This window comes from Oncorhynchus kisutch, linkage group LG25 (assembly GCF_002021735.2).
Source record: "Oncorhynchus kisutch isolate 150728-3 linkage group LG25, Okis_V2, whole genome shotgun sequence".
NCBI classification, from domain to species: Eukaryota; Metazoa; Chordata; class Actinopteri; order Salmoniformes; family Salmonidae; genus Oncorhynchus; species Oncorhynchus kisutch.
In genome coordinates this window covers 25,676,909-25,737,856 of record NC_034198.2, presented here as the reverse complement: position 1 = coordinate 25,737,856, position 60,948 = coordinate 25,676,909, and the positions used below count along the sequence as shown (strand labels likewise).

The following is a 60,948-nucleotide window of genomic DNA, read 5'->3' as shown; positions in this document are numbered from 1 at the left end:
CATCTGACAAAAATATCTAAAGACACTGAAGCAGCAAACATTTTTGGGAAATTAATATTTCGGTCATTCTCAAAACGTTTAGCCATGACTGTAGATGTGTTAGCTGACAATGTCACAAAAACGATGCGCAAGCTTCCGTGGGGAAGAAATCCGTGAGTTGTTGTAATTCTGGATGGCCAGACAGCTACCAACAATGACAAGAACTTCCACGTGGGTTATTTTAAGTGACTCGTTTGAGCTAGTTTAATCTTGTTCTTGCATCATGTCTTGTTGAGGGGTTATGAATGATTTCGGGTGAATGCTAAAATGCACTAGCTAGCTAACCACTTTAACGATATATTTGAGAGACAATTGCTAATTGTGCAAATATTTATGTTTTTAGTAAACTTTGAAGACGAAATACAGTTAACATGTTGTAAACCAATCACTTCTGCTTCGCCCCATAGTTGCACACACTTCGGTTTTGTTGCGAAACAACCAACCAGTTGCATTATCAGTGGTTAGAGTTGGACATTATTTGAGGAACATTTGTTTGTGGAACATGTGTTCCGTGTCTGTTTCCAGTCGGTAACATTATTCGCCTAGTGTGCATCTCTGAAACTAGCTAGCTAGTAGCCGCTAAACATGGCTACAGTTCTCCCACCCAGACCTTGCGATAGCAACCCTGCAACCCCGGGAGCCCAGTCTATAAAGGTAAACTTGGCAAATAAAACGTAACAGAATATACACATTGCTGGCCAAACATGCTAATAATGTGTTTAAGACAACATGCTAAGCCGGTGCGCGCTAACGACAACACATCAACCTCCAACTCCTTTGTTGTCATCAAACCTACCGCCGTTTCGCTAGTTAGCAACGTGAGAAATATTTACAAATGACTATTTAATAGTGGTAGGCCAGGTTAGCTACTAGTTTTATTCAGCGTTGTTGAACGCAGGCCACTTGTAATGTAGATAGTTGTTAGCTATGTTACTGTTGGAGGGTCGATATGTTGTAACTTGTCGTTGTTAGCAAACGACTAACATTACTACTTCGTTATTCATACCGTTAGCTAACTAACTTGCTTAGCGAGCATAGTGTCTGTTTAGTGTGCCAGTATATCATTGTTTTTGTTTACATCATGTGTGTCATTAGACTTCAGTCCAAGTCGAATGCTCGTTGTCGTTAACATTTTATTGAACCTTTATTTAACTAGGCAAGTCCGTTTAAGAACAAATTATTATTTACAATGACGGCCTACACCGTCCAAACCCGGACGACGCTGGGCCAATTATACGCCGAGATGCAGTGGCTTAGACCACTGCGCCACTCGGATCTGACTGTGATACCAATTATTGGTATAACGTCACTATCTGAAACAAAGCCCTGCAAAAAATCCTTATAATCCAGAATGTTGAATACAATTGCATTTGACCTTACTCGAACAGTTGTCTGTGCGGTTGGTCCTTCAGATGGTCAAAATTGGAGACAAAATATTAATAGGAGGGCCTCCCGAGTGGCGCAGTTAGTCTAAGGCTACTGCCCTGGGTTCGATCCCAGGCTGTGCCAAAGCCGGCCGTGACTGGTAGACCAATGAGGTGGCGCACAATTGGCCCCAGCGTCGTCCGGGTTAGGGGAGGTTTTGGCCGGTGGGGATTTCCTTGTCCCATCGCGCTCTAGCGACTCCTTGTGGTAAGATGATGTCAGTCTCCAGTTGGACGGTTTTTCTTCCGACACATTGGTGTGGATGGCTTCCAGGTTAAGCGAGCAGCGTGTCAACAGTGCGGCTTGGCAGGGTCGTGTTTCGGAGGACACATGACTCTCGACCTTCACCTCTCCCGAGTTCGTAGAGGATTTGCAGAGATGGGACAAGACGGACTACCAATTGGCTGTCACGAACATTGGGGAGAAAAGGGGGTTAAAAGTTTTAAAAAATATATATATATTTTTAAACTTTTACCCCCTTTTCTCCCCAATGCCCAAGGCCTATATATAATATCCACAGGAAAGTATTATTTATCCGACTTTTTAGAGCGCTGGTACTGCCGTTAAGGTTTATCACCTGGCACATGTGCAAAACCATGTAAACACCTGCAAGACTTGGGAGAGTATGAATGCATACTTCCGTCTTGTGCACTTTCTCTGGGTCATGACCAAACCAATTCTTGATTGCCACACAGAACTGCGTTTTGAAGTCGGTTTAATAATTATTTCCTGTCGTTATTTTGTTCTAAATTTCAACCAGTTGAAGGACCAACCCCAAGGACAATCGTCAGAGCAAGTTCCATTTTTATTCAACATTCGCTACATACAAGGGACGTTCTATGTAAACGTGCGTGGCTATGCTGCACAGGCAATGGAGGGCATCGTCACAATTGGGACTAGGCCTACCTCAAGACTAGCCACAGGAGGTTGGTTGCGCCTTAATTGGGGAGGACGGGCTCGTGGAAATGGCTAGAGTGGAAATGGTATCAAAACACCTAACGCATGTTGGTGCCATTCCATTTGCTTCATCCCAGCCATTATGAGCCGACCTCCCCTCAGCAGCCTCCACAGGCTAACCCAATAATGGACTACATGAGCCTAATCTTACTCCTAAAGTCCAAGGACCTTATGTGTTCTGCTTCGAGGCGATTGGGCTTTATAAGCCATAATTGATAAATACCATCTAAACGAGAATGCATTTTCAATTGCGGTACAGTTCTAAAAACATAAAGCCCTTTACTTTCATATCACATAAAAATAATTTCACGAAAGCTAAATATACACTTACTGTTAACTAGTTTTAACACAGTTGCAGCCAACAGTATTTTTCAGTGACAACAGGTTTGTGGCATTAGTCTTCCGATTACACAAACAGATGTTCATTAGATGCTAATTAGAACATGTAGTGGTATCCGTCTTCAGTTTGTGGCCACGGTCCAAAAATTTAAAAGACACACCCTCGCCCACTTACTCTTGCCTTATGCCGTCTTGGAGGGCGGTCCAAATGATTAGCCAAGCAAGGGAAGTTTGCAACGTAAGCCCCTCAGTCCTCAAATTTTTAGTTGGCTTTGCGAGTGTACGATTATGTTCACTCTGGGCCTGAAACTCCCCATAATTCAATGTGTGACGATTTGTACATCCGCTAAGAAAAGTCCCCGAAAACGTAAAAACAACATCAATGGAGAAGTCACCATACAAGTGTAAGTAAAAATGAATGCAAATAAGTCTGAAATTGTGCTACTAATGCACATGACGGCACAAACGTCTCGTATGTTTTTGTTTATCTTTTGCAAATTGTAGAAATAAAATATTTTCCTTCTTCAGAAGTTCAAGCTAGGGAGGCTAACGTTAGTTAGCTAATTAATATGTTAGCTATCATACAGTAGGTCTATATTAATAATTATATAAGTAGACATGCACTCATTATTGACTGTAGTGCATATAAAAAGCACCCACATGCTACCGGTGGCTGAAAACTCATTCATCGTGGCATGAACGAGAGACACATTTCCTGTCCATTTAAAAATCATTCCTTCCTCCCTTGCCCTGCAAGTGTATACTCGTCAGACGTCATGATACGTCATCAGAAGTGTCCACTTAAGGCGGGAGGCCAAGATGGCGGCTTGAACAGAGGCTTTTTTTACCGACCTCCGCAACAAACTTCAGAAAGATTGTGGGAAAAAAACAAGTTTAATTTGTTCAAGATATAAGAACTTTCCTGGGACTGGAATAATAATTGGACCATTTATTTCGGCATGTCCATGTAACAGAAAAAGAAAGGAAAAAGCTATCAGTTCTATTGCTAGTCAACAAGCGAGGAACGTGCTTATAGACAACTGCCATAAATACGCTTGCCCTATGGATAATCTCATGCTTTCGAATGCTGTTGAAGATGATGAATTCCCCTCTTCACCGGTTACTCTACGCTAACCTCCACCCTCCAAAATAACCCAACATGAACTCTGATATCGTGGCTACCCTCTCCTTACTCATCAACTCCATGTCTGATGCCATTGAGAAAATGGTAGGCGCGAACAACATGGTTATCCAAGGCTTGAAAAAGACTGGAGTTTGAAGTATGTGAAAATTAGTGGCAGAAGTTGAAAAAGGTGTGGAAAAGAATAACAAGGTCTACCATAGTCTCACTGATCTGGAACAATACACAAGAAGATGGAACCTGAGACTTTACGGCATGCCAAAGGTGGGGAATGATGATGTGCGACAGGAGGCTATCTGCCAAGCAGTTATGCCTGCAGAGAAGAACAAAGTTGGTGATATCATCGACGTTGTGCATCGCCTCGGCAAGAAGCAACCGCAAAATGATTCAAGACCAAGGGGTATAATCATCCTCTTCACTGCCAGATTCTACAGAAATGCTACCTCAGAGTTTATGGTATAAGATATTTTCACTTTAATTTGACTTAAATGGTGCAAATCTTGGTTCCTTATCGCTTACCTTCACTGCTCCTATGTTTTTGACTCATCCTACAGTTTACTTTTAAATAATCTTTGTTGTTTTGTCTTTGTCTATAGTTTCTCTTAATGCTAGGGGGTTACAAAACAATGTGAAGCACAAGGCCTTATTTTTATTTGCTAAACCATTTCGAACAGATTTTTGCTTTTTTCAAGGGTCTCACTCAATTTCTGCCAATGCCAGCATCTGGAGGTCACAGTGGGGCAACGGTATTTGGCTCTCCCATGGATCTGAACGCTCCGCTGGTGTCACTACAATGAAAAATACCTTTGGTGGTAATATTCTACACTCGGAATGTGCCCCTTTGGTCACTTTATTTGTCTTATGATCAGTTACAATGACATTACGCTCATTACTGTAAACTTCTATGGGTATATCACCAAAAATGAGACTGAGTTGCTTGAATCTATAGAGAAATATATACTTCATTGGTTATCTAAATTTCCCAATTCGTTATTATTGATAGGAGGGGACTTGAACATTTACTATAGATAATTCAACTGATAGATGGCCACCAGATAGGACAACCAGTCAGAATTTGGGTTTAATACTTTGTGGAAAAGTTTGATCTTACTGATATATGGCGAGCGATGGTTTCCGGCCGACAGATCATTTGGAGTAACAAAACCGCTCCAGACAGTCCAGAATAGATTTTTGGCTTATATCCAAATGTATTGATAGTGAGTGTGTTACTACAAATATTTGTACAACTCCACACAGACCATAGGGCCATTTACATTGATTTCAAAATATTTACCCCTGATACTGACCTTGGTAGAGCATCCTACTGGAAGCTAAATGGCTTGTTATTAAATAATGATATTTTGAGGTAAAAGATCTGCTTTCACACTTTTGGGAAAGGGCTTGTGAAGAAAAATCTTATTGCAAATTTGACTTACTAAATTTGAACTCTCATTAAAAAAAACTAAGAAGAAGCTAAATCAATGGATACAAAGGGACTTGTCTTATTGCAAGAACTGAGAGCTCTTTAAATTAGAGTTTTCCAAATACCTTAGAAAATATGGTAATAATCTTGCTAAGATCAGAAGAGCTGAGGAGGAAAAGGTGATCATTAAGATAACTTCCCTTTCTCAGAGGTCCCCAGCCAGCCCCTCGGGGGAGAAGATGGAACTGATTGAGTTACAAAATAAAATGGATAATATATATAGAGAGATAAAAAGCAGGAGCTTTTATTCGATTTAGGAAAAGAGAACAGAATTCATCCTATTTCTTTAGAGTTGAGAAATTTCACTCTACAAATAACACTATCCATAAGTTAAACATGGATGGTGTTATGCTAAATACTGTAGCAATTTTAACAGGAAATTGTATAGCTCTTCGTACTACCAGGAATCCACAGATGTTTTTTGAGTGAATAATGTTCATTATCAGTGATACAGAATCTAAACAGTGTGATGAACCCATCAAAGTTGAAGAGATTAGAGTTTATCAAACATCTAAGAACAATAAATCACCAGGTGTAGATGGAATTACTTCCGAATTTTACATATTATTTTCTGAACAAGTAGACTTCCCTTTTGAAGTCTGTTTTTAATACTCTCTAAACAATGTTCTCCCTTCTACAATGAGTCAAGGGTTAATAACACTGACACCTAAGCCTAAAAAAGAAGTGCTGCTCATCGATAACTGGTGTCCAATTTATCTTCTTAATAATGACTATAAGATATTAGCCTTACTACTTGCAAAAATAATTAAAGAAGTCCTGGATGCAATCATTGATGAAACCGTGGCTTTATGAGGAACATAAATATTTCTAACAATATCACGTATTAGACATACTTGACTACTCAGACCTAATAACCGAGGTTAGCTTCATATTATTTAAATATTGTTTATAAAGCATTTGACACAGTACAGCATCAGTTCCTCTTCCACTCCCTTGAGAAATGTGGCTTTTTTTCTGTAAGGTTATTAAGACTACCGTATACAAATGGTAACAGCACTATCAAATTGAAAGATGGCACCTTACCTAGATTTGAGTTAAAGAGAGGAATTAGGCAAGGCTGTCCAATCTGTATCTGTATCTGTTTTTATTAATCACCCAACTTCTTCTTATTCTTATTATTTATTCCATAGCTAGCAAAGAAATTATTATAATCCAGCTGGCTGATGATACGACACTTTTTCTGAAAGACGCTTACCAAATTCCCATATCGATCAATGTGATACAATCCTTTTCCAAAGCGTCTGGTCTATATCTTAACATTAATAAATGTGAACTCATGGCTGTCAGACTGTGTGATTGTAGGCCTCCTTGCTCGCACATGATTTTTCAGTTCTGCCACAAATTTTCTATAGGATTGAAGTCAGGACTTTGCGATGGCCACTCCAATACCTTGGCTTTGTTGTCCTTCCTCATGATGCCATCTATTTTGTGAAGTGCAGCAGTTCATCCACTCACACCATGATGCTGTCACCCCCGTGCTTCACGGTTGGGATGGTGTTCTTCGGCTTGCAAGCCTCCCCCTTTTTTCTCCAAACCTAACGATGGTCATTATGGCCAAACAGTAAAGATTTTGTTTCATCATACCAGAGGACATTTCTTTAAAAAGTACGATCTTTGTCCCCATGTGCAGTTGCAAACCATAGTCTAGCTTTTTAATGGCGGTTTTGGAGCAGTGGCTTCTTCCTTGCTGAGCGACCTTTCAGGTTATGTCGATATAGGACTGGTTATACTATGGATATACTTTTGTACCTGTTTCCTCCAGCATCTTCACAAGGTCCTTTGCTGTTGTTCTGGGATTGATTTGCACCTTTCGCACCAAAGTACATTCATCTCTAGGAGACCGAATGCGTCTCCTTCCTGAGCGGTATGACAGCTGCGTGGTCCCATGGTGTTTATACTTGCGTACTATTGTTTGTAAAGATGAACGTGGTTCCTTCAGGCGTTTGGAAATTGCTCCCAAGGATGTACCAGACCATTTTTTTTTCTGAGGTCTTGGCTGATTTATTTTGATTTTCCCATGATGTCAGGCAAAGAGGCACTGAATTTGAAGGTAGGCCTTGAAATACATCCACAGGTACACCTCCAATTGACTCAAATTATGTCAATTAGTCTATCAGAAGTTTCTAAAGCCATTGCATAATTTTCTGTCATTTTCCAAGCTGTTTAAAGGCACTGTCAACTTAGTGTATGTAAACTTCTGACCAACTAGAATTGTGATTAAGTGAAATAATCTGTCTGGAAACAATTGTTGGAAAAATTGCTTTTGTCATGCACGAAGTAGATGTCCTACCCGACTTGCCAAAACTATAGTTTGTTAACAAGAAATTTGTGTAGTGGTTGAAAAATGAGTTTTAATGACTCCAACCTAAGTGTATGTAAACTTCTGACTTCAACTGTATGTCCCTTAAGGTCCTTGTGTAATGTGATACTGTACACCCTAGCCCTATTGTCCTTTGTATATTATTTATATATACTTGTGATCCTACATGTACGTCCTGTGTTGATAAATAAATTGTCTACTTCATTTGATGGCTGATGGGATAGGGTGTGTCTTAATATGGGCAGGTGGGATGGTAGCGTCCCACCTGGCCAACATCCCGTGAAATTGCAGAGTGCGAATTTCAAATGACAGATGTATAAATATTTAACATTCATGAAAATACAAGTATTATACATAAAAATAAAGCTTAACTTCTTGTTAATTCGGCTGCTGTATCCGATTTCAAAAAGGCTTTGCGTGGAAAGCACACCATGTGATTATCTGAGGACAGCGCCCCACATACAAAAACATGAAAAACATTTTTCAATCAGGCAGGTGCGACACGAAAGTCAGAAATAGTGATATAATAAATGCCTTACCTCTGAAGATCTTCTGTTGGCACTCCAAAAGGTCCCAGTTACATCACAAATTGTCCTTTTGTTCGTTAAAGTCCTTCTTGATATCCATATAAACTCAGTTTAGCTTGCACGCTTCATTCAATAATCCACCGGTTTCCCTCCTTCAAAATGCATACAAAATGAATCCCAAACGTTACCAATAAACTTGTCCAAACAAGTCAAACAACGTTTATAATCAATCCTCAGGTACCCTAATAGGTAACTAAACAATCAAATTTAAGACGGAAAGTATTATGTTCATTACCGGAGATAAATAACAAAGAACCCGCTTTCACCCATGTGCATGGAAACACTACAGCCAAAATGGGATCCACTTAGAAAAACTACAACTTCTAGCTCATTTTTCCAAAAACCAGCCTGAAACTCTTTCTAAAGACTGTTGACATCTAGTGGAAGCCCTAGGAACTGCAATCTGGGAGGACTTCGTCTCATAATAAATATGACATCCATTGGAAACAGTGGTAGGCTGAATTTTTTTGAATTAAATTTTTTTGTGGATGGTTTGTCCTCTGGGTTTCTCCCGCCATATCAGTTCTGTTATACTCACAGACATAATTTTAACAGTTTTAGAAACTTTAGTGTTTTCTGTCCAAATCTACCATTCTATGCATATCCTAGCTTCTGGACCTGAGTAACAGGCAGTTTACTTTGGGCACGCTTTTCATCCGGACGTGAAAATACTGCCCCCTACCCAAGAGGGTGTAGAGGCGGCAGTGTAGCCTAGTGGTTAGAGCATTGGACTAGTAACCGAAAGGTTGCAAGTTCAAATCCCCGAGCTGACAAGGTACAAAATCTGTCGTTCTGCCCTTGAACAGGCAGTTAACCCACTGTTCCTAGGCCGTCATTGAAAATAAGAATTTGTTCTTAACTGACTTGCCTAGTAAAATAAAGGTTAAAAAAAAATTGCAAAAAAAAGAGGTTAAGTGTTTGGATCGTAACCTGTGTTTTTCGCAAACAAGTGCCGCAACATGGAAATTCCATGTGCATTCACAATGCAGCTGCGCTTCTGCCAGCAACGGGTTGGGTCTAATGGTGCGTTCCTTTTCAGATGATATGGCATTGCAACTGTACTTCCATTACTGTACCTCAATTCCACCTCGCAAAGTTCACATTTCCTTGTCATTTAACTTCTCAAAGTGTTACCATACAGGACATTGCTGCTATCTCTCGCCTTTCTTTTAAAATTTTCCAACTGTTAACGACGATGACGTAGTCGTGGACAGTCGACGCCAAAGTAATTGATTCCTCCTTTTACGTCAACTGAAGATTAGATGCCGTATGGGATCGACTCTTAAGATTCAGTAGTTTTGGAACGGAGGAGTCTGATTTAGTTGGCAAGACTGAAACAGTTGCAAAACAATTTGCAACTAAAAGGAGAGTTTCTATTGGACAAATGCAGGTTGGTCTCTCCCTCGCCGTTTCATTCAGTTTGCTTTCGTTTAAGAAACATTTTGCAACCAAATCTGTGTAATGAATATGCCCCAGGCGAGGGAGAGCGAGGAGTGGGCAAGCAGAAAAAACCAGTGTGCATATGCATTGGTAATCTATCTTGCATGCCTCGCAAATTCACCAAAGTAGCCTAAAATTCTATTTAAATTACAGAACTTTCCCCAGCCTTAATTGCCTATTGTCTAGTTAGTCTATAACACAGAATTGTTTTGTGGTAACTACACTGCCATAAAAAGGGTTTGGGACTTTTCTTTAATGTTAAGGATTCCAATTTTGTTTAAATGTTTTGACATTTTAACGTTCACACTCTTAGTGTGTAGTAATTTAACCGTTTAAAATATATATATTTCTTGCTGATAAGAAAGATCTGTTCCTTCTGTTTACAAAACTGTACCGCAACATATGCGTGTTAGCGTTTAGAACAAGCATCGGGGCTCTTGACAACACCTTCGGCACGAACATACTATCATCAATAGATAGGTACAGTGCCTTCAGAAGGTATTCATACCCCTTGACTTATTGCACATTTTGTTGTTACAGCCTGAATTCAAAATTAATTATGTTTTTTCTCTCACCTATCTACACAGAATACCCCTTAATGACAAAGAAAACATGTTTTGAGCTTTTTTTTTCTTCAAATTGATTGAAAAGAAAATACAGAAATATATCTAATTTGCATAAGTATTCACATGTCTGAGTCAATACATGTTAAAGTCACCTTTGGCAGCGATTACAGCAGTGAGTCTTTCTAGGTGAGTCTAAGAGCTTTGCCGTTTGCACACCTGGATTGTATCAGTCTTGCCATAGGTTTTCAAGTGGATTTCAGTCAAAACTGTAACTAGGCCACTCAGGAACTTTCAATGTTGTCTTGGTAAGCAACTCCAGTGTATATTTGGCCTTGTGTTTTAGGTTATTGTCCTGCTGAAAGGTTAATTTTTCTCCATGTGTATGTTGGAAAACAGACTAAACCAGGTTTTCCTCTAGGATATTGCCTGTGCTTAGCTCTTACGTTTAATTTTTATACTAAACTCCTCAGTCCTTGCCGATGACAAGCATACCGATAACATGATACAGCCACCACCGTGCTTGAAAATATGAAGAGTGGGGCTCAGTAATGTGTTGTTGGATTTGCCCCAAACAACACTTTGTATTCAGGACATGAAGTTCATTTGTTTGCCACATTGTTTGCAGTTTTACTTTTGTGCCTTATTGCAAGCATGATTCATGTCCTTCCTTCTTTTCACTCTGTCATTTAGGTTAGTATTGTGGAGAAACTACAATGTTGTTGATCCATCCTCAGTTTTCTCTTATCACAGCCATTAAACTCTGTAACTGTTTTAAAGTCACCATTGGCCTCATGGTGACATCCCTGAGTGGTTTCCTTCCTCTCCGGCAACTGAGTTAGAAGGCCTGTATCTTTGTAGTGACTAGGTGTATTGATACACCATCCAAAGTGTAATTAATAACTTCACCATGCTCAAAGGGATATTCAATGTCTGCTTTTTTTTAAATGTACCCATCTACCAATAGGTGACATTTGCAAGGCATTGGAAAACCTCCCTGGTCTTTGTGGTTGAATCTGTTTGAAATTCACTGCTCGACTGAGGGACCTTTAGAGATCATTGTATGTGTGGGGACAGAGATGAAGTAGTCATAAAAAAATTATGGTAAACATTATTATTGCATACGGTGAGTCCATGCAACATATGTGACTTGTTAAGCACATTTTTACTCCTGAACATAGTAAGGCTGGCCATAACAAAGGTGTTGAATATGATCAAGACATTTCAGCTTTTCATTTTTAATTCATTTGTACACATTTCCAAAAACATAATTCCACTTTGATATTATGGGGTATTGTGTGTAGGCCAATAACACATCTACATGTAATCAATTTTAAATTCAGACTCTAACACAACAACATGTGGAAAAATTCAAGGGGTGCGAATACTTTCTGAAGGCCCTATAGTTGGCATCTATGAATGCGTTAACTCTAGGCTTGCTTTTTACATGTAATTTTTTTAAACATTTTAGTCATTTAGCAGACTCTCTTATCCAGAACGACTTCAGTAGGTTGTGAGGCCAGTTGGACGTACTGCCAATTTTTCTAAAACAATGTTTGAGGTGGTTTATAGGAAGAGAAATTAACATTAAATTCTCTGGCAATAGCTCTGGTGGACATTCCTGCAGTCAGCATGCCAATTGCACACTCCCTCAACTTGAGACACTGTACTTGACATTGTGTTGTCACAACTGCACATTTTAGAGTGGACTATCTTGGAAAATAAGAAATGCTCACTAACAGGGATGTAAGCAATTTGTGCACAACATTTGAGAGAAATAAGCTTTTTCTGCGTATGGAGCATTTCTGCATTCTTTTATTTCAGCTCAAGGAACTTGGGACCAACACTTCATGTTGCGTTAACATTGTTGTTCAGTGGCCAGCAAACTTTAATTCTGGAGAGAACTATTAACTTCAACAAGTAATAGTTCAGGTGTTTTGTGTATCCTAACTGTGTATCCTAACTGTATTTTTAGGATGACATTGAGGAAGTTTCCAATGATGGCAGTCAAGCTCCAAAAAGGCGGCGCATGGGTTCAGGCGACAGTTCCAGAAGTTGCGACACCTCCAGTCAGGAACTTGGGTATGTTGTAAGGTCGTATCTGAAGGTGTAGATAGATAGACATATTTGCATCACTACTTCCAAATAGACCACACCCAATCTTTGTTAACAAACAGTTAGGCTGTTTTTACACAGGCAGCCCAATTCTGATCTTCTTTTTTTTCACTAATTGTTTTTTTGATCAATCTCTTCAGAGCTGATCTGATTGGTCAAAGACTTAATTAGTGAAAGAAATATCAGAGAAGAAATATCAGAATTGGACCGGTCTAATCGCATCCTCTGTGTCTAATAACATAAGACTTTACCCTGCTCTTAACCTTTCAGTCGTACATGTGTTTCCCCAGGCCCACATACTTCTCAGCAGAAAATCTGACTGAGTACAGGTGGCCCTCAGATGGCAGTGGGGAGTACTATATGTTGCAAGAACAAGTCAGTGAATATCTGGGAGTGACTTCATTCAAGCGAAAATATCCAGGTGATGTGGCTGAACGTTTGGCATATATGGTATAGGATCATTGTGTGTAAATTTGATGATTGGGCTATAACTAGGCTATCTGTATACTATACTGATGTTCAACTAGTCACTCTCTCGCTAACCATACCTTACCTTAATAATAAATGCCATTTAGCAGACGCTTTTATCCAAAGCAACATAGTCATGCATGTATACATTAATACACCCACTACCCTGGTGTTACAAGTGCATGTTCAACCAACTGAGCTACAAAGGAACATCAATGGAAATAAGCTTTCAGGCTTTGTCTTTTTTTAATGTATGTAATGTTGTCTCCGGCTGGAGTAGCCTACTATTTTTAATTATCCAATATATTATTATTTTAGATTTGGAAAGGAGAGACCTCTCCCACAAGGAGAAGCTATATCTGAGGGAGCAAAATGTCATCACCGAGACACAGTGCACCTTGGGTGAGAACTTAGAAACATGTAATTGTTGCGTAACCAGGATGAGCTTGGAGTGTGACATAGACCAATCAGGGCCAAAGCCATCCCAATAGTTGTTTTGGAGAATTAGGCCACTCCTTACCTTGAAACTGTATACATTAAGTAATTGTGAATCTCTTTTTCCAGGTTTGACTGCTTTACGAAGTGATGAAGTCATTGATTTAATGATCAAGGAGTACCCGGGCAAACATGCTGAGTATTCTGTCATTCTCCAAGAGAGGGAGCGTCAGAGGATAGCAAAAGAGTACTCTGTAAGTACTCTCAGTTCAGAGAGTATTACTAATGTTGGTATGCTCTGCAACATTGACACTTTTTTTATAGCTTTGGTGTGGATGAAAAAAGGGAGTGTGAATATATGTTACAACAGCCTTTGACTTAAGTTCCCAGATTATATTTTCACTCACAGTACATTAACGGTTGACATGGTTATTCTATATGTTGTGTGGTAACATTACATTTTTATATCCTAGAAAATGCAGCAACAAAACCCTCAGAAGGTTGAAGCCAGTAAAGTGCCAGAGTACATAAAGAAAGCTGCCAAGAAAGCTGCAGAGTTCAACAGTAACTTCAACCGGGAAAGGATGGAAGAGAGACGGGCATATTTTGACCTTCAGACACATGTACGTTAATACCTTCAATAAACAGAGGCTTAGTAGTCATACATATTTTGTATGTGTTCATAAGAACTCCCACTTGTTCATGTTTGAGTAGATACAGTATATCGGTACATTGGTAAACTGTAAGACTTATTTGTGTGAATTTGAACGTGTAATTGAAGTGTGTTTCAAATGCAACTTTCGAACAGATTATCCAAGTACCCCAAGGGAGGTATAAAGTTCTTCCTCCAGAGAGAACCAAGACTGGACCCTATCCAGTGGCCCTCATCCCTGGGCAGTTCCAGGACTATTACAAAAGGTATGGGTCACTAACCAAAAAACTAGTCTTCATTAATGAGGTCCTGACCTCTAAAGATATTTGAATAGCTGATAAATTGATGTTCCTGTGTTTGATACAGGTACTCTCCCAATGAGCTGCGCTACTTGCCCCTGAACACAGCCCTGTTCGAGCCCCCCCTTGACCCGGAGCTGCCTGCCCTGGACAGCGATGGGGACTCGGATGATGCAGATGAAAACAAGGGAGAAGAGGGCAAGAAAAATTCAGTAAGGAACTGGATTCTGGAACTCTTTGTACACGCTTCACTTGATTTCAGAGCTTGAGATGCAATGACATGTTGTATTGTATTACCTGTAAATGCCTAGAGATGCTTTGTAGGTTGACTATGTAAACTTCTTGGCAGCTTGCTTGAATAGTAAGAACTGAATTGTGTTTACAGGACAGCTCATCTGGAAACACCTCAGATGGGGACAGTCAGGACAGTGGAGTGCAGTCAAAGGGCAAGGCCAAGGACAGGACTGCCACCCCGGCTAAAGATGCCACCCCACGCCTCAACCAACACAAATCTGTCCCTGGGTACAAGGTAGAAGAAAAAAGCCCCTGACTTTCTCCAACAGCACTTCTTTTCCCTTTCCCCTACGCCGGCACCTCTTCCAGCTTCTTCAGCACTTTCAGTAGAGAGACCCTCCTTTGTCCCAACCCCGATTTCTGGCCCTGTCACTCCTAACACACACACTCCACCAGGTGGCAATAGTTCTCTCATGGGGCAACACTCTGCCTTCCCTCTTCCACTTGGTCCAGTTTGGTTGTGAACCAACCATATGGTTAAAGAGACGTTCCGGATATTTGGCGACTACTTAAGTATTATTTTTAAACCTCCCACTTTGGGCTGGATGTGGCAATGTGTAGTTCATACATGCATAGTCTATGAGCAGAATTATTGTCTTACCTCAATTAGCCACAAAATCCCTAGTTTGAAAACAACTGTTTTCTGGAAGCTGTGTTTTGAGCAATGCAAGCTTGGCCCACGTGGGCAAGCACCATAGCAATTAGAGTTCCAGCCAGTCTGCTTCAGCCCTTTGCCATTTGAGTGACAGCTAGCAAGATGCACATTGACGAGTTGCACAGTGAGACGAAGGCGGCTGGCCCAGGCATGCCCAGCGTTATCCAATGAGGTTGCAGGGCGGGCCCAACGACTCGGTGACACAGCGAGCAATGACGTACTGCATGTAAGCAATTTTAGGGGAACCGTTCTGGTTCTTCAGCGTTACTTTCAGAACTACTGGCTAAAAAGTATGCAAATCTTCCGGAAAGTCTCTTTAAAACAGTGATGGTTCTATACCAACCGTATGGTAATACACTGATGGTTCCGTATCAGAATTTATGAGCAATAACATTTTGGAGTAGTTCTGTCTCATCTAGGACTGGTTCTTCACTGCACTTTTGATTGGTCTTAAAGACTTGTACATTTTTTACCCTATTTGAATGTCTTAATATACCTCTCTTCTGTGTACTTGGCAACACACTAATTAAGACAAGAGACCAGTTACAGTATATTTGGCTGCTAGATTCATTGTTTTTAAACATATTTCTTATGATACATACTTTATAAGATGCATACATTTTATTTAGTAGTAGCACTAAAATTACATTAATACTTGAGTGTTTAAAAGTTTTATAATTCAAATTGTGTCTGTGTATATTAGTATGCTTTTAAACCAGTATTCTTGTGCCGTTATTCTATAACGGTTGTTTGATATAACCTTACAGACTGTTCTTTGTTTATTATGAGACTGGAGAACACAATGTCAGTGTGTCAGAGGCCTGTTAATACACATTCTATATGTTGGCTTTTTTACTTTCAGTTGCCTCTGAAAGTTATTGTTGTGTTAAGTTTAAATTATTTGATAAGAGAATGGCATTTCCGGGATCAACATGATCTACCTTCTGGCAATTTACTCTCATCGGTTTTACTGCAAGGGCAACATGGCAGAATTGATCAAATTTAGTTTGCCAAAACCGACAGCAAGAGCAGTCAGCACAAATATACATAGCTTGTCATGGCATGACTAGTATTACATATTACTACACTACAAACACCATATCATACATCAGGATTTGGTCATTGATTGATGTGGAGAGCTCATAACTTTCCACAGGGATGGATTTGTCTGTTATGTTTCCAATCAGCATGTTTCCACACCACGCTTTTAAACCAAACTTTGTAAAACCTTTGTCTACTTACCCTCGCTTTATTGTTAGTATGTAATGTGTCATAGATGTGTTCGAATTTAACAATAACTTTCCAATATCGACGCTCATTAAATTAAGACTGAAGCCAATACAGATACAATACTTGCATAAAAATGTACTCAACCTATTAATGTTGCCATAGAAAACATGGCATTAAAGTTTACTTTATTATAATTTTAATGCAAGGTAGAGTTCAGGGACTACAAGAAATTATTATTTTCATAATCGTAATGGTATAAATTGCTTGTGTTGGCACTACACTGCAGGGGTAGCCATCTGAAGCCCAACAGAAAATATATAACATTTTCTTATGTTTTGCACCAGTCAAATGAAACATTTTCAGGATGGCAACACCAAGCGGGTTGACATTTTGAAAATAGGTGATATTTTCATGAACACACAGCGTACTTCATACTCATGGGCTGTATCCTCCCAATTGATTGCACACATTCCCAATATTTGTGCAGACTGCGCACCTAAGTAGGTACAGTTTATGTTGATCCTTCAAAGCTCAATTTGTATACTTCTCACTCTCAGAATTTAATGTGTCTTACATGTTTGATTTGAGTGCAATGGCATAAAGGTGTCCCTTTGATTGTCATACCTTCCTTTGGATACATTTTTGTTCTCCTAGTTTAGCTGGCACTCTTTCTGTGAAGACCATTTGTATTCAATTAGCTATGTCCTTTATTAACTTAACTGTGTGTCTCTAATCTCCGATTCGCCCTCCCACGTTTCGTTGTTTGTTTCTTAGAAAGGCTTTAACTGCTCTTATCTAATCCAGTACTTTTTATGTAGGAAAGCGTTTGATATGTCAGTATTTAGACACAGTTAACCATTGAAATAAAGATTTCAAACAAATAGACTGTACAGAGATGTTTTGATTGTGTTAGCAGCACAGAGACTGAGGTCCTATAAAGAAATATATATCTGCAGTGAAAGGAGTTTTCCTTCTGTCAGAAATGTCTTTGGCTAACTGTCTTTTTATAAATGTGGGTTAACAATGGGTGGAAACACCTCAGTCTCCTTAGGAGGGACATTGAAGAGTGTAACCTGCTATGAGCGCTGATGGGGGACAGCATGGCACATCCAACTTACTCTTAAATCAACTTGACCTCTTGGTTTTTGCCTTTTGGAGCTCTTGTCCCACGACTATATATAAGTGATGACTACAAGCAAATATTTTGATGACTGAGGTTCTTAAAATTAGACAAAATGCTTTTTTTAGTCATTCTTATTTGAGGGGGTGAAATAAGAAGCACCTAACAAGATTGGATCGATTGCGAGTGAAAATAAATGTGTGTATATATATATATATATATCACATCCTATGAGGCCTTTTAGGCTTTTACACATTGTACAGTATGTCTGTTGCTCAGAAGCCCTTTGTCACATGGTGCACTAGGCCTTGTTGCTAAAAATTATAGCATTGTTCTGCCCTTGCAGCCTAAGGTCATACCCAATGCTATTTGTGGCATTTGCCAGAAGGGTAAGGAGTCCAACAAGAAAGGAAAGCCAGAAGCTCTCATTCACTGCTCACAGTGTAAGAACAGTGGTAAGTGGAACTTCTGTTTTGTTTTTAAATTAAAATTGACAAATCACACTAGCTTTCATTTACAACATAGCATTGTTCATAATGAACATAAAGCTTCTAAAATATGAGCAAAATAACTTAGTTCGATTAGCCTAGTCGTGATCACAAGTTGGGATTATGCAGTGTGTTTTGAAGTAGTGCTGTGGTGCGAGCGATGCCCTGTGTATGTGTGTGTGTGTGTCCCAGGTCACCCATCGTGCCTGGATATGAGTGAGGAGCTGGTGGGCCTGATTAAGACCTACCCGTGGCAGTGTATGGAGTGTAAGACGTGCACGGTGTGTGAGCAGCCCCACCACGAGGAGGAGATGATGTTCTGTGACAAGTGTGACCGGGGCTTCCACACCTTCTGCGTGGGCCTAGACTCCATCCCTCTAGGTGGGCTCTCTCTATTGGTCTTTTCAAATACTTTAAGGATGCCTCATTACTTCTTTCCTTGGTGAAATCTTTGATGGAATCATTGCTTACTCCTATCAATGCGTGTGTTAGATCAGTGATTATTTCATGGAAGGAAGGGACTCTGTCGCGCACTCTCACTTTCTCTTTATAGTCTCATATGGAGTTTTGTGGTGATTTGAATTTAGCTGGTTTTATGTGAAACAGCATTATTAATTTGCTTAGCCAACTGAACTACTTTTCGGGTGGGGTGAAGACTGCCAATTAAGTTTTTTTGTGCAGTCAATAAGGGTTGTTTGTTACCTCAATTTGCTATAGTTAGTGTAGATGCACATTAAACATCCGAAAGTTCATGTTTGGAATGTGGTCAAAGTGCTTTAAGTGTTGAAATCAAATGTTAGAAATAGCTGTTTTTTGTCAGATGCCTTTTAGTCTGAAGGATCCTACAATGCAGTCAATTTTTTAGCCTTTGGTTTGATGTGGCTCTACTGTAATATGTAACATCAGTTTTTTCTCCTCAGGTTGCTGGGTTTGTGAGTGTTGCATCAAGGAGTTCTCAACGCCCAAGAAAAAAGGAGGAATAAAAACACCCAAAAAATCTAAATCTGCACACAAATAGAATGTGATTACTGACAGTGATCAACTCAACAAGCTAATCCTCAATTTTAAAGATACTTTTTGTACTTTTGATTAAGACTAGGTTTGGTAATCCTGTATATATGGATTTACTTTGTCACAATTGGATTTGAAATGTCATTGCCACTGAAGTAAACATTTTTTTAATAACCCATGACTGCCCTGATGTTTCATTAAAGAAAATATTCTTTATTTACAGCCTATTCCTCTCAGGTGACAGTTACAATAGAATGCTAAATCAACCACAACATGTTATGTGAAGTTTCTAAGGCCATAGTCAATAGAACCAGACATACAGCAGGCACCACAATAGCTCCTCGTGCATATTTGACAAGGACTGGCTTAAAAGCGACCAATTAGTCACCTGGAGAGCATGACCCTGTTTAGCATCTGTCTAGGTGAGAGTCAAAGGGGATCAGTTTGCCTCTTTACTGTCCCTTTGGGCCCAGGTGATGCTGTGAAGTCGTATAGCAGCTGCCACGTGGCGACCAGGTAGACTACACTAAGTGACAGATGCATGCATGTCCCTGTCATCTGATAGGTGAAGGTGTGGAGTACAATGGGCAGTTGGGTACAGCAGCGAGCCACACTGTAACAATACGCGTGTGAACGCTTGGCATTAAAAGGGCAGTGTTCCACTCAACAGCCGGTGTTTATTTTGAAGAGCCCAGTCAGTAAACATAACAGCGTTCAACAACTGAAGCCTGGCTTGGTCTGTTGAACAATGAGAATTGTGTAAATTGCCCTCTTATTTGCAATGTATATCAGCCAGTAGTTAATTTTTTATATATATATATTTATATAAATAAATAAATCGAATTGGTGCTAGAAGAGGAATACTGGAAATGTGCAGTATGCTGTTTTTTATGCATGCTGGTCTTAAGGGTGCAGTAAAAAGTTGCTGTACTTTATCTGAAATTACCACTAGATGGAAGCCAAGAGCTATCGTTGAGACACCTTTGATTCCTTCAATATCTCTAGTTTGAATGAAAATGCTGTGTCCGACCCTCGCTTGTTCTGGGAACCTCCACTCTGCTCGTTCCTGTGTCCTCTGCTCCAGTAGCGGTATATGGGTACAATCACTGGGGAAGCCAAGCCAGGAAAAAAATGGCATATCACAACCTATGTATTGTGATAATATCGTTGTTTGCTCTATAACCTGTTAGTTCCTATGCCTTGAGACTGTCATATACTGTATATAGGCTGAAGGCAGAGACAATAAGAAGACACGGTGGCAGAATATTTTCAACCACACCTTTGATTCATCACAAAACTGGAAAGCAACATCTGTCCGGTAGAGTCCACAAAGGATATTGCATGTAACAAACAGTTAAATTACCTACAGCATGGTCAATCAAGTTAATGTTTCTGTCATTTTCAGACTACTAAACTATTGTTTTATAACACTAGAGAGTTACAGCAAGTCACAAAAAAATCAGGAGCTACCACTCTTCCAGCACCATTTCAACTAAAATATTGAAACTATTTAAATATTTAAAAAATATTCCAATCAACGTAAGCTAAATATCATGTAGCTGTCCATGATACTGATTAATTTCTCTCTGTGTGTGTCCATAATTATTTTAAAAAAACATGTTGACTCACCCTACTTGTAGAGAAATGCCAATGCCATCCTTTCTTTCATTTTGCCGAAACGGTCTATGACCATCATACAGTACACGCTTTTAGGTTTTGTCTTAGGCTAGCTAGTCAGGTAGCCTAACTTCCTTTCATGGGCAACGATGAGCCAGCTAGTTAACGTTAGCCTACTACATAGTTACATGTTGAACTTCTATCCTCTCAGGCCAGGGGCACAATGTATGAATTTATGGTTGGATCAGAATTGCTGTTTTATAATCATTGTCTAGTACGGAGAATTAAGTAAATCCACAAGTCCAAATCCCTATCTCCATCCATGGCTAATTTAGGAAAGGGACAATTTTAGCTAGCTAGCCACCAGAGGACAATACAATGAGATGCAACATCTCAAAAAAACAAATTGGTGTGCCAGGGCCATTCACAGTTGAGCTCACTCAGTTCAGCTCAATGTTAATTGGCTATTAATTGGAAAAGTATGAAGCACAGAGAGTCTAGAGATACATAATTGTTAATATTTTCTTGGTCAATTATTTTGTGAAACCTGTCTTCCCTTGGCAACCATGAATACACGCCACTGCTAGGCTCCCATACATCTCTCATATGGCTTGCTTCTGTCCCTTGGGTCAAAACTAGTGTTGCAAAATTCCAGGAACTTTCCCCGGTTTTCCAGAAATCCTGGTTGGAAGATTATGTATTTCCTTCTTATACCCTCCTTATTCCAGGTATCCTCCAACTGGGATTTGGGAAAACCAGGAAATGTATAGAATTTTGCAACCCTAGTCAAAACAAACGCTGGATCACTTGTTATTATGTATCAATTATTAATCAGGCATGCCAATGGAAAATACAAACTCATTAGGGCTTTTAAATTAAAAGGCCTCTCTGCTGTTTTGACTTGGAGTGGGTATAGGCTCAGGATGTAATGATCCCCTCTTGTTGCCAGGCTGTTAAACCAGGCTGAGCGCAGACAGCAGCATGGTTATGGGACCTTCCTCATGCATATTTGACTAGAGAAGGCTTTAAGCCGGGGCACCTGCCTCACACCTGTTGCCCATCCACAAGGAGAGTGCCCTCGCCCCTGTGGACAAGCTGCTTAAGTGGAGACTGGCCATGCACTAGGCACCTTTCACCGCCGTTCCGTCTCACCAGGCTGGAATGGAGCAGTTAATGGAGGGGTGTCATTTGAGGGAAGTAAAGAAGGGAGTGTATGAATGGAGGGCATTTGCTGGTTTTGTTCCAGTGAGGTATCTTTAACCAGTTATATCGTACTCCAGAATAAGGCCTAAACTGATGATAAACCACAGAGTTAATAATTGAGGTGTTTGAAGTGTTGGTGGCTCTACCTTTGGTGTTGACTGGGATGTGTCTGTGTGGGTGTAGGTTACTAATTTCCATCTCTCTCTGCTATGTTAAATGTTTTGTTTGTCACAGGGCTGGCACTAGCCATTTGGGGCCCCTAAGTGAGATTTGGTTGAGGGCCCCCCTCTTGACGGCGGAGAGAGAATTCAAGTTTCAAAGTTAATTTCTTACAATACTACACATTTTGCCATGGTTTAGAGAAAAAGTGGCAGTTTTAAAGCTTGTTTTCTGCTGTTCTACACATTTTGCCATGGGGCGGAGAGAAGTTTGAGCAATTTTATGTTGCTTATGCCTGGAGCTGGACCTGGTGTGACAGTGCCACACCTGACCTGAGTCTGTCTGGTTCAGTCATGATCTATCAAGCCAGCTCAATGTTGTGTGAATGTAGATACACTTATTAATATTATTTTCACACTTGAGCAAAGAAGCCTGGTGAAAAGCCCTCCTTCCCGGGTACAGTGCACTCTGGTTGATGAACAGGACCTTTAGAACATTAATCTGCATTGACAACCTTCTGATCTCTGTAATCTCGTCTGAGTAGCAGTCAGCAAACTAGTGTGATTGTGTATGTTATTGTCAGGGCCACATAGGACCTAGACAGGGGTTCTCCAGTTTTTACCACTCACTGCTTCAGACCAACAGCTGGCTGCAGCTGCTCTCCAGTTGCACCACATGCTTGAGTGAGTTAAGTGACCGGCTGCACAGCCAACACTCACTACGAAGCTTCGCACATGGTCCCCCCTCAGCACAGAAGACTGCAGATGTTTTGTTCAGCACTGGTTGCCTCTTCACCCCTTCAGTCCTGCAGCCTGTATCAGATAATGTGTAATTAATTCATGTATCAGTTTTAGAACTTATGGCCTGAATGCTGGGCTTCAGCGGTAACCTCCATGTAACTGAATACCACATATACTGTAATGTACTCTGCTGTATGATCAAATACATTTTTAGTACACACAATATCCCTCAGGGTGTTAAAAATGCATATAAATATTGGGGCAACTGTACAGCTGAGCATTCAACACCATCGTGCCCACAAAGCTCATCACTAGGGGACCCTGGGAATAAACACCTCCCTCTGCAACTGGATCCTGGACTTCCTGACGGACCGCCTCCAGGTGGTAAGGGTAGGCAGCAACACATCTGCCACGCTGATCCTCAATACTGGGGCCCCTCAGGGGTGCGTGCTTAGTCCCCTCCTGTACTCCCTGTTCATCCACGACTGTGTGGCCAAACATGACTCCAACACCATCAAGTTTTCTGACGACACAAGTGGTAGGCCTGACACCGACAACGATGAGACAGTCTATAGGGAGGAGGTCAGAGACTGCCAGGACAAAGCCACTCAATGTGAGCAAGACAAAGGAGCTGATTGTGGACTATAGGAAAAGGCGGGCTGAACAGGCCTCCATTAACATCGACGAGGCTGCAGTGGAGCGGGTCAATACTTTCAAGTTCCATGGTGTCCACATCACCAACTAACTATCATGGTCCGAAAACACCAAGACAGTCGTGAAGAGGCCACGACAACACCTTTTCCCCCTCAGGAGACTGAAAATATTTGGCATGGGTCCCCAGATCCTCAAAAAGTTATACAGCAGCACCATTGAGAGCATCCTGACCAGTTGCATCACGGCCTGGTATGGCAACTGCTCGGCATCTGACCATAAGGCGCTATAGAGGGTATTGCGAATGGCCCAGAACATCACTGGGGGGCGAAGCTTCCTGCCGTCCAGGACCTATATACTAGATGGTGTCAGAGGAAGACCCCAGAAAAATTCTAAGACTCCAGTCGTCCAAGTCATAGACTGTTCTCTCTGCTAACGCACGTCAAGCGGTACCGGAGCACCAAGTCTAGGACCAAAATGCTCCTTAACAGCTTCTACCCCCAAGCCGTAAGACTGCTGAACAATTCAACAAATGGCCACCCGGACTATTTACATTGACCCCGCCCCCCCCACCCACCTCCCTTTGTTTTTACACTGCTGCTACTCGCTGTTTATTATCAATGCATAGTCACTTTACCCTTCCCTACATGTACAAATTTACCTCGACTAACCTGTACCACCGCACATTGACTCGGTACAGGTACCCCCTGTATATAGCCTCGTTATTGTTATTTAATTGTGTTATTTATTTTAGTTAGTTTATTTAGTAAATAAATATTTTCTTCACTCTATTTCTTGAACTGCATTGTTGGTTATGGGGCTTGTAAGTAAGAATTTCACGGTAAGGGCTACACCTGTTCTTTCAGCGCATGGGACATAACATTTTATTTGAAATGGGAATTGTTTTAGTGTCGGTATAAGCATTATACAACACCTAGATGTGCTGTCCTGCCTGTGACATACATACCAGCCGTGAGGTGAGTCAGTGACCATCTCCCATTTTCAACACGTTCTTCCACAACATTCTGTAATAAGCTAGACTTTGATATAAACCCTGTTCTCTCCCTTGAGTGTCTGTGCTGCTGTGTTGGGGGTGGGTGGGCAGTCTTCATTTTACAGCTCATTACAGTTTCTCCGGCCTCTGGGATAGTTTCACAGTCCTGTTCCAAACAGTGGTCCCTGCCTTGTCACTGAGCTGCTGAAGCACTGTTGGGATCCCTGTGAGTGAAGACAACATATGGACATTGCCCTCCCTTCCTGTTTCAAGGGAATGTTGTTCTGGCTGGGTGGACTCCTGGGAAAAAGAGTGCTACCTTTGACCTATGGGATCACTCATTTACTCTGGGCCCAGGGAGAAGATGATGGAATCTGCAGGAAGGGATGCAGCCAACCAGCTGTCACTATGAACTCCCTTCCAGTGTTTCCTTGGCCATTCTCAGGGAGGAAGGCAGGCCCTTTTGAGGGCAGAGCAACAGTGCCAAAGCATTTGCCTGACGATCTGTGTTAGCCATCTCTATAGCTGTCTTCTGTTGTAGGCTTTTGGTACAAACTGTGAAGCCATGATGGGAAATAACGACAAGATGTATGGGTGTGCTGTTTATTGGTGTACATATAGTGTGTTTCTCAAGTTTGTTTCTTGCCTGTATTTATGCAATAATTTATGTGGCAGCGAGTTGAGGTTTGTGTTTTCCAAAACAACCTGACTTTTGTTTGGGGTGCATTATTCTTCTCGCTCTCTGTCTGCCCTCTCACTTAACAGTCCCCTGAACGGGCAGCTGTAGGTTTGACGTCACATCCCAGACTTGTATCTGTCTGTGCAGTAATTCAAGTAGCCAGTATTTACAGACATCAACCAACATCCTACCACTTCTGATATGTCTGTCTGTCATTGGGCTGGGTGTGGGCAGAAACCTGAGCCGTTTACAATACTAAGTCCTGGAGAGACACAGTCCTCCAAACCATCCACTGACAGGGAATAGGGTATTATCATCCCTGACACTGATCTGTTTGCTATGAGTTATCTGTTGCTGAGGTATAATATACAGAAAGGTATTACAGGTTCAATTAAAACACTTTTGAAATAGTTGGAATATTCAGTTTAACATTGTAGAGACACAGGAGCTGAGTGCTTCTTTGATTATAGGTGTATACCATGGGGTGATCTTTGATCATGAGATGAAATGGAACAAACAGAAGTGTTAACTTCCAGAAGGCACTTTCATGTAGTGGAACATTTTCCACTGAGCATATTGGAATGAATTACATGTTTCCCCTATTTTAATGTATCTATAAGGCCCCTAAACCCCTGACTATTTTATTTCTCCCAGGTTTGGCTACTTAAACGTTTGTGAGAGGTGATGAGTGATAGGCCTATAGATGGACAGGATCGAGTGGTGTACATAAATCTCTGGTTTGACACATGCTAGTTGATCTGGACAAATGATCACGTATCTGAGGCTACTGCAGGATGTTTTCCAACATAATAAACAGTTTAAACTACAGTAGGCTACCAGTAGAGCTGGTCAGGGGAACACTTAGTGATTTTGGGGGCCCAGGCAGAGGCCACTTGGAAACTACAACTCCCTACTACATCGCACAGTTTGGGCATGATCTGATTTATGTCTATAGAAACTGCAGCACAATATGCACATTGAGATCAAAGAAGAAGAAAAAAGACATTGGGCCATTTTTTTGTTTCAAAAACAAAAAAAAACAAAAAAAACTAACATTTTGGTTAATCGCTCAGCACTACTGTAAACATGTATTACCTTTTAATGTGCCATAAATAACTTCAAAAAGTAGGTTACCTTCACATGTTCATCCAAAATAGTTCCAGCATCCGAACAGTGCACCGTGCACTCACCAACTATCTCACCGGAGAAAGCATCCGAGTGAGCAAAACAACGCCCCTCTGTCGAACTATATGTAGCCCATGTATCTGATGCCGCATGGCCAAAAAGAGTATAACATGCCTTAATCTTTTTGGCCAGACAGCATCAGATACATGGGCTACACATACTGTACATCCTCTGCCTCAACGACGATTGCAGTGTTATCAGCAGCACCTGTCTTTTTACAAAAAAATGCATATTGTATTCCCAAGAGCCTAAGTGCCTGGGGCTGGGTTTTTACTAAGCGAGCATATGGAATTGTTTTAAGATGGTCATACCAAGGATCATTTAGCTATTTGATTTGGAATTTTAGGACCACTGTAGGTATAAAATATAATTACAAATTAAATATTTGATAACATTGAATTTGGCCTTACTGCTATTAGCCCATAGAAACTCATTGAATAACAGATTCATACTTGGAAAAACAGATTGTCAAAAATGTAATCAAAAGGATGTATGTTTGGAAATGCCCTATGCACTATCATTAATTTTTTGGCCCAGTATCTGGTTACATTCAGACGAGTTCCATAACACTTGTGGAGGTTGTAGAGCAAAACGGAGAAGACAATCTTGTTCAAGAGAGTCTCATCTTAGTGGGGTCATATTAGTGTAGCCCAATCTGCTCGACGCTACAGACGTTTTCCTGAGAAGACCGATTTTCTGGATGTCTCCTGGTCTGACAAACACAGCTGTAGCTCGGCCATCTTCCATCGCAGATACAAGGCCCACATTGGTGGATGCGGTGGATGGAGACTCAGCCCATGCCAAGAAAACAGATGCAGTATCTCTAGCTTAAACAGATTTGAATGGGAATTAGTTTTTTGTTCATTATTCCTCGGCATGAAAGGTCCTCAAGCGGCGGAGAAAGAAATATATTCAATTTTTGTATTACATTTTTTAAATCCCAGCTCATGAGGACCCTTGATTATGTGAGGCCTGAGGCAATTGCTTCTTCTGCCTAATGGTAAGTCCGCCAGTGGGGCTAGTATGTGGTATGATTAATCCAGAAGTAAGGCACATACCATCATCTTTCATGTGGATGGTAAAATAGGCTTCTGTGTGTCAGTGACATGATTAGGCTACTTAGGGAATAACAAAGTGTATTTTTCCAGGCTGTGTCTGGTATGCCATGCGAGGTATTAGAAAAACATGTAGCTCAGCAGGGACAGAAACACTTGGCTGGAAAGTAGAGTAAACAAGCAAACGAAAACACACAAACATACAGTGCATTCGGAAAGTATTCAGACCCCTTGACCCCTCCACATGTTACGTTACAGCCTTATTCTAAAATGTATTAAATTATTTTTTCCCTCATCAATCTTAACACAATACCCCATAATGACAAAGCAAAAACAGGTTTTTAGAAATGTTTGCTAATTTATTCAGAATAAAACATGTAAATATCACATTTACATAAGTATTCAGACAATTTACTCAGTACTTTGTTGAAGCACCTTTGTCAGTGATTACAGCCTTGAGTCTTCTTGACGCTACAAGCTTGGCACACCTATATTTGCAGAGTTTCTCCCGTTCTTCTCTGCAGATTCTCTCAAGCTCTGTCAGGTTGGATGGGGAGCGTTATTGCAGAGCTATTTTCAGGTCCCTCCAGAGATGTTCGATCGGGTTCAAGTCCGGGCTCTGGCTGGGTCACTCAAGGACATTCAGAGACTTGTCCCGAAGCCACTCCTGCTTTGTCTTGGCTGTGTGCTTAGGGCCACTGTCCTGTTGGAAGGTGAACCTTCGGCCCAGTCAGGTCCTGAACGCTCTGGACAGGTTTTCATCAAGGATCGCTCTATACTTTGCCTTGTTCATCTTTGTCTCGATCCTGACTAGTCTCCCAGTCTCTGCCACTGAAAAACATCCCCACAGCATGATGCTGCCACCACCATGCTTCACCGTAGGGATGGTGCCAGGTTTCCTCCAGACGTGATGCTTGGCATTCAGGCCAAAGAGTTCAATCTTGGTTGCAAACTCCAAGTGGGCTGTCATGTGCCTTTTACCGAGGAGTGGCTTCCGTCTAGCCACTCTACCATCAAGCCCTGATTGGTGGAGGGCTGCAGAGATGTCTGTCCTTCTGGAAGGTTCTCCCATCTCCACAGAGGAACTCTGGAGCTCTGTCAGAGTGACCATCGGGTTCTTGGTCAGCTCCCTGACCAAGGCCCTTCCCCCCCGATTGCTCAGTTTGACCGGGCGGCCAGCTCTAATCCTAGTAAAAATTCCCTGTCTTAGGTCAGTTAGGATCACCACTTTATTTTAAGAATGTGAAATGTCCGAATAATAGTAGAGAGAATTATTTATTTCAGCTTCTATTTCTTTCATCACGTTCCTGTGGGTCAAAAGTTTACATGCACTCAATTAGTATTTGGTAGCATTGCCTTTAAATTGTTTAACTTGGGTCAAACGTTTCGAGTTACACCAGAGCTGGTGTAACTGAGTCAGGTTTGTAGGCCTCCTTGCTCGCACACACTTTTTCAGTTCTGCCCACACATTTTCTATGGGATTGAGGTCAGGGCTTTTTGATGGCCACTCCAATACCTTGACTTTGTTGTCCTTAAGCCATTTTTTAAATTTTGTAAAAAAGTTTTTACCCCTTTTTCTCCTGAATTTCATGGTATCCAATTGTTTTAGTAGCTATTATCTTGTCTCATCGCTACAACTCCCGTACGGGCTCGGGAGAGACGAAGGTTGAAAGTCATGCGTCCTCCGATACGCAACCCAACCAAGGCACACTGCTTCTTAACACAGCCCCATCCAACCCGGAAGCCAGCCGCACCAATGTGTCGGAGGAAACACCGTGCACCTGGCAACCTTGGTTAGCGCGCACTGCGCCCGGCCCGCCACAGGAGTCGCTGGTGCACGATGAGACAAGGATTTCCCTACCGGCCAAACCCTCCCTAACCCGGACGACGCTATGCCAATTGTGCGTTGCCAGACGGACCTACCGGTCGCGGCCGGTTACGACAGAGCCTGGGCGCGAACCCAGAGTCTCTGGTGGCACAGCTGGCGCTGCAGTACAGCGCCCTTAACCACTGCGCCACCCGGGAGGCGTCCTTAAGCCATTTTGCCACAACTTTGGAAGTATGATTGGGGTCATTGTCCTTTTGGAAGACCCATTTGCAACCAAGCTTTAACTTCTGACTGATGTCTTGAGATGTTGCTTCAATATATCCACATAATTTTTCTTCTTCATGATGCCATCCATTTTGTGAAGTGCACCAGTCCCTCCTGCAACAAAGCACCCCCACAACATGACGCTGCCACCCGTGTGCTTCATGGTTGGGATGGTGTTCTTCGGCTTGCAAGCCTCCCCCTTTTCCTCCAAACATAACAATGGTCATTATGGCCAAACAGTTCTATTTTCGTTTCATCAGACCAGAGGACATTTCTCCAAAAAGTACAATCTTTGTCCCCATGTGCAGTTGCAAACCGTAGTCTGGATTTTTATGGAGGTTTTGGAGCAGTGGCTTCTTCCTTGCTGAGCAGCCTTTCAGGTTATGTCGATATAGGACTCGATTTACTGTGGATACAGATACTTTTGTACCGGTTTCCTCCAACATCTTCACAAGATCCTTTGCTGCTGTTCTGAGATTGGTGCGAAAGGTGCAAATCAAAGTACGTTCATCTCTAGGAGAAATAACGCATCTCCTTCCTGAGCGGTATGACGGCTACGTGGTCCCATGGTGTTTATACTTGCAAACTATTGTTTGTACAGATGAGCGTGATACCTTCAGGCGTTTGGAAATTGCTCCCAAGGATGAACCAGACTTGTGGAGGTCTACAACTTTTGTGGAGTTCTTGGCTGATTTCTTTTGATTTTCCCATAATGTCAGGCAAAGAGGCACTGAGTTTGAAGGTAGGCCTTGAAATACATCCACAGATACACCTCAAATTGACTCAAATGATGTCAATTAGCCTATCACAAGCTTCTAAAACCATGGCATAATTTTCTGTAATTTTCCAAGCTGTTTAAAGGCACTGTCAACTTAGTGTATGTAAACTTCTGACCCACTGGACTTGTGATACAGTGAATTATAAGTGAAATAATCTGTCTGTAAACAATTGTTGAAAAAATGAGTTTTAATGACTCCAACCTAAGTGTATGTAAACTTCCGACTTCAACTATAGATAAGGTATTTCTGGATTAGCTTTTTTATTCATTTGCAAAAATATCTGAAAACTTGTTTTCGCTTTCATTATGGGGTATTGTGTGTAGATTGCTGTAACATAACAAATTGTGGAAAAGGGGAAGAGGTCTGAATACTTTCAGGGTAGCCTAGTGGTTAGAGCATTGGACTAGTAACCGGAAGGTTGTGAGTTCAACCCCCCCAGCTGACAAGGTACAAATCTGTCGTTCTGCCCCTGAACAGGCAGTTAACCCACTGTTCCCAGGCCGTCATTGAAAATAAGAATGTGTTCTTAACTGACTTGCCAAGTTAAATAAAGGTTAAAAAAAAAAAAAAAACTTTCAAGATGTTACAGAAGGATGGGGAAATTGGAGAACACATAGTTTATCTCTAAGAGGGACGAGCCCTTATTCAACAATACTGTGTCATGTCTGTTGGAACAATTGAAAAACCAATGAAGCTCTTGTATTTCTTTGATGTTTTTCCTTCATATAAAATAAATTAAATGTTTGAAAAGTTCATTAATCTTTGGCCATTTAGTGAGCTTGGATCCAAATACATCCAACAGCAGTCTGATTTTCATTCTCAGGACACCCTTCATCCAGTTTGTCTCAGAGAAAGAAGTGACCAAACAGAAATTATCTGCCGTGGTGTGGCTGAGGCCGGGTGGCCGAAGGGGGCGGTCCCCCCAAGCAGCCCACTGTGGTGAGAGAGAGGCGCCATAGACAGGGGCTGGAGACCCACTGAGAGGAGAGAAAACATTCAGTGGCCCTGTCTGACACCAGGGGTCAGGGGTTCAGCCCCAGCCACTGTAGGCAGCTTAGAAGGCAGGGCCCTCTCCGTGCTCACTCTGCTCCCCCCAGCGCCATCATTTTGAAGCCGGAGCAGCTGGCAGGTGTCAGGAGTTACAAAGGGCCATCTGTGCAGGGAGAACTGTCCCAACCATCCCCTCGCTCGCTACTTCATTAAACTTTCCACTTCATAAACCCAACCGGGCCAGCTCGCTGTCGCTGGCCAGCATGTGGGCCACGCTCCCAAACTTTTTTTTCCCAGCACTCACTTGGTCAGTCCACATTGCCAACCATACACAAGGGACAAGCCCCCTTTTATTTATTTTTTCATCCTCAACTTTTGGCCGGTGGGAAGAAAAAATTGAACAAAACAACTTTTATTGGCAGGCTTGAGAGATGGAATTTCAAGATAATTTTTTAAATAATTAATTTACCACAGTTTTTGATATTGTGAAGAACACATGATGGAAAATGGAATGTACTGAAGTGATGTAAAGTATAAAAAATACGTTATTCAATTATACCAATGCAAATATAATAAAATTTCCATTAAAATAAACTAACATTTTCCCACCAGAGGTTATTTTCCATCAAAACGGACTTGTTGCAGATAAAAGGATGTGCTTGATGATGTATTGCACAATAAACACTTTTGTGCTGAAATTCTCATGTACTGAATAAAACACATTTGATGTGTTTCCTGTGGAGGGGATGGCTGCCGTTTTACAGGCTCCTGACCAATTGTGCTATTTTTTGCTCTGTTTATTACATTTTTTTGTACTAATGTTTCTTATGACTGAAAGAAAAAAGCTTGAGTTGGCGCACACCCAGAGAAAATTATTTAGTGTAGAGGTGCTGACTTATGGTGAATAAACTGTAAGCTATAAAAACAGTCGCAAACCACCAATGTTTCGGCATCACTGTGCCTTCTTCAGAGTTATGTCATAAATGCTTGAACCAGGTTATGTAGACAAACAGTGCAATTAGTGCAACCAATGACAATAGTGAGGGGTTTGTCGTAATTGCTAGGTTGATCAGAATGAATTGAGCGAAACTGTTGAAAGACAATAGCCTACAGCATATTGAATATATTATGCCATTGTTATCAGAAGCATTAGCATAACATTAGCATCAACATTCATTGTTTAATTTAATTTCCCCTATATATTTAAATATTTCCAATTTCATTCAATGTTTTTGTTCCATGTAATCTTTTGGTTCAACCATAATGCATAATAAGCATCATCAACATCAACAGGGGGAACAATATTGGGTGTACGCTGATAAGCTGTAGAAATAATATTGTGTGTAGGCTGATAAACTGTAGAAAGAATACATTAGTTTATAATACATGTTCACAGAAATTATAATTTGTTATATTATAATTTGTCAATATTCAGACCACTAGGGGTCAGTGTTTTTAAATAGGATGTCCAGTAGGCCTCCCCCTGTAGTAGTAGGAGCTCGATGTTAACGCCTCTCCTTGGTAGAGCAACATGCTCAATTTCTGTGTATTTATTTGAGGGAGGAGATGGAATGGTTCGCCTCAATAAAGCGAGCTGCTACTGCATAGTCCGTGTTCTTACACCTGATTGAACTGCGGTGTGCAGCTATGTGTTGTTTTAATTGTATTTTTGTTTGTCCTATGTAGGCTTTCCCTCATGTACAGGTGATGAGATAGATTACTGCCTTTGTCTTGCATGGAATGATACCCCTAACAGGGATTTTTCGACCTGTATGTGGGTTTCTGAAGAAGGATGCTTTTGTAGTGCTATTACACTGTGCGTATGAGCCACATTTGTAGTTCCCATTTGGAATGGGTGTCAAGAGAGTCTGAGTGGGCTCAGGGGGCATGTCAGATCTCACTAAGCTAGCCCCGATATTAAATGCACGCTTATAGACCACCAGTGGGGGTTGCTTGAAAAGGTGTACAATTTATTTGTCTGATTGCAGAATATGCCAGTGCTTTTTCAGGATTGCTTTCATTTTCTCTGAACACTTGGTGTACTTAGTGCAGAACACTGTTGTGTTTTCTTCTTTGGTTTAGTTTTTTAGCAATTCCTCTGTTGGTTTTTGAGATATTTTCATCATTGCAGCATGAAGAGTTTTGTCCTTGTAGCCTTTCATTTTGAATTTCTGTCATTTTCTTATTATTTAAAAATATATATATACCGTGGGGAGAACAAGTATTTGATACACTGCTGATTTTGCAGGTTTTCCTACTTACAAAGCATGTAGAGGACTGTCATTTTTATCATAGGTACACTTCAACTGTGAGAGACGGAATCTAAAACAAAAATCCAGAAAATCACATTGTATGATTTTTAAGTAATTAATTTGCATTTTATTGTTCTTTATTGAATATCCAATACATACAATATACTTGCAGTGAAGCCGCTCAACAACTACACCACACCAGTTATCCAACAGACTCCCATTCAGAGAAAAGCATCCAGGGTCAACGCCCTGCTCAAGGGCACGTCGGCAGATCTCCCACAAGGCCAAAGACAGGGACCCGAACCCTCCAAGATTCCCCCACAACTCCCCAAGAGCTGTCCCGTATCCATCCGAGACCCCTCCCACAGCCCCCCCCCAAGAAAAAAAGAAAAAAAGAGTAAAAAGAACCCCTCCAATGCACCAAAAACCAAACAAATAACTAAAGAGAAAAAAGAAAAGGAAAACAGAAAACAGCAATGCAAAAAAACAAAGGAACTAAAATCACAACAGCAAGGCCAACTTTATATGTTTGAGTGGATGTCTGGCACTATTTACATGTGTGTGTGTGTCTGTGTATGTGTGCATTTGAATGAGAGTGTGTATATGTATGTGTACAAACACGTGCACGGCATCAGCCTCGGGCAAACTGGCATTAGCTGTAAAAACACTGCCCCTCATTGTCATTCAAACATACTTTTTATAATGTTTTATTTTGACTTTATTTTTATAGTTTTATCTTTGACCATTCTATCCCCCTGCCCAGCAACTCCACTCCCACTTGTCTCCAATTCCACATCCCAACCCTCAGACCATCCCACCTATCTCTGCTGGCCACCCTCTTTGCTTGTTTGTTTTATCTGTTGGCCCCGTTGCCTAGTCTACGCCATTTTACCTGCTGTTGTGCTAGCTGATTAGCTGTTGTCTCACCTACTGTTTTAGCTAGCTTTCCCAATTCAACACCTGTGATTAGTGTATGCCTCGCTGTATGTCTCTCTCAAATGTCAATATGCCTTGTATACTGTTGTTCAGGTTAGTTATCATTGTTTTAGTTCACAATGGAGCCCCTAGTTCCACTCTTCATACCCCTGATAACTCCTTTGTCCCACCTCCCACACATGCGGTGACCTCACCCATTACTACCAGCATGTCCAGAGATACAACCTCTCTCATCATCACCCAGTGCCTGGGCTTACCTCCGCTGTACCCGCACCCCACCATACCCCTGTCTGCGCATTATGCCCTGAATATATTCTACCATGCCCAGAAACCTGCTCCTCTTATTCTCTGTCCCCAACGCTCTAGGCGACCAGTTTTGATAGCCTTTAGCCGCACCCTCATACTACTCCTTCTCTGTTCCGCGGGTGATGTGGAGGTAAACCCAGGCCCTGCATGTCCCCAGGCACCCTCATTTGTTGACTTCTGTGTTCGAAAAAGCCTTGGTTTCATGCATGTCAACATCAGAAGCCTCCTCCCTAAGTTTGTCTTACTCACTGCTTTAGCACACTCTGCTAACCCTGATGTCCTTGCTGTGTCTGAATCCTGGCTCAGGAAGGCCACCAAAAATTCAGAGATTTCCATACCCAACTATAACATCTTCCGTCAAGATAGAACTGCCAAAGGGGGAGGAGTTGCAGTTTACTGCAGAGATAGCCTGCAAAGTAATGTCATACTTTCCAGGTCCATACCCAAACAGTTCGAACTACTAATTTTGAAAATTACTCTCTCCAGAAACAAGTCTCTCACGGTTGCCGCCTGCTACCGACCCCCCTCAGCTCCCAGCTGTGCCCTGGACACCATTTGTGAATTGATCGCCCCCCATCTAGCTTCAGAGTTTGTTCTGTTAGGTGACCTAAACTGGGATATGCTTAACACCCCGCCAGTCCTACAATCTAAGCTAGATGCCCTCAATCTCACACAAATCATCAAGGAACCCACCAGGTACAACCCTAACTCTGTAAACAAGGGCACCCTCATAGACGTCATCCTGACCAACTGGCCCTCCAAATACACCTCCGCTGTCTTCAACCAGGATCTCAGCGATCACTGCCTCATTGCCTGTATCCGCTACGGAGCCGCAGTCAAACGACCACCCCTCATCACTGTCAAACGCTCCCTAAAACACTTCTGTGAGCAGGCCTTTCTAATCGACCTGGCCCGGGTATCCTGGAAGGACATTGACCTCATCCCGTCAGTTGAGGATGCCTGGTCATTCTTTAAAAGTAACTTCCTCACCATTTTAGATAAGCATGCTCCGTTCAAAAAATGCAGAACTAAGAACAGATACAGCTCCGCCCCCCCCGCAGCTCCTCGCCCAAGCCTCTCCAGGTTCTCCTTTACCCAAATCCAGATAGCAGATGTTCTGAAAGAGCTGCAAAACCTGGACCCGTACAAATCAGCTGGGCTTGACAATCTGGACCCTCTATTTCTGAAACTATCTGCCACCATTGTCGCAACCCCTATTACCAGCCCGTTCAACCTCTCTTTCATCTCGTCTGAGATCCCCAAGGATTGGAAAGCTGCCGCAGTCATCCCCCTCTTCAAAGGGGGAGACACCCTGGACCCAAACTGCTACAGACCTATATCCATCCTGCCCTGCCTATCTAAGGTCTTCGAAAGCCAAGTCAACAAACAGGTCACTGACCATCTCGAATCCCACCGTACCTTCTCCGCTGTGCAATCTGGTTTCCGAGCCGGTCATGGGTGCACCTCAGCCACACTCAAGGTACTAAACGACATCATAACCGCCATCGATAAAAGACAGTACTGTGCAGCCGTCTTCATCGACCTTGCCAAGGCTTTCGACTCTGTCAATCACCATATTCTTATCGGCAGACTCAGTAGCCTCGGTTTTTCGGATGACTGCCTTGCCTGGTTCACCAATTACTTTGCAGACAGAGTTCAGTGTGTCAAATCGGAGGGCATGCTGTCCGGTCCTCTGGCAGTCTCTATGGGGGTGCCACAGGGTTCAATTCTCGGGCCGACTCTTTTCTCTGTGTATATCAATGATGTTGCTCTTGCTGCGGGCGATTCCCTGATCCACCTCTACGCAGACGACACCATTCTATATACTTTCGGCCCGTCTTTGGACACTGTGCTATCTAACCTCCAAACAAGCTTCAATGCCATACAACACTCCTTCCGTGGCCTCCAACTGCTCTTAAACGCTAGTAAAACCAAATGCATGCTTTTCAACCGGTCGCTGCCTGCACCTGCATGCCCGACTAGCATCACCACCCTGGATGGTTCCGACCTAGAATATGTGGACGTCTATAAGTACCTAGGTGTCTGGCTAGACTGCAAACTCTCCTTCCAGACTCATATCAAACATCTCCAATCGAAAATCAAATCAAGAGTCGGCTTTCTATTCCGCAACAAAGCCTCCTTCACTCAAGCCGCCAAGCTTACCCTAGTAAAACTGACTATCCTACCGATCCTCGACTTCGGCGATGTCATCTACAAAATGGCTTCCAACACTATACTCAGCAAACTGGATGCAGTCTATCACAGTGCCATCCGTTTTGTCACTAAAGCACCTTATACCACCCACCACTGCGACTTGTATGCTCTAGTCGGCTGGCCCTCGCTACATATTCGTCGCCAGACCCACTGGCTCCAGGTCATCTACAAGTCTATGCTAGGTAAAGCTCCGCCTTATCTCAGCTCACTGGTCACGATGGCAACACCCATCCGTAGCACGCGCTCCAGCAGGTGTATCTCACTGATCATCCCTAAAGCCAACACCTCATTTGGCCGCCTTTCGTTCCAGTACTCTGCTGCCTGTGACTGGAACGAATTGCAAAAATCGCTGAAGTTGGAGACTTTTATCTCCCTCACCAACTTCAAACATCAGCTATCTGAGCAGCTAACCGATCGCTGCAGCTGTACATAGTCTATTGGTAAATAGCCCGCCCTTTTCACCTACCTCATCCCCATACTGTTTTTATTTATTTACTTTTCTGCTCTTCTGCACACCAATATCTCTACCTGTACATGACCATCTGTTCTTTTATCACTCCAGTGTTAATCTGCAAAATTGTAATTATTTGCCTACCTCCTCATGCCTTTTGCACACATTGTATATAGACCCCCCCCTTTGTTTTCTACTGTGTTATTGACTTGTTAATTGTTTACTCCATGTGTAACTCTTTGTTGTATGCTCACACTGCTATGCTTTATCTTGGCCAGGTCGCAGTTGCAAATGAGAACTTGTTCTCAACTAGCCTACCTGGTTAAATAAAGGTGAAATAAAATAAATAAAATAAAATTTGGATTTCTATGCAACATATATCTTTCAACTATGCTGTGATGTTTAACGTGCAATTTCAATCTATGAATAGAATCCACAGATTGCGAGTTGAATATAAATAGTTTTACTAAGAGTATTAGTTTATATTAGTAATTGACTGACCCGGTCTCTCCAGATCTCCCATCAGTACTATTTCTAGGGTCAATTTTAGATCAATGTTATGCATTTTCAGCCATTCCTGAACCTGAGATCAGAAACAGGCTACCTTAGGGCAATACCAGAATAAATGGTCTATTGATTCTGTATCCTCACTACAAAATCTGCAGAGCTTCGATGATTTTATACCCCAAATATTCAACATTTTCTTGGTGGCAAGAATTCTATATAATAATTTTAGCTGAAAAGCACGAAGTCTTGCATCGTTTTATATATCAACTCATACCAACTCGTACCATGGAACCTGTACATCAAAAATCTGTAATGATGGGGCGGTGAGTCCGAAGCAGGTGAAACGTTTTAGTAACACAACAAAACCAACAACACTAATATAAGGCAGAACGCCAACACACAAGAACAATACCAACTGGTGAGTGAACATGGGAGAGTGACATATAAAGGGGAGGAGATGATGATGGTAATGGAGTCCAGGTGTGAATCATAATGATTAACTGGTGTGCATAATGATGAATCCCGGAACCGGTGGTTGGTACTCTGGCGAAGTCGTACGCGGGAGGGGAGGAGCAGACATGACAAAATCTCTTCTCAACTATTTTGCAATCTGTATGGCACAGTTGTCAACATCCTGGTCCTCAAATCTAACTGGTCTACTTTCCTATTTATGCTATTTTTATTCCTCCGACAGTTTTGATCCTTTATATTGGACAGACAGACCAGTTCCCTAACTCCTCCCATTGCCACCTGCCTCCTCCATTTTTGGGGTAATCCTGTAATCAATTGGTTGTACTCTTGAGCAGATATTCCTGTACAATTCTGATAACTCCATTAACGACATAACTCTACCATTCCAATTTACAATGTCATTTAAGAACAAAATATCATTTTCAAACATCTTTCCCATAAATACAGGTATTTTATCAACCAGCACATTTGAGTTCAGCCATAATATTTGTTGTAATTTTTGTTCTATCTTTTCAGGGAGATGAAATTGAAATTGTATCCAGCTCTGCAAAGCTTGTTTGAAAAAGAGAGATACTTTGAAAAACTATCATTTTCAATTGATCGAAAATGAGACACAAAGGCAAAAAGTCCATTTTTAAACAACGGATGAGCTTTTCTTAGTAATCTACTTGAGAACCATTTAGGGTTCAAGTAAAACTTTTGAATAAGTGAAGCTTTTAGAGAGAGGTTTAGTGCTTTTCTATTTAATCATCTCAACCCACCTAATTCATATTCATTATATAGATAAGCATGCTTTATTTTGTCTGGTTTAGTGTCCCAGATAAAGCAAAAAAAATGTGCTCATATGATTAGAAAAACAAATCATCAGGGGTAGGCAGCCCCATAAGAAAGTGAGTAAACTGAGATATGACTAAGGAGTTTGTCACGACTTCCGCCGAAGTCGGTCCCTCTCCTTGTTCGGGAGGCATTTGGCGGTCGACGTCACCGGCTTTCTAGCCACCGCCAATCCACTTTTCATTTTCCATTTGTTCTGTCTTTGTCTTATCACACCTGGCTTCACTTATTAAATTACTTGTTTATTATTTAACCCCCTGTTCTACATGTTGTATTTGTGAGTGATTGTTTGTTGTATTGTGGTCCATATTGTGTGGCTGTGTATACAGTGCCTTGCGAAAGTATTCGGCCCCCTTGAACTTTGCGACCTTTTGCCACATTTCAGGCTTCAAACATAAAGATATAAAACTGTATTTTTTTGTGAAGAATCAACAACAAGTGGGACACAATCATGAAGTGGAACGACATTTATTGGATATTTCAAATTTTTTAACAAATCAAAAACTGAAAAATTGGGCGTGCAAAATGATTCAGCCCCCTTAAGTTAATACTTTGTAGCGCCACCTTTGCTGCGATTACAGCTGTAAGTCGCTTAGGGTATGTCTCTATCAGTTTTGCACATCGAGAGACTGAAAATTTTTCCCATTCCTCCTTGCAAAACAGCTCGAGCTCAGTGAGGTTGGATGGAGAGTATTTGTGAACAGCAGTTTTCAGTTCTTTCCACAGATTCTCGATTGGATTCAGGTCTGGACTTTGACTTGGCCATTCTAACACCTGGATATGTTTATTTTTGAACCATTCCACTGTAGAATTTGCTTTATGTTTTGGATCATTGTCTTGTTGGAAGACAACTCTCCGTCCCAGGCTCAGGTCTTTTGCAGACTCCATCAGGTTTTCTTCCAGAATGGTCCTGTATTTGGCTCCATCCATCTTCCCATCAATTTGAACCATCTTCCCTGTCCCTGCTGAAGAAAAGCAGGCCCAAACCATGATGCTGCCACCACCATGTTTGACAGTGGGGATGGTGTGTTCAGGGTGATGAGCTGTGTTGCTTTTACACCAAACATAATGTTTTGCATTGTTGCCAAAAAGTTCAATTTTGGTTTCATCTGACCAGAGCACCTTCTTCCACATGTTTGGTGTGTCTCCCAGGTGGCTTGTGGCAAACTTTAAACAACACTTTTTATGGATATCTTTAAGAAATGGCTTTCTTCTTGCCACTCTTCCATGAAGGCCAGATTTGTGCAATATATGACTGATTGTTGTCCTATGGACAGAGTCTCCCACCTCAGCTGTAGATCTCTGCAGTTCATCCAGAGTGATCATGGGCCTCTTGGCTGCATCTCTGATCAGTCTTCTCCTTGTATGAGCTGAAAGTTTAGAGGGACGGCCAGGTCTTGGTAGATTTGCAGTGGTCTGATACTCCTTCCATTTCAATATTATCGCTTGCACAGTGCTCCTTGGGATGTTTAAAGCTTGGGAAATCGTTTTGTATCCAAATCCGGCTTTAAACTTCTTCACGACAGTATCTCGGACCTGCCTGGTGTGTTCCTTGTTCTTCACGATGCTCTCTGCACTTTTAACGGACCTCTGAGACTATCACAGTGCAGGTGCATTTATACGGAGACTTGATTACACACAGGTGGATTGTATTTATCATCATTAGTCATTTAGGTCAACATTGGATCATTCAGAGATCCTCACTGAACTTCTGGAGAGAGTTTGCTGCACTGAAAGTAAAGGGGCTGAATAATTTTGCACGCCCAATTTTTCAGTTTTTGATTTGTTAAAAAAGTTAGAAATATCCAATAAATGTCGTTCCACTTCATGATTGTGTCCCACTTGTTGTTGATTCTTCACAAAAAATTACAGTTTTATATCTTTATGTTTGAAGCCTGAAATGTGGCAAAAGGTCGCAAAGTTCAAGGGGGCCGAATACTTTCGCAAGGCACTGTATTACGTGTTATGTTTGAAATTTTGAGTAAAGTATTTTATTACTCATATCTGCTGTCCTGCACGTGACTCATCTCACCTGCTACACACAGACACCTTTACAGTGTTAATCAGGGCAATTTGTCCATAATTAGACAGGTATTTTCCTCTCCATGGTTGCAGGATCTTTTTATTTATTTATTTTTTATTTCACCTAACAAGGTAGGCTAGTTGAGAACATGTTCTCATTTACAACTGCAACCTGGCCAAGATAAAGCAAAGCAGTGCGACACAAACATCAACACAGAGTTAATAAACAAAACAAACATACAGTCAATAATACAATAGAGAAGAAGTATATATACAGTGTGTGCAAATGAGGTAAGATAGGGGAGGTAGGCAATAAATAGGCCATAGTGGCGAAATAATTACAATTTAGCAATTAAACACTGGAGAGATAGATGTGAAAAAGATGAATGTGGAAGTAGAGATATTGGGGCGCAAAGGAGCAGAAAAATAAATAATAAATAACAGTATGGGGATGAGGTAGTTGGATGGGTTATATCCGGATGGGCTATATCCAGATCGGCTATGTACAGTTGCAGTGATCTGTGAGCTGCTCTAACAGCTGGTGCTTAAAGCTCTAGTGAAGGAGACATGGGTCTGCAGCTTCAGTGATTTTTGCAATTCGTTCCAGTCATTGGCAGCAGATAATTGTAAGGAAAGGCAGCCAAAGGAGGAATTGGCTTTGAGGGTTACCAGTGAAATATACAGTGGGGCAAAAAAGTATTTAGTCAGCCACCAATTGTGCAAGTTCTCCCACTTAAAAATATGAGAGAGGCCTGTAATTTTCATCTTAGGTACACTTCAACTATGACAGACAAAATGAGAAAGAAAATCCAGAAAATCACATTGTAGGATTTTTAATGAATTTATTTGCAAATTATGGTGGAAAATAAGTATTTGGTCACCTACAAACAAGCACGATTTCTGGCTCTCTCAGACCAAATCAAATCAAATCAAATGTATTTATATAGCCCTTCGTACATCAGCTGATATCTCAAAGTGCTGTACAGAAACCCAGCCTAAAACCCCAAACAGCAAGCAATGCAGGTGTAGAAGCACGGTGGCTAGGAAAAACTCCCTAGAAAGGCCAATACCTAGGAAGAAACCTAGAGAGGAACCAGGCTATGTGGGGTGGCCAGTCCTCTTCTGGCTGTGCCGGGTGGAGATTATAACAGAACATGGTCAAGATGTTCAATGTTCATAAATGACCAGCATGGTCGAATAATAATAAGGCAGAACAGTTGAAACTAGAGCAGCAGCACAGTCAGGTGGAAGTTGAAACTGGAGCAGCAGCATGGCCAGGTAGACTGGGGACAGCAAGGAGTCATCATGTCAGGTAGTCCTGGGGCATGGTCCTAGGGCTCAGGTCAGACCTGTAACTTCTTCCTTAAAAGGCTCCTCTGTCCTCCACTCGTTACCTGTATTAATGGCACCTGTTTGAACTTGTTATCAGTATAAAAGACACCTGTCCACAACCTCAAACAGTCACACTCCAAACTCCACTATGGCCAAGACCAAAGAGCTGTCAAAGGACACCAGAAACAAAATACTTATTTTCCACCATAATTTGCAAATAAATTCATAAAAATCCTACAATGTGATTTTCTGGATTTTTTCCCCTCATTTTATCTGTCATAGTTGAAGTGTACCTATGATGAAAATTACAGGCCTCTCTCATCTTTTTAAGTGGGAGAACTTGCACAATTGGTGGCTGACTAAATACTTTTTTGCCCCACTGTACCTGCTGGAGCGCGTGCTACGGGTGGGTGCTGCTATGGTGACCTGTCAGCTGAGATAATGGGTGGCTTTACCTAGCAAAGACTTATAGATGACCTGTAGCCATTGGGTTTCGCGACGAATATGAAGCGATGGCCAGCCAACGAGAGCATACAGTTTGCAGTGTTGGGTAGTATATGGGGCTTTGGTGACAAAACAGATGGCACTGTGATAGACTGCATCCACTTTGTTGAGTAGAGTGTTGGAGGCTATTTTGTAAATGACATCGCCGAAGTCAAGGATCGGCAGGATAGTCAGTTTTACAAGGGTATGTTTGGCAGCATGAGTGAAGGATGCTTTGTTGCGAAATAGGAAGCCGATTCTAGATTTAATTTTGGATTGGAGATGCTTAATGTGAGTCTGGAAGGAGAGTTTACAGTCAAACCAGACACCTAGGTATTTGTAGTTGTCCACATATTCTAAGTCAGAATCGTCCAGAGTAGTGATGCTGGACGGGCGGGCAGGTGCAGGCAGCGATCGGTTGAAGAGCATGCATTTAGTTTTACCTGCATTTAATAGCAGTTGGAGGCCACGGAAGGAGAGTTGTATGGCATTGAAGCTCATCTGGAGGTTCGTTAACACAGTGTCCAAAGAAGGGCCAGAGGTATACAGAATGGTGTCGTCTGCGTAGAGGTGGATCAGAGAATCACCAGCAGCAAGAGCAACATAATTGATATATACAGAGAAAAGAGTCGGCCCGAGAATTGAACCCTGTGGCACCCCCATAGAAACTTCTAGAGGTCCAGACAATAGACCCTCCAATTTGACACACTGAACTCTGTCTGAGAAGTAGTTGGTGAACCAGGCGAGGCAGTCATTTGAGAAACCAAGGCTGTTGAGACTATCGATAAGAACGTGGTGATTTACAGAGTTGAAAGCATTGGCCAGGTCAATAAATACAGCTGCACAGTATTGTCTCTTATCGATGGCGGTTATAATATCATTTAGGACCTTGAGCGTGGCTGAGGTGCACCCATGACCAGCTCTGAAACCAGATTGCATAGCGGAGAAGGTACGGTGAGATTCGAAACGGTCAGTGATCTGTTTGTTAATGTGGCTTTCGAAGACCTTAGAAAGGCAGAGTAGGATAGATATAGGTCTGTGGCAGTTTGGGTCCAGATTGTCTAGCCCTGCTGATTTGTAGGGGTCCAGATTTTTCAGTTCTTTCAGAACATCAGCTATCTGGATTTTGGGTGAAGGGGAAATGGGGAAGGCTTGGGCAAGTTGTTGTGGGGGGTGCAGGGGTGATGACCAGGGTAGGGGTGGCCAGGTGGAAAGCAAGGCCAGCTGTAGAAAAATGCTTATTGAAATTCAAAATTTTGTAGATTTATCGGGGTGCCAGTGTTTCCTAGCCTCAGTGCCTTGGGCAGCTGGGAGGAGGTGCTCTTATTCTCCATGGACTTTACAGTGTCCCAGAACGTTTTGGAGTTTTTGCTGCAGGATGCAAATTTCTGTTTGAAAAAGTTAGCCTTTGCTTTCCAAACTGCCTGTGTATATTGGTTCCTAACCTCCCTGAAAAGTTGCATATCGCGGGGGCTATTTGATGCTAATGCCATACGCCACAGGATGTTTTGTGCTGATCAGTGGCAGTCAGGTCTGGATTGAACCACGGGCTATATCTGTTTGCTTATTTAAGCTTGTGAGGAAAGCACTTCATATCTTTTGTGATATGAATACCAAATATGTCTACTTCACCGTCAGACCATTTTATAGGTAAACTGCAGGGTAATGTAAAAGTTGTATTTTTTAAAGATCCAATATGTAATATTGTACATCATAATTAGGTTTTAGTCCAGAGAGTCCAGAAAAGTTATCTAGATCTTCTATGAGACAATGCAGGGATCTAGCTTACGGACTTAATATAAAACTTGAGTGATCGGCATACATGCACACCTTTGTTTTTAAGCATTGGATTTCTAATCCTCTAATGTTGTCATTGGATCTGATTTTAATAGCTAGAATTTCGATGGCCATAACTAATAGATTTGGTGACAGCGGACACCCTTGTTTAACTCCTCTTGACAAATCAAAGCTCTCTAAGAAGTAGCCACTATTTACTATTTTACACCTGGGGTTGCTATACATTTCTTTTACCCATTTTTATAATAGAATATCTGTAATTTTGCACGCCCAATATTTCAGTTTTTGATTTGTTAAAAAAGTTTGAAATATCCAATAACTGTCGTTCCACTTCATGATTGTGTCCCACTTGTTGTTGATTCTTCACAAAAAATACAGTTTTATATCTTTATGTTTGAAGCCTGAAATGTGGCAAAAGGTCGCAAAGTTCAAGGGGGCCGAATACTTTCGCAAGGCACTGTAAGTCTATTGATTAACGTGGTAGACCTATGTGTATATCTCACTGAGGATGACATTTCAAATCCAGTCATGTAATTTCAATCTTCTCAAAGATATCAAGCAATCTCAGATTACGGAAAAACTTAAATAGATCTATCTGGACATCAAAGTCATGAATGTAAGTAGTAGGTACAAATGACAACCCCTTATTGAGTAAAGTAAGGTGGGCTGGTGTCAGGGTCTTACTTGATAAGTTGAAGACATTTAGCTCCTGTTGGACACTGGGCCTGTCCTGGATCTTAATTTGTAGGTATCGCAGTAGTGGATTTCTTCTTTCCCCGACGTGTGCGTCGAACCCTCTTACGTACTGGTCAGAGTTCCTCTGTCCAGTGTCTGTGTTATTTTGCCCATCTTAAGCTTTTCATTTTATTGGTCAGTCTGCGATAAGGCTTTTTCTTTGCAACTCTGCCTAGAAGGCCAGCATCCCGGAGTCGCCTCTTCACTGTTGAGACTGGTGTTTTGCGGGTACTATTTAATGAAGCTGGCAGTTGAGGACTTGTGAGGCGTCTGTTTCTCAAACTAGACACTCTAATGTACTTTTCCTCTTGCTCAGTTGTGCACCAGGGCCTCCCACTCCTCTTTCTATTCTGGTTAGGGCCAGTTTGCACTGTTCTGTGAAGGGAGAAGTACATAGCTGTCACGTCCTGACCATAGAGAGCCCTTATTTTCTATAGTAGAGTAGGTCAGGGTGTGACTGGGGGGTTTTCTAGTTATTATTTTCTATGTGGGGTTCTAGTTTAGTTTTTCTGTGTTGGTGTTTGGTATGATTCCCAATTAGAGGCAGCTGGCTAACGTTGTCTCTAATTGGGGATCATATTTAAGTAGCATTTTTTCCACCTGTGTTTTATGGAATACTGTTTTGAGTTAGTGCATGTTGCACCTCTGTAGTCACGGTTTGTTGTTTGTTTCGTTCTTTATTGTTTTGTGCATTTTCAAATAAATATTATGTGGAAACCATATCGCGCTGCAGTTTGGTCCGATGATTATTCCAGCGAACGTGACAATAGCGTTGTACGAGATCTTCAGTTTCTTGGCAATTTCTTGCATGGAATAGCCTTCATTTCTCAGAACAAGAATAGACTGACAAGTTTCAGAAGAAAGGTCTTTGTTTCTGGCCATTTTGAGCCTGTAATCGAACACACAAATGCTGATGCTCCAGATACTCAACTAGTCTAAAGAAGGCCAGTTTTATTGCTTCTTTAAACAGTTTTCACCTGTGCCTACATAATTGCAAAAGGGTTTTCTAATGATCTATTAGCGTTTTAAAATGATAAACTTGGATTAGCTAACACAATGTGCCATTGGAACACAGGAGTGATGGTTGCTGATAATGGGCCTCTGTACGCCTATGTAGATATTCCTTTAAAAATCAGCTGTTTCTAGCTACAATAGTAATTTACAACATTAACAATGTCTACACTGTATTTATGATCAATTTGATGTTATTCTAATCGACAAAAAATGTGCTTTCTTTAAAAAACAAGGAAGTTTCTAAGTGACCCCAAACTTTTGAACGGTAGTGTAAGTATATATATTATATAGACCTGTGGCATACAATATATTAGTATAGTCTATGCGTCTCATTACCTATTGATACACAGGTCACTTATACATACTATATAATATGTATATGTATATATGTGTTGTGTATTTAATGTATTGATGCAGTGCTCACCCCCTGCTAAAATAAAGGTTCAATAAAATAAGTAATAGTAAACTTGAGTTCTAACTGTTTAAAAAAAATCCTGTGGGTACCAACTTCAAAGACACCACATTCAAGTCCTCCATCCCCCACTCATTCAAATGTAGGAATTGGTTCCTCCAGTCTGACCACTCTGCTGTCTCTGGCTCCACACCCACCCCCACCCGGCCATCTAGAGGTGTGAAGGTTAGTACCTTTTATGTAGGGACGCTAATGATCCATCAAGTATGACCTAGTGGTTAGAGCTTTGGACTAGTAACCGAAAGGTTGAAAGATTGAATCCCCAAGCTGACAAGGTAAAACTGTCGTTCTGCCCCTGAACAAGGCAGTTAACCCACTGTTCCTAGGCTTTCATTGAAAATAAGAATTTGTTCTTAACTGACTTGCCTAGTTAAATAAAGGTCAAATAAAAAAATGACATTCCTGGGAGTGTGTATACTTAATTTTTTTTTATTACAATAGCATTTTTGTACACACACTGCTGCCCTCTTTTGGACAATATCTAAATTACACCCAGCTTCCTATGTCAATGTATGGCCTTTCTTTTGCGTTTCAAAGAAAATAATAGAAAATGTATGTTTTTATGTTTACTTTATATTTGACCAGATCTAATGTGTTATATTATGCAACATTAATTTTACATCTCCACAAACTTCAAAGTTTTTCCTTTCAAATAGCATCAAGAATATGCAAATCCTTGCTTCAGGTCCTGAGCTACAGGCAGTTAGATAATATGTCATTTATTGTTTTGTATGTCATTATAGGCGGAAATTGCGATGAAGGGTCTGATCCTTAAGAGGTTTTAACAGCTTCTACCCCTAAGCCAGAAGACTTTTGAACAGTTACTCAAATAGCTACCTGGACAATTTGCCTTGACACCCTTATTTTATTCTTATTTATTATCATTTTTTGCACTGACTGTCTTGCACAGGCCCAATATCCACTCACTGGACTCTAATCACACATACGAAACTGACACTCCAACAGACACACACACACACACACATACACACACACACGAACACACACATAAAATATATTGACGCCACACACACATACACACACATACATTCTCATTCCTCCACACTCATTCCTCCACACACTGCTGCTACTACCTACAGTACCAGTCAAAAGTTTGGACACACTTACTCATTCAAGGGTTTTTCTTTATTTCTACTATTTTAAACATTGTAAAATAATAGTGAACTCTTATTCACTACAAAAGTGATACCTCCTAGCCGTTGAGTTAGCAACAGCAGATGCAAACGAGGGTTAGGAAGAAACAGACAGAGTATCCCGTCTATTACACAACAACGTTACTACAACGTATCCAATTGACCACCAGAGACATTCTTCAAAGGACAAAGGACTCGGTTTGGCAACACGGCCTTCCAGCTCAGAGTAAATATTTATTGAATTTTCCTTTTCCAAATGGGCGGTAATTTAGAATGCATAAGATACTGTATTTACGATAGCACAGCTTTGCCCTTTGTTGCTCAGTCTTCCCGCTCTTTCACTCAAACCCAGCCCTTTTCTTTTGTGTAACCAGCTGTCATATCTGTTCCACCCGCTAGGGACGTTTTCCTTCATGACGTAATTTGTAATCAAGTTATGATTTATGTGTATGTGTAATTCTGTGTGATTAGTTAGGTATTTAGTAAATAAATAATTAAACCCAATTTTGTATTGCTGATTCAACTTGTTAGCCAGGGTTTGTGCAGATAACCAATAATTTACAACTTTCAGATGAGACTGAATTAAGATGACAATTAATATTGACTGCTAATGATGTAAAATATTACTAGGTCTTTAAGAGTACATTCGGAAGATAACAGCTCTATAAATATTATTTTGTGGTGCCCCGACTCTCTAGTTAATTACATTTACATGATTAGCTCAATCAGGTAATATTAATTACGGAGAAATTATTTTATAGCATGTCATATCACTTAATCCGGCATAGCCAGAGACACGACACCACCCTTTTCCTTGATGACAGCTTTGCACATGCTTGGCATTCTCTCAACCAGCTTCATCTGGAATGCTTTTCCAAAAGTCTTTAAGGAGTTCCCACATATGCTGAGCACTTGTTGGCTGCTTTTCCTTCCCTCTGCGGTCCAACTCCCAAACCATCCAGTTTGGAACCACACATTCGGAGGTCATCCATTCACCTACTCTGTGTCTCACAAAGACACGGCAGTTGGAACCAAATATCTCAAATTTGGACTCATGAGACCAAAGGACATATTTCCACTGGTCTAATGTCCATTGCTTGTCTTTCTTGACCCAAGCAAGTCTATTCTTATTATTGATGTCCTTTAGTAGTGGTTTCTTTGCAGCAATTCAACCATGAAGGCCTGATTCACGCAGTCTCCTTGAACCCTGTCTTTTACTTGAACCCTGTGAAGCATTTATTTGGACTGAAATCTGAGGTGCAGTTAACTCTGATGAACTTATCCTCTGCAGCAGAGGTAACGCTGGGTCTTCCTTTCCTGTGGCGGGCCTCATGAGAGCCAGTTTCATCATAGTGCTTGATGGTTTTTGCGACTGCACTTGAAGAAACTTTCAAAGTTGTTGACATTTTCCAGATTGACTGACATTCATGTCTTAAAGTAATAGTGACTGTTGTTTCTCTTTGCTTATTTGAGCTGTTCTTGCCATGATATGGACTTGGTCTTTTGCCAAGTATGGCTATCTTCTGTATACCATCCATACCTTTTCACAACACAACTGATTGGTGCAACCGCATTAAGAACGAACGAAATTCCACAAATGAACTTTTACCAACGCACACCTGTTAATTGAAATGTATTCCAGGTGACTACCTCATGAAGCTGGTTGAGAGAATGCCAAGAGTGTGCAAAGCTCTCATCAACACAAAGGGTGGCTACTTTGAAGAATCTCAAATATAAAATATATTTTGACTTGTTAAACACTTTTTTGGTTAATACAGGTGGAAATGGCGCCAGAGGGTAGGGCTGCCGTCTTATTGGCTCTTAACCAACCATGCTATTTAGTTAGTTTTTTCGCGTTGTTCGTAACTTGTTTTGTATATAAAGTTGCTGCTACCATCTCTTATGACCGTAAAGAGCTTCTGGACATCAGAACTGGAATTACTCACCTTAAATTGGATGAGGAATTCTTCTTCAATGAGTCGGACTCGAGGGATATACTACGGACACCCGACCAGGCCCAGATCCCCATGATTCGCTGGAAAAGGAAACGTAGGTTTCGGCGGAAAGAGATCGGGGATGCCTTGTGAGGATCAGGTGACGAGTGGCTAATCTGCCCTTGTCTTCCGTTCTGCTAGCTAACATTCAATCACTGTAAAATAAATGGGATGAACTGAAAGCACGTATATCCTACCACCGGGACATTAAAATTTTTAATATGTTATGTTTCACCGAGTCGTGGCTGAACAACTACATTGGTGGGTTATACACTCTATCGGCAGGACAGAACAGCAGCCTCTGGTAAGACACGGGGCAGAGGCCTATACATATTTGTAAACAATAGCTGGTGCACAATATCTAAGGAAGTGTCAGGGTTTTGCTCGCCTGTAGAAGAGTATCTCATAATAAGCTGTAGACCACACTATCTACCTAGAGAGTTTTTATCTGTATTTTTCGTAGCTGTCTACATACCACCGCAGACCGAAGCTGGCACTAAAACCTCACTCAATGAGCTATATTACGCCATAAGCAAACAGGAAAACGTTCATCCAGAGGCGACGCTCCTAGTGGCCGGGGACTTTAATGCAGGGATACTTAAATCAGTTAAATCTTACCTCATTTCTATCAGCATGTTAAATGTGCAACCAGAGGGAAAAAAATTCTAGACCACCTTTACTCCACACACAGAGACCCATACAAAGCTCTCCCTCACCCTCCATTTGGCAAATCGGACCATAACTCTATCCTCCTGATTACTGCTTACAAGCAAAAGTTAAAGCAGGAAGCACCAGTGACACAGTCTATAAAAAAGTGGTCAGATGATGCAGATGCTAAACTACAGGACTGTTTTGCTAGCACAGACTGGAACATGTTCTGGGATTCTTCCAATGGCATTGAGGAGTACACCACATCAGTCATTGGCTTTCTCAAAAAATGCATCAAGGACATCCTCCACACTGTGACTGTACGTACATTCTCCAACCAGAAGCCATGGATTACAGGCAACATTCGCACTGAGCTAAAGGGTAGAGCTGCCATTTTCAAGGAGCGGGACTCTAACCCGGAAGCTTGTAAGAAATCCCGCTATGCCCTCTGACAAACCATCAAACAGGCAAAGCGTCAATACAGGCCTAAGATCGAATCGTACTACACCGGCTCTGATTGTCATCGGATGTGGCAGGACTTGCAAACTATTACCGACTACAAAGGGAAGCACAGCTGCGAGCTGCCCAGTGACACAAGCCTGTACCAGACGAGCTAAATAATATCTATGCTCATTTCTAGGCAAGTAACACTTAAACACCCATGAGAGCATCAGCTGTTCCGGACGACTGTGTGATCACATTCTCCCCAGCCGATGTGAGTAAGACCTTTAACTTCTTGGATATAGGGGGCGCTCTTTTAATTTATGGATAAAAAAACGTGCCCGTTTTAAGCGCAATATTTTGTCACGAAAAGATGCTCGACTATGCATATAATTGGCAGCTTTGGAAAGAAAACACTCTAACGTTTCCAAAACTGCAAAGATATTATCTGTGAGTGCCACAAAACTCATGCTACAGGCGAAACCAAGATGAAACTTCAACCGGGAAATGGGCAGAATTTTTGAGGCTCTGTTTTCCATTGTCTCCTTATATGGCTGTGAATGCGCCGGAAATGAGCCTGCCCTTTCTATCGTTTCTCCAAGGTGTCTGCAGCATTGTGACGTATTTGTAGGCATATCATTGGAAGATTGGCCATAAGAGACTACATTTACCAGGGGTCCGCCCGGTGTCCTTTGTCTAAATTGGTGCGTAATCTACAAGTTGCACGCAGTCATCCAGTGATTGAGAGGAGAGAGGAGGCTTTCAACGAACAATATATCATGAAGAGATATGTGAAAAACACCTTGAGGATTGATTCTAAACAACGTTTACCATGTTTCAGTCGATATTATGGAGTTAATTTGGAAAAAAGTTAGGCGTTTTGATGACAGATTTTTCAGGATTTTTTGGTAGCCAAACGTGACGCACCAAACGGAGCGATTTCTCCTAAACAAATAATCTTTCAGGAAAAACTGAGCATTTGCTATCTAACTGAGAGTCTCCTCATTGAAAACATCTGAAGTTCTTCAAATGTAAATTATTTTATTTGAATGATTTTCTGGTTTTTGTGAAAATGTTGCATGCTGATGCTAACGCTAAATGCTATGCTAGCTGCGCTAGCTGTTACACAAATGCTTGTTTTGCTATGGTTGAGAAGCATATTTTGAAAATCTGAGATGACAGTGTTGTTAACAAAAGGCTAAGCTTGAGAGCTAGCATATTCATTTCATTTCATTTGCGATTTTCATGAATAGTTAACGTTGTGTTAGGCTAATGAGCTGCGGGGATAATTACACTCCTGGATACAGGTTTTTTTCATAGCTAAACCTGACGCACCAGACGGAGCGATTTCTCCTAAACAAATCATCATTTTTGTGGAAAAACTGAGCATTTGCTATCTAACTGAGAGTCTCCTCATTGAAAACATCTGAAGTTCTTCAAAGGTAAATTATTTTATTTGAATGATTTTCTGTTTTTTGTGAAAATGTTGCCTGCTGATGCTAACGCTAAATGCTATGCTAGCTGTGCTAGCTGTTACACAAATGCTTGTTTTGCTATGGTTGAGAAGCATATTTTGAAAATCTGAGATGACAGTGTTGTTAACAAAAGGCTAAGCTTGAGAGCTAGCATATTCATTTCATTTCATTTGCGATTTTCATGAATAGTTAACGTTGTGTTAGGCTAATGAGCTGCGGGGATAATTACACTCCTGGATACAGGTTTTTTTCATAGCTAAACGTGACGCACCAGACGGAGCGATTTCTCCTAAACAAATCATCATTTTTGTGGAAAAACTGAGCATTTGCTATCTAACTGAGAGTCTCCTCATTGAAAACATCTGAAGTTCTTCAAAGGTAAATTATTTTATTTGAATGATTTTCTGGTTTTTGTGAAAATGTTGCCTGCTGATGCTACCGCTAAATGCTATGCTAGCTGCGCTAGCTGTTACACAAATGCTTGTTTTGCTATGGTTGAGAAGCATATTTAGAAAATCTGAGATGACAGTGTTGTTAACAAAAGGCTAAGCTTGAGAGCTAGCATATTAATTTCATTTAATTTGAGATTTTCATGAATAGTTAACGTTGTGTTAGGCTAATGAGCTGCGGGGATAATTACACTCCTGGATACAGGTTTTTTTCATAGCTAAACGTGACGCACCAGACAGAGCGATTTCTCCTAAACAAATCATCATTTTTGTGGAAAAACTGAGCATTTGCTATCTAACTGAGAGTCTCCTCATTGAAAACATCTGAAGTTCTTCAAAGGTAAATTATTTTATTTGAATGACTTTCTGGTTTTTGTGAAAATGTTGCCTGCTGATGCTAACGCTAAATGCTATGCTAGCTGCACTAGCTGTTACACAAATGCTTGTTTTGCTATGGTTGAGAAGCATATTTTGAAAATCTGAGATGACAGTGTTGTTAACAAAAGGCTAAGCTTGAGAGCTAGCATATTAATTTCATTTCATTTGAGATTTTCATGAATAGTTAACGTTGTGTTATGGTAATGAGCTTGAGGCTGTATTCACGATCCCGGATCCGGGATGGCTCGACGCAAGAAGTTAAGCAGGTCAACATTCACAAGGCAGCTGGGCCCACTGGCAGGTGTCTTCACTGACATTTTCAACCTCTCCCTGTCTGAGTTTCTAATACTGACATGTTTCAAGCAGACCACCATAGTCCCTGTGCCCAAGAACACTAAGGTAACCTGCCTAAATGACTACAGACCCATAGCACTCACGTCTGTAGCCATGAAATGCTTTGAAAGGCCGGTCATGGCTCAAATCAACACCATTATCCCAGAAACTCTAGACCCACTTCAATTTGCATACCGCACCAACCGATCCACAGTCGATGCAATCTCTATTGCACTCCAGACTGCCCTTTCCCACCTGGACAAAAGGAACACCTATGTGAGAATGCTATTCATTGACTACAGCTTAGCGTTCAACAACATAGTGCCCTCAAAGCTCATCACTAAGCTAAGGACCCTGAGACTAAACACCTCCCTCTGCAACTAGGTCCTGGACTTCCTCATGGGCCAACCCCAGGTGGTGAGGGTAGGTAGCAACACATATGCCACGCTGATCCTCAACACTGGAGCTCCCCAGGGGTGCGTGCTCAATCCCCTCCTGTACTACCAGTTCATTCATGACTGCATGGCCAGGCACGACTCCAACACCATCATTAAGTTTGCAGACGACACAAAAACACGACACGACAAAGCCTATTCCCCCTCAGGAAACTAAAAAGATTTGGCATTTGTCCTGAGATCCTCAAAAGGTTCTACAGCTGCAACATCGAGAGCATGGTTGCATCACTGCCTGGTACAGCAATTTCTCGGCCTCTGACCGCAAGGCACTACAGAGGGTAGTGTGTACAGCCCGGTACATCACTGGGGCTAAGCTGCCTGCCATCCAGGACCTCTACACCAGGTGGTGTCAGAGGAAGGCCCTAAAAATTCTCAAAGACCCCAGCCACCCCAGTCATAGACTGTTCTCTCTGCTATCGCATGGCGAGTGCCAAGTCTAGGACAAAACGGCTTCTCAACCGTTTTTACCCACAAGCCATAAGACTCCTGAACAGGTAATGAAATGGCTACCCGGAATATTTGCATTGTGTGCCCCCCCAACTCCCCCAACCCCTCTTTTTACACTGCTGCTACTCTCCGGTGTCTGTGTGTAGCCTCGCTACTTTTATAGCCTCGCTACTCTTGATTTATTTATATACGATATGAATTTTCTCACATAAAAACTGTGGATGGAAACATGGTTTATAATGGCCTTTATGTAAAGAAATGCGGAACAGAAGTGTATGTTGTGTAATGCACCTTTATTACCACCTTTATTACCAGACAAATTTAGAACCCTAAAATTACAGGCAAACATGCAAATTGTAATTTAGAAAAGTGTCAACAAGTATACACCCAGTGCTGGAAAAACTACTAAATTTTCATGCGTGACTAAAAGTAAAGTTACCTTAATAGAAAATGACTCAAGTAAATGTGAAAGTCACCCAGTAAAATACTACTGAGTAAAAGTCAAAAATAATTTGGTTTTAAATATAGTTAAGTATCAAAAGTAAATGGAATTGCTAAAATATACTTAAATATCAAAACTTAAAGTAAAAGTATAAATCATTTTTGTAAATTTTACAGATAGCCAGGGGCACACTCCAGCAAGCAGACATGATTTACAAACAAAGCATTTGTGTTTAGTGACTCCGCCAGATCAGAGGAAGTAGGGATGACCAGGGATGTTCTCTTGATAAGTGTGTGAATTGGATCATTTTCCTGTCAAAGTGTAACGAGTTCTTTGGGTGTCAGGAAAAATGTTTGGAGTAAAAAGTACGTTATTTTCTTTAGGAAGGTAGTGAAGTAAAAGTTAGCAAATATTTAAATAGGTATGTAATGTACAGATACCCCAAAAGGTATTTTTACTTAGGTACTTTACTTATACCACTGTATAGAACTTGATATAAATTTTGGTTAGTTCAAAATGAAATACATGCAGTATACACATGGCGATGGTCAGTGTGGCCTAAAAGAACTGGGTCTCAAAAGCGATGACAATATAGAATAGAGGGGAGGGTGCAGGCAGAGATCTGGGACAAGGCTCCAGACAGTGAGTTGAACATTGTTCCTTTACGGGTGTTGAAACAGTTAAGTTGGTAACAAGCGCGGCAGTTGGAAAGGGTGGGCTCAGGAAATGGGAGGGTAATGGCCCGAGTAAGGAAAGACTTGTTCTCAGCTAGCTTGAATAGAAAATGGGCACTGATTCCAAGGAAACTGTCTGTGTTCCTGACTAATCATTTGGGCAGGCACTCTGTGATCCAGCCTCTCCCTCCAGAAGTGCTGTTCATCCGTCTGTCTGTCTGGACAGTACTGTGGAGCAGGGGCAGGAACAGCACAGGTCACAGAGGAGAGGAGTCCACTACTGTGTTGAGGAATATCTTTGGCAAGACTGTTGGGATGTGACGTAAATCATGAGGAAGAAGGGATCCCATTGCTTTGAGTTCCATATTAGCCTATGGTTTCTATCACAACCTCACATCTTGGCTGTCAACAATACTTTTTTACAATAAATAATACAGTTAGCCTAATGGAACACCATTTGCTACACGAACTCTACTGGATGTGACAGGCGCAGTATTAGTTAAGCAATAAACCACAACATGGTTAGTTGATGTGGTATCATTATAATCACCCTGCCACCATAACATCTAGGGTCACTACATCAAATTCAGATGAAATGACAAACACACTCCAACAAGCGTCTCATCTAACAACCAGCGGTTGGATGTTCTTTTGAGTTGATTAATATAAATGAGAGATTGAGAGGCTCAGTTAAAAATGCACTCTCAAACTTTTGTATTATTTCAGCCAGTTGTTTTGAAAGTGGTGCTCATGAGACAAAAGTGCTCCCCGTTTTTTGGGTACTATGCCATCCATTTCGCATGGTTACATCATGCAATTCGTATGATATGTAACAAATCCATTTTGTACTATTTGTTGACAATTCGTTGTGCTTAGGATCCTGGATTGCATCTTTAACCCTATAGGGTAAGGCACAAACTCACTATTTGTTCACGTTTCCCTGGACGAGCATTTATGCGGTCTCTTTCTGTCCCTGAGGAGGGTGGCAGAGTGGAAGGGCCCTGTAGCCTACCTCACAGTCAAGCCATGCGCTCACCAGCCCCCCTGTCCCCAATGTCTTGGATAATGACATTTACATTTGACATAATTTAGCAGACGCTCTTATCCTGAGCAACTTACAGTAGTGAGAGCATATACACTATATATACAAAAGTATGTGGACACCCCTTCAAATTTGTGGATTTGGCTATTTCAGCCACACCCATTGATGACAGGTGCATAAAATCGAGCACACAGCCATGCAATCTCCATAGACAAACATTGGCAGTAGAATGGCCTTACTGAAGAGTTCAGTGACATTTAACTTGGCACCGTTATAGGATGCCACCTTTCCAACAAGTCAGTTTGTCAAAGTTCTGCACTGCTAGAGCTGCCCCTGGTCAACTGTAAGTGTTATTGTGAAGTGGAAATGTCTAGGAGCAACAACAGCTCAGCGACGAAGTGGTAGGCCACACAAGCTCACAGAACGGGACCGCCTAGTGCTGAAACGCACTCGGCGGTCCTGTCTGTCCTCGGTTGCAACACTCACTAACGAGTTCCAAACTGCCTCTGGAAGCAACGTCAGCACAAGAACTGTTCGTCGGGAGCTTCATGAAATGCATTTCCATGGCCAAGCAGCCTCACACAAGCTTAAGATCAACATGCGCAATGCCAAGCATCAGCTGGAGTGGTGTAAGCTCGCCGCCATTAGACTCTGGAGCAGTGGAAGCGGGTTCTTTGGAGTGATGAATCACGCTTCACCATCTGACAGTCCGACTAATGAATCTAGGTTTGATGGATGCCAGGAAAAGGCTACCTGCCCCAATGCATAGTGCCAACTGTAAAGTTTGGTGGATGAGGAATAATAGTCTGGGGCTGTTTTTCATGGTTCGGCCTAGGGCCCTTAGTTCCAGTGAATGAGAATCTTAATGCTACAATGACATTCAAGACGATTCTGTGCTTCTAACTTTGTGGCAAAAGTTTGGGTTAGGCCCTTTCCTGTTTCAGCATGACCATACCCCGTGCACAAAGTGAGGTCCATAAGGAAATGGTTTGTTGAGATCAGTGTGAAAGAACTTGACTGACCTGCACAGAGCCCTGACCTCAACCCCCATTGAACACCTTTGGGATGAATTGAAACGCTGACTGCAGGCCTAATTGCCCAACATCAGTGCCCAACCTCATTAATTCCCTTATGGCGGAATGGAAGCAAGTCCCCGCAGCAATGTTCCAACATTTAATGGAAAGCCTTCCCAGAAGAATGGAGGCTGTTATAGCAGCAAAGGTGGACCAACTCCATGTTAATGTCCATGATTTTCAAATGAGATGTTCGAAGAGCAGGTGTCCACATACTTTTGGTCATGTAGTGTATTTTCATACTTTTTTGTGTTGGCCCCCCGTGGGAAAGGAATCTACAACCCTGGTGTTGCAACCTCCATGCTCTACCAACTGAGCCACGCGGGACTGTACTCATACATGAATTCAGTTAGTGTTTATAATGGTGATTACATGAGATCAGTTAGTGTTTATAATTAAGAGAGACAAATGTAACTTTCCAGTTTATTTACCCCTGCTGTATATCACTGTGACATGCGTGAGTATGATAAATGGATTCAGATTAGAGTCCATTTTTACACTGCTCTGAAGTGCTCTGCATTAGTGTCTCTCACTGTATTGTTGTCAGGCGAATTGTTCGACAGATTAATGATAATGACTTTGTACAGGACTTCCTGACTGAGTCAGTAAATATTGGCAAGAGTGCCTTATCCTCATACTCACAACTCAGCTCCAGCAGAAAGGGAAACTGGGGCAACATAACACTTTCACTGGTCTCTTTTTAATTATGAACGTTTTACTTTTGGAAATGGTGTTGTGTCTCTGGAACATTTAGAGTAGTATTCTATTTGTTTGACAAAATGTTTTTTATTCCGGTCAAATGTTTTTTGCCATGAAATGCACCTTCTCTCTGTTGCTACTATATCCTGAGTCGGCAAAGAGGTGAAAGTAAGAGCCATTTGTCTGTCTCAGAGGACGTTTTCTCAGTGTCACTCCTTCATCCCAGGTCATCTAAGGGCTCCAACGGTAGCCTAGGTCAGAGCTCCTTGGAAATTCACATACCATCACAGAAAAGGAAGTTTCTCTTCAATGTGTCAAAATCCAACTAGGAGATGCCATTAGCTGAGAACTATCTAATGTCATTGGTATATTCGTATCAGCACTGTTGTCTAGGTTGTCTGTTGATAAAAGTCACATGTTTACATTATTTACTTGCAGAGCTGCAGATCACTTTATGATACTACATGATTTGTAGATAGACCCATAATGACATTTCACCATAAATACAATTTTTATGATCTACATTAACATTATCAATACATCTAAATTGTGGGAAAGCAAACAAGAAAGGATCCATGCAGAATTCATTGCTGACAAAATACTTCTTACACCGTGACCAAACTCAGGGACATTGCTACATATGACCTCCGTCCTGACTCCTATGGGTCGGCAAGCCCAAGCCAATTATTGTTTGTTGTTCAAAAGGATGACCAATATACAATATTTACAATGGTCCAAAACTAAAGAAGTTAACAAAAACAAAATAAAGACTGGCAGGCCTAGATGCTCTATGGCTACCTCTCGCTCAAGGATTGACGAATCTGAAAGAATGGCGCCGGCGGAGATGGCTGCCGTTTTAAGGCCTCCGAACCAAATGTGCTATTTTGTTAGTTTTTTCACGTTGTTTGTAACTTATTTTGTACTTGATGTTTCTGCCACTGTCTCTTATGACCAAAAAGAGCTTCTGGATATCAGAACAGCGATTTCTCACCTTGAACTGGACAAAGATTTTTTTTCTTTAACAAGTCGGACGCAAAAGGATTGACTCCAGACACCCGACCAGGCCCAAATCCCTGTCATTCACATAAAGAGAAGATGCTGATACAGGGGACGCAGTTCTGGGTGCCTTGTGAGAATTCGTCAGCGACTGGGTAATCCGCCTCTACCATCCGTCCAATTGGCCAACGTGCAATCATTGGAGAATAAGCTAGATGACCGCTGTTCAAAACTATCCTACCAACAGGACATTAAAAACTGTCATATCTTATGTTTCTGAACGACGACATGGATAATATACAGTTGGCTGGTTTTTCCTGTCGGCAAGACAGGACAGCTGCCTCCGGTAAAGACAAGGGGTGGCGGTCTGTGTCTATTTGTCAATAACAGCTGGTGCGCGGAATCAAATATTAAGGAAGTCTTGAGGTTTTGCTCCCCTGAGGTAGAGTACCACATGATAAGCTGTCGACCACAATATTTACCAAGAGTTTTCATCTATATTTTTCGTAGCTGTCTATTTGGGCTCCTGAGTGACGCAGCTGTCTAAGGCACTGCATCTCAGTGCTAGAGGTGTCACTACAGACCCTGGCTCGATTCCAGGCTGTATCACAACCGGCCGTGATTGGGAGTCCATGTGACAAATCAAATTTGATTTGCTGAATTGCCCACATTCGGAAAATATTCAGACCCATTGACTTTTTCCACATTTGTTACGTTACAGCCTTATTTTAAAATGTATTCAATATTTTTTTCCCTCATCAGCCTACACACAATACCCCATAATGACGAAGCGAAAAACAGGTTTCTAGAAAGTTTTGATAATTTATACAAATAAATAAAAACAGAAATACCTTATTTAGAAAAGTATTCAGACCCTTTGTGCTAGGACACTCAGAATTGAGCTCAGGTGCATCCTGTTGACTTTTATCATCCTTGAGATGTTTCTACAACTTGATTGAAGTCCACCTGTGGTAAATTCAATTGATTGGACATGATTTGGAAAGGTACACACCTGTCTCTATAAGGTCCCACAGTTGACATTGCACGTCAGAGCAAAAACCAAGCCTTGAGGTTGAAGGAATTATCCGTTGAGCTCCGAGACAGGATTGTGTCGAGGCACAGATCAGGGGAAGGGTACCAAAAAATTCTGCAGCGGTGAAGGTTCCCAAGAACACAGTGACATCCATAAATCTTAA

At 41.5% G+C, this 60,948-nt stretch overlaps 1 protein-coding gene and 1 long non-coding RNA gene across 2 annotated transcripts; one reads left to right on the top strand and one right to left on the bottom strand.

Annotated features, from left to right (window-relative positions):
• Positions 1-517: 517 nt before the first annotated feature.
• phf10 (PHD finger protein 10) lies at positions 518-19,260 on the top strand. Its single transcript, XM_020460365.2, has 12 exons — positions 518-693; positions 12,291-12,397; positions 12,721-12,851; positions 13,217-13,300; positions 13,463-13,587; positions 13,807-13,956; positions 14,142-14,251; positions 14,352-14,496; positions 14,670-14,813; positions 17,930-18,038; positions 18,264-18,452; positions 18,992-19,260. Exons 1-12 carry the CDS (start codon positions 625-627, stop codon positions 19,087-19,089), a joined length of 1,461 nt encoding a protein of 486 aa, XP_020315954.1. The 5' UTR covers positions 518-624; the 3' UTR covers positions 19,090-19,260.
• Positions 12,307-24,655, bottom strand: LOC116357452 (uncharacterized). The gene is made up of 3 exons (XR_004205434.1): positions 24,420-24,655; positions 22,691-22,873; positions 12,307-12,416 (listed from the first exon to the last, which is right to left on the bottom strand). It is a non-coding gene; the product is annotated as an uncharacterized LOC116357452 (long non-coding RNA).
• Positions 24,656-60,948: the final 36,293 nt, after the last annotated feature.

Coding starts and splice junctions, on each gene's coding strand:
- phf10 (XM_020460365.2), top strand. CDS start 625: ATGGCTACAGTTCTCCCACCCAGACCTTGCGATAGCAACCCTGCAACC. Junction 13,588..13,806: donor GGATAGCAAAAGAGTACTCT/GTAAGTACTCTC, acceptor TTTATATCCTAG/AAAATGCAGCAACAAAACCC. Junction 14,252..14,351: donor TTCCAGGACTATTACAAAAG/GTATGGGTCACT, acceptor TGTTTGATACAG/GTACTCTCCCAATGAGCTGC.